Source organism: Strongylocentrotus purpuratus, unplaced genomic scaffold (genome assembly GCF_000002235.5).
Source record: "Strongylocentrotus purpuratus isolate Spur 01 unplaced genomic scaffold, Spur_5.0 spur5_scaffold_5, whole genome shotgun sequence".
NCBI lineage: Eukaryota > Metazoa > Echinodermata > Echinoidea > Camarodonta > Strongylocentrotidae > Strongylocentrotus > Strongylocentrotus purpuratus.
Window position 1 is genome coordinate 37,720,200 of NW_022145611.1, and position 59,682 is coordinate 37,779,881.

The 59,682-nt window shown below is 36.3% G+C and overlaps 2 protein-coding genes across 2 annotated transcripts; both read right to left on the reverse strand.

Moving 5' to 3' along the window:
• Positions 1 to 4,860: 4,860 nt before the first annotated feature.
• LOC115919082 (sodium/potassium/calcium exchanger 3-like) lies at positions 4,861 to 38,478 on the reverse strand. Its single transcript, XM_030999337.1, has 16 exons — positions 38,281 to 38,478; positions 25,101 to 25,177; positions 21,503 to 21,577; positions 19,260 to 19,344; positions 16,256 to 16,359; positions 14,322 to 14,422; positions 13,560 to 13,613; positions 12,896 to 12,999; positions 11,555 to 11,648; positions 10,843 to 10,939; positions 10,354 to 10,478; positions 9,529 to 9,617; positions 8,678 to 8,959; positions 7,757 to 7,869; positions 7,006 to 7,071; positions 4,861 to 5,832 (listed from the first exon to the last, which is right to left on the reverse strand). Exons 1-16 carry the CDS (start codon positions 38,342 to 38,344, stop codon positions 5,686 to 5,688), a joined length of 1,677 nt encoding a protein of 558 aa, XP_030855197.1. The 5' UTR covers positions 38,345 to 38,478; the 3' UTR covers positions 4,861 to 5,685.
• Positions 38,479 to 48,915: 10,437 nt separating this feature from the next.
• Positions 48,916 to 51,354, reverse strand: LOC105436924. Its single transcript, XM_011662982.2, has 3 exons — positions 50,977 to 51,354; positions 49,686 to 49,975; positions 48,916 to 49,435 (listed from the first exon to the last, which is right to left on the reverse strand). The coding sequence occupies exons 2-3, from the start codon at positions 49,920 to 49,922 to the stop codon at positions 49,244 to 49,246; spliced, it is 429 nt and encodes a 142-aa protein (XP_011661284.1). The 5' UTR covers positions 49,923 to 49,975; positions 50,977 to 51,354; the 3' UTR covers positions 48,916 to 49,243.
• Between the last annotated feature and the right edge of the window lie 8,328 nt (positions 51,355 to 59,682).

The following is a 59,682-nucleotide window of genomic DNA, read 5'->3' on the forward strand; positions in this document are numbered from 1 at the left end:
ATCATTTATTCAGGCTTCGTATGTCCATCATCTCCTCCGTCACTCTGCTACTTTTATGCCTAAAGGCATGAAAAGCACAAGAATGATAACAACACAATGCTATAATACACTTTATAATTCTCTATATCTTCCGGTACCTTTTATGAAGACTAAAATGAGCAGAAAACTAATTACTCTTTATCAAGAAATACATTTCAAAGTTATATTGGTTATGACTTTGTAATTAGAAGCTACTAAAGCTGGGTACGCTTTAAAAAAAATATATACGCACTGTATAATCAACTCACAACGCTAGATGGAATTCACAAGAGGCATGGGTTACTACTATTTTCACTCTGCATCTCGTTGGACATTGTTCCTCTAGCATTTTCATTATATATATATATATATATATATATGTATGTATCAAGAAATAAAGGTGGTACTTTTTTTAAAGAAAACAAAACAAGAGGCAAAGTAAATCTTGAGCAGGTTTTCCGGGTTAAAGATACATATTTAGCAAATATTCCTGTACCCTCGGCATTGTCTCTCCATCGAGTTCCGACTTAAAATGTATTCACTTAACCACCAGGATGGATGTGATTTTATTCTGTCTCTTTCGAAACACTCGTATACATTTTAAATTCGTAATTTCCCTATTTGCTGTTCTTGCACCTGCCATTTTCACATGATGAGTTCAAAATAAAAAAATAATACTACCGAATATGAATCGATTCTTTTTCAAAACGTATTTATGATAATTTTCAATATACCTGTTGTACAAAACGGTTCAATTGCAGACATCTATCGAACAATTTTTTTTTCATCACCATCTAAATGTGTAAATAAACAAACATAAATACATTGGTGGCTAGTTGATTTTAACAGTTTTCATTGTTACATGTTTGTAACACACAGTATAAATAAATACGGAAGATTATTTCACGAAATAACCGTAAGAGTTATTTATAGTCTCTGTAAGTGCCCTTAATCCTTTCATTACATAACCATGCTTTTAGTTGATTAAGAACAACATTATTCTAAACTTCAGCTAGCACGTGTATTATACTAAAACGATGCTTGATTGTGATATAGATAATTGTTAGTAATTTAACATTGGAATATATTTTCTCAAGGGCGTTAAAATAAGAAATATTTAATCTCCCACATTTATTCTATTCCAACCCACATTTCAGACGACTTGTATTATATTTCTGATTCTCGCATTATATATTATTTGCATGAAAACATAGCGTTTCTAGAGAGTTTTGGTATTTCTTAGATTTTAAAATATGATCCCCATTAATAAAATCGGTTAACAAGATCTAGGAAATGATATCACGAAACAAACTCATGATATAAAAAGAAAAAAAACATATAAATATCACTGCATCCCTAGATTTACATCGGAATCATACTGCATACTAGATGAAAAGTTTTCATACAAACATATTACTTTTCCAAGAGAATTGTCGGGGAGCGGGGGTATTCATACGTCAACACCTATAGCTTCATTACATAACGTGTAACATGGATCTTCAAAAACAAAGTCATCATCGAATACAAAAAAAATGCAGTGGCCTTAATGAATTTACAATGATTTGACAAACAAACACAATTACATATTTAAAAGCACGTACAATTTCTCTTCTCTAGTAGTTACACTTATTGCTTACAATAGATTGGACCGGATTCGAGATTAAACATTCTCCAACAAAATAGGATTGAATTGCAGTAATGTAATGAAAAACAGTATTTAAACTTCAATCCAACGCACAAGCCATATAAGATTCATCAAATTGTGTCCAGTTTTTTAATCATAGGGGACGACGTATACTTTTTTTTTTTTACACTAATGGATAAAACAAGGACGAATATCATTATCATCTCTAATGTATTACAATATTCTACACATTAAATGAACTTATCTGTATCTGAATGCAAATACATGTCGATAAAGAAACCGGAACATGCCTGCTTTATGTTTCTAGTTGCCTTTGTAAAGTTTTGAACAGCAGGTGGATTTAAACTGAAAATGACCGCTGAGCGATTATACCATTTAATAATAACTAATATGTCAGATTGCCGATGCAAGCGAGAACGTACTGTAATTTTTTTTCGAAGAGTTTTTTCTCGAAAGGTGTCGTGGTTTATTGGATACATCGCTTGACGGTGAATAATAGGGTTCGCGGTTCGAGTCCCGCTGCGGCACTAATGTTCTTTGGCAAGGTATTAATGTCCAATTGCCACTTTACACCTAGGAGTACCCGATAGGAAGAAATTCCTGGAATACTTGAGCGCATTCTCATGGTAACTTGGCTTAATTAAGTCGGTGTAATATATGATTGCAGGGCCCTCAGGGAGAACAGTATTAATACTGATGAGGATACCCTGGGTAAACAAGACACATTATTATTATAATTATTGTCATTATTATTATCATTATCATTATTTTTAATTAATATTATTTTCTATTTTATTTATAATAATTATTATTAATATCATTATTATTCTTATTACTATCAAATTGTTCTTTATATCATTATTTAGGGGGGGGGGGAGAGCAGAGAGAAATGATAAATTTTTGTTAGTTCATATTGTTTTGATATGGTCTAATGTAATGACAATAAATCGAACGTGATTCGTTGGATTAATCTTGAGCAGAAAACCTTGTTTTGAAAATGATCTTCTAAAGCCTGATTTATGGGATTCATTAAAGAAATCAAACATGTTTTTAATTTGCATTCAATACTTGAATTTGATTATTACCGTGATGCAAAAAGTAGGGTGGAACAAGATGTCTAAGACAAAATAATGCCCCAAACATTAAATGTATTGTCCAAGGAATTACATAATCTCATCCTTTAAGTCATAATATCGAAATCAATTCCGGGAAGTTTGCTATTTTTATCAATTTTACACATATCTAAACGTCGTTTTGTGGTGATCTGTTATCGCCAAAAATAAATAACTTTACCGTCTAATTATAATTATGTTCAAAATAGAACAGATGACAGATGTATGGGTGAGAGCAGGTCTGTCAACAAAAAAATTCTCTCCACACACTAAAAAGAAAAAAAATTGTCCAAGTCAGATAATATACAATATTTCACAGCCACAAATATTCAAATTTCTTGGTGTTATATTTTATATATATTACATTTCACTATCAATTCCCTGATCTATTATACGACATTCATTTTTTGCTTTGTACACATTTCAACTAATAATGTCCAGTCGGGAGAAAAAAACCCATTGCTTTAATCATAAGTTTGAGAAGACTACAAAGTACATTATGTGGTCACCTTTACGTGCAATTGCATCGTCCAATTAATATTCCTTGCATAATAATCGAGGCCTCAAATCGACTCAACTCCAGCTACAATATTTCAATAATGTTTTGAAACCATATTTCGTTTGAGACGTAAGCCAAAGATTTGTGGGTCTATAACATATACCAGGATAATTTATTAATCATAATTTCGCGTTACAGCAACCTCTCCGTGGAGGATACAAAGATGTCCAGTATAGCTAGTATAGTTATATTCTGCGATTACACTGGCATATGCTCTACGTGCATTTAGACTACTACGGTAATTAATATATCTGACCCCTTTAAACAGCCCTTTGATGTGATTTACAACTCTGTATGGTAAGATGTATTGTATTCTACACGAAGAAAGTTCTATGGTAACGTTTAACGATATAGCTCTATCAATTACCCTCAACATTTTTAAAAGATCATTTTAAATCGTATTGGCAAGATATAAAAGTGTATGCAAAAGGGAAAAGGGGGTATAATATACTTTTCCAAATATTAGTTGCGAGTTGCTTTGAAATTCTTAAACATTACAATTCACATTTTTCCGAGGCATAATCAATTAGAATGTATAAATCTTTGTGCCGTTACGAAGAGAGCGATCTCGAATAAATGTTATTATAAATATCAACTTCATCCTTTTATACAGCTATACTTCAATTATGTGCATATATACATAAAATACTACACAAAATATTAAATCTCTTGATAAATAGGTACACAACATTGCATCTCTCATAATCCTAATAAATTTAGTATCAAAGCGAGTATCTTTTTAACGAAGATGAACATTCTTATTCTATTAAATGCATAGATTTACATCGTAAGTGAATAAAATTATCACAACAAAATCATCTTGATATGGGAATCTTCAATCAAAAGAAAATACACCCAGTTGCTATATACCAAGAGTTTCCTAAACACTCACATTCTCTTTGACAATTAGACAATCTGTAAAACATCATGGGATGATAGCACATTTTTACTCACAAAATTGTCTTCGATGTCCTCTGATAACCAATATTTATAATGGGTCATTGCACAACGAGAGAAAATTTTCTTCTTTTAACTTCTTTTAAACCTACAATCATAATCGCTTGGCTATGAGAAATTAGGCAATATAAATTAACCGAGATCATAGTCCTTCAAAACCACGTGACCGATCATGTGATAGGCACATGAAATCACTGAGTCAAAATAACTTCTTACAAGTGCACTTTTCTTACTTTAAATTACTAGACGTGTATTGCCAGAAAACTCTTTAATCTAACATACTTCAAAATTTAGTAACTATACCAAGATTATATTATTGCAACAAAATGTTAGGGGAGAAACAATACTTTCAACTGTCCCTCGATCAAATAATCAATAAAACTCTATTTAGGACAATTATTATTCAGATAAATACATTTTTCAAACTTTCAAGATAATGCAAACAAAAAAAGAGTGCCACATCAGATATCTGAAAATTATTTTTAATCTTAACAGTACCTGTCTACCTAACGTGTCAAACATCACAAGGGAAATGATTATTCCTTTTATTCTTACTAATCACATATTTTAATCAAACAATCGTCATGAACCGCCAAACTATCAAATTCAATAATCATCACGGCAGGTTACGTTTTCGCCGTCATCTATATTTTTCCTTCAATAAAGCAAGTAATGACCACATTCCAACTGTTATTCTGATCCAACAACTTCAAATAAAATACAATGGGCTGCGTACTTCATTAATTCTCAAGCAAGCCAAACATTTTAAATCAGTATTCAACTTCAAAATAGTTTAAACCACTCCCTGGAGTTTCTGCCAACAGTTCTTTTTCACTTTCCCCTGGCGATAAACGGCATTCATGTTAATATTAAACACACTAGAAATGTACAACCTCACTTTTCAAAGTCCATAACAAGATAGTTTCGACTCTAAGACTGACATTTGACCTCTCTGGCGGATGTCATTTCGGTTCAAATTAGACGTAGCACACGATAGCATGGGATTTATAAGACGATGGTGGCGAATAATGCTGGTTGTGATACTGATCATCTTGATTTATCCCATCATTTTCTGAATTAGACGAGGCTACCCTGCTTAACTCCGCTCCTTACTTCGCGAGTAAAGGTCTAGGGATCATACAAACGCCATTCTTATTAGATTAAACCACTATTCTCGTACATGTGACCAGTACTTTCTGGTAGTTGTCTTCATTTGTCTCCTGTAATTCTCACAGAAACAAAGGGATCACCTTTGTTATCTTCTGACCGATAGCTTGGTCCCTGGTCAGACTTGAAATGTAGGTTATCAAATAGAGGGCTCCTTTCCAGAAGTTTCAATAGAGGGTTAACATATGTCTTCTGCATCGATAAACGGGAGCTGGTGTCAGATGTTCCTAAGTCTTGCACATTGGTGGGTTAACATAACCGAATACGTTCATTTCAACCATGATTGAGAAGGAGAGGAAGACAACATAAAAACAAGTCAGTAGCACTCCGAGCCGTTTGTCTAACCTCCACTTGTTGAAATGAATCGCCAGTATCTGCGTTAAAAAGTACAACGGGAATGAATTTTAGTTAGTTATTAGCCGAAGTACCCAACACTAAGAAAATAATCATAATACGAGATTGATTTCATGTTAAGATCTAGACGAAATCTGTAATTTATACAGTTAAATTTTCATTGGAATCTGCATCTGTTGCATGCATGACTTATATTGTAGCTATTCAACCTTATATCCACTTTTGCAGGAGACTGTCGCTTGACTTGATGCTGGCAATACAGGTCACTCTTATTTGCCGAGAAATTACTTGATTATCCCGAATTACTTCACATCATTAAACAGATTAATCTTTAAGCATGATCAATTAAAAATATGAAAGAAAAGCAACGATCTTTCCGATGATATATAACAAATGTGGGAATTATTTTGAATTTACCAATATACTTTGATAACCTGTACTTGTTCATGTGTTAAGAAGAGGATACGTAAATTGCCTCTTAAGGTCGCCATGGTTACATTCGCTCTTTTTTTCACTCATTCAAATGACACTTAAAAAGATTTTGAAGAACCATATAAGTGTTTGATCTTTTGTTCGTGACGATAAAGAGATTCGTGATTGTGAATTTTCAATCATTAGAGATTATGAAACTGAAGAATATGATAACAATAAGACTGATAACTGGAGTATGATAATCACACCATCAAGATTTTTTTTTTTTTTTTACCTTTTTGTATGATAAAATGGTAATTAAAAACTGTAATTCCATCAACACTATAGTCAAATGGTAGAATTTTCAACCTCTCGCAACTGATGCTGAAATGCGACGTACCTGCAATTATTACACCACTATGTGCCTAAAAGCCTAAATCTTTGCTGAGAGCCAGAAGGGCGTTAATTCATATTATTTCACATATCGTAGCTATCCATCTGGCTCTAAGAAGCTGCCAATGAGCATATGTGGATAATGTGACATATAAGTATGTCTTTGGGATGGTAATGGGGAAAATGCAGTGATTATTTTGACTTACACACAACTTTTCGAAATGGTCATAAAATTGTGATCATTTTTCAGTGTAAAGTTTGACAACATTTTAAACAAAGTGTTAACCTCCTTATAACTAAATTGTCTAATGCCCATATGTTAGATACAGGAAGCCCTATGTTCCGGTGGGAAATGGATTAAGAACAAAGAATCAGCAGTATTTTCTTACCGTTGCAGTTACGGAAGCAAATAAGAGAAGAACCGAATAAAGAAGACCCTTACTGTTGATCTTGATCTGTTCCATGTAAACAAATAAATAAAGAATTAGAATAGCATGAAATATGTCACGTTTCACGAGTATGTTAAGGGGTACATTTAATAGTACATGTAATGGTACATGTATATTTAGAGGTGTCAGATGAGACAGAATAGTTTACAGTTTAACAATGATAACTCATAAAATTAATACCTCCCTCCGATCTTCAGAACTATTCTGAAATTCATCATGTTTATAGCAATTCTCCAAGAAAAGTTAGAAAAGACAGGTAATACTATGAAGCTTAAAATAGTTATGCAACTTCTTTGTACATTTATAGCAACTTTCAGTAAATGTTCACAATGGGATAAATAGGATACTGCAGTATAATACTTTGGCCCATTGAACACAAGGCGTCATTGCCTACGCTAATCGAGCCTGTACAGAAATAATTTATGTGGGTCACGATGCCAGTAGGCTAATTCAAAGTAAAGCCCTCTATTCCCTCTTTGAAAGGTATCACCCTTCAAGGCATGCCAAAGGCTCTGCCAGTCACTGACGTAGCACTGCATCAATGATACCTGAATGCAACTGGCATTAAATGTATTAATGTTTTCTGTGTGCATGCGCGTTTGTGCGTGGGTGTGTTTGTGTGTGAGGGTGTGTTTGTGTGTGCGTGTGCGTGTATGTGTGTAGTAGAATGAGTAGTTGTAGTAATACTTACTCTGGTACCGTAACTGACGAATGCTGTCTTAATAAACCAGGGAAGTGCCAGTCCAATAAGAATGTCAAAGACGTTGCTGCCAATGCTGTTTGATACTGCCATGTCACCCAAACCTGAACATGAGAAATATAGAAGATGCTTTAAACTTTCTTTAGCCCCTGCTTGATATCATCACAATTTAGTGACAGCAGATTATAAAGATCAAAGTATAGCATGTTGAGGTTTTATGCGCAGTCATCCTGACTAAGAAACTGCTGGCTGGTAATATGAGTAAATTGTCCGTAGTCCAGTGGTTTGATCAATCTGGACTAGAGATATGGAGGCTAATAGTTCAAGACCTGGCTCATCATCCATTGCATGGGTAAGATAGGATTATTTATTTACATTTACCAATCCATACCAGGGAGTGAAACTGGTAAGATGCTACGACTGGGAGTGGAGATAATGAACATAATATTCTTGTCAGTAATGACTGTGACGACCTTGATGATTACGTAACGGGATTGAGAGTTGCAGGAGGTGCATGTAGACAAGTTATTCCATCTATACATTAATCTCTCTTGAACATAATATTGTTGTCTTAATGACTCCAAATGACCTTGATACTTACGTAACGGGAATGAGAGTTGCAGTAGGTGTATATTCTTAGACAAGGTATTCCTTTAATACATAATCTCTCTTGAACGAGGTGTAGTACAGAGGTATATATAGTTATACTTATCAATCGTAGTAGTAGTTTTATCATTACTTTACTGTTAATAACAAGTTGCATACAATTTCATTTTATAATAATTATTATCATTCTTACAATACTCTTTAATATCAAGATTTACATCATTGTTGCTATTGATGATGTTATTGCTGTTATTGCGGCTGTTGTTATTGTTATTGTTTTATCATCTACGATTTGATCATTATTACCTTCTCTCGCAACCAGTAAACTAGCGATAGCATCAGGAACACTGGTGCCAGCGGCCAGGAAAGTAATGCCCATGATGGTGTCGGGAATGTGAAGGGTGTGGCCGATATAAGCCACCATCCACACCATGACGTAAGAGAAGATAGCAATCCATGCTACTGATATAAAGAATGTAACCATGTACCACCGATCGAAACGTTTTCTTCTACAGTCCGGGATTGTGAAGAACAGTAGAATACAGATAGGTAGGGTGACGATCCATTTGAGTATGTTTATTATACCACCTGTAAAGGGAAATAATACAAGAAGGAATGAAGAAAGAGGTCTTCAGGGTCGATATATAGGGGGAATAGAATATAACTTCCCACTAATTTTCTGTCCGTAAATTTAATTGGTTTTCGGCCATGTTGGCCAATGGAAAGAATCGATGGCATTTCCCCCTCAATTCTTGTTGGAAAAGTTTGGTAACCCCTGACGGCATATTAGAAACTTATCAACATGTTCTACCTTGTTGGAGATAAACCTAGTCTTACATCCCCATTCCTCCTCTACGCAAAATGTTACTACTATACTCGTGGGAAGGCGAATTTTCCTTGGAGAGTGGTTTAGAACAAACAGTAAATCGTACCGCTTTTAAACTCTTCAAAAGATAAAACTGAGGGCTAATTTATTGGAACACTGCGTGCATTTCTCAAAAAATAACTCACCAAAACTAAACGTGTTGATTAACAGAACAGGCAAGTAATTATATTTTGTAATTCCAGTCGATATAAAAAAATTCTAGCGGCATCTAACAATGAATAAAAAGCTGTTATGGTTAGTCCTGCATGATCATAGAATGAATATGTCTTACTTGGTAAACTAAAAGGAGAATCTATTTCTGGGAAGCTTCGCTCACTGATTACATCCTCTGTCCCCTCTTTATCAATCGACAAATCAACACTGAAATATGAAAAGAAGGAAAAGAAAAGTGTGAAACTTTCAGTCTATCTGTCAGTACTAGACATTTCAGTTGTTTGGGTTCATATCCCACCGCTGCCACCATGCCAACTGAAACACATAAACAAACACACAAACACACTCAAACAAGAAATTCACAGCAGGGGTGTAACACTAATCAAAATGAGTCCTCGCCATTGAATGCATAGGAAAGAGTGACCGCGGCCAACGCAAGGTGGCTTAATATATGACAAACCATTATTTGAACTACAATGAAATTCCATAATTTACACTGAAAAGAGAAGATTTAATATTGACGATAGATAGCTATATTCAATAGAACAATGATTTAAAACTACGTGATACATATCAGTCGTTATAATCACGTTTGTGTTAAGGAAGAGACAATAATTTTGTCATCTTTTCAGTAGCAAATAAGATTTGTTTAAATCATTGAAGTTGAAACAAGTTAAGCACTGAGAGAAGACAAGTTATACGAGTCTCTCTACTATGACCCTAGAGATGGCATCTGGAATGTAACGGCCTAGAGTTACTGTTTTGGATAAACAAATATATTCGTCCAATGAATACGTAATTTATCTAACGGTCAAATGGCTATGTCTGTCTTTAAAATGATTTTTTTCTCTGGATTTCTATATCTTCTTGACTATGGTCTCTTGTGAGACAAATCCAGCCTGAATAAAGTTACATAATAACCGTTGAGTGTAGCATTCCTTACCTCTCATCTTTGCATATGGAGTCACTCCGAGGTACATTGCCGTTCTTCTCTGTCTCCGGTAGGCTTGGCCGGTGGGTGTATGTCGTTGGAAACTTCCCGCCGCTTTCAGCCTCCAATTGTTTTTGCTGTTATGGTAAGTAAAAAAATCCGTGTGTTTTTATAAATAACAAGTTATTTCTTTGAATTGGAAAAGATCATTACGTCCGGGCTTTCATAAATTTGAATTCTTATTTCACCGAAAATGTACATTTTTATGGCAGCATCGCGTATTCCTCTTTTTTTTTATTACCATCATTCTGTTTCTTTGGCGTATTCCTAAACGTCATAACAGATCCTGCAAACTTTCAAGCCGATGGGAACAAATACATGTGGAAGCAAATTTCCCATGATTATAGCAATAAAAGATAGCCTTCATAATTATTCTGATTAACTATTTTTCTGATTTATGAAGAAATTGGTTGATTTCACATGTTTCCAAATAATTGATACCTCAGTGATGATGAGCCAACATGCAGTCCTCAGTCGCGTGCGAGCAGGAAATTGCTTGGTTAACATCAACCTCAAACCAGCATCAGAAAATGTTAATCTGAAACAAAGACACAAACATATTTACTACATAGAAATACCTTGATACACATGTAGTGGAGATAAGATGATATGGACAGGGCGGTAATCAATATTGAATGAATACACTGCATACGATAAACAACTGCACCAATATCTATTTCCCTCCCAGGATGAAAACCCAGGATGAAAATCCCGGGTGAATAGATTACTTTCCTTTTATTTATTCTACCTTGTGTTTGGCTTCGTTTATCGTGGGATAGTGCAAAGAATTTCATCGAATTTGGAGGATCATTTTGTCTCAAGCTTTGAGTGTTCATAATACCATGCAAGTATACAAGTGGAATAAAGAAGACTACTGGTAAAAATACCCTTCATTGAAATGTAAAAAAAAAAAACATAAGTCCCAAAATAGTGAATTCAACTATTTGTTTTCCTTCAAAGTTCAGGACTACTACCAATAAAGCCAAAATAGAAAACGTAGAAAGGACCCTCAAAAACGTTTCCCCAACAAGAATACACGCATGTTGGGCACGTCATATACACCAACTCTCCATCGCATTTACCACTATCCAACTATTTTACTACAACACTAAGCATTCTATTTACACCTTTGTCAAGGAATAGTAAAGTTTACCTTTTAGGTGAATTGCTGAACTCTCCATCGACCTCTTCTACTTCTTTCTTTTCACCATTCGTTGTGATATCTTCTGTTGCATTGAGTGGTGTTACTATTTGATGTAAAACGGATACATTTATAATGAATAGAATATACCATCGAATATACCAAATGATCCAATATTTAGTCTCGTCTGCATGCAACATTCTATCCATTTTATGCTGGTCAAGGGATTTGTACTACTCTGACATCACTATCTAAATAAAAAATGGCAGATCCCATGGGAGAATGGTTACCAAAAGACTGTAAACTTTGAAGAGATTGCTTTTCCATGATATGCTTTCAAATAGGAGTAATTTTAAGACATGTTTAACTGACCGACAGTTTTGAATAAGATTATCAGCTAATGTTTGTTTGGTTTCATTCTCCGTTAATATCTATACAGTAAATAAATTGTCGAACGCCATCTGGTGACTGTTTGTAGCGAACCCGCTCGCTCAATTCCTTCGACAGTACGCGATAAGCAGGTTTATAAATATTTTTTTTTTATAGGAATTAAAGAGGTCACAGTACAACATGCTGCTTTCAGTGCACCTAGCTATCTAATTCTTTATGACATTATTGATAAGCTGTTTTTCCTTCTGTATTATGATGAATAAAACATTTGAATAGGAAGAGAAATAAAGTCAAAAGGAGAGAGGTAAGATAAGCAGGATGAAATTTGTTGACAACAAATAAGATAATAATGTTTACATATTACTTCATGACAATCTAATTACTACGTTGAAAAATAGATTTAACATGAACAGTCAATTTTGTAACGGTTTGAAATGCACGCAACGAGATTCGTCCGCAAATTTAATGATGCCCTATCTTCGGACGACCGCTTTCCCCCTACCCTATTCAAACGTCCCATCCCAATCCCACGGCAAACAATCTGCTTATGACGTCATCGTGATCAAATATCTCTCTAGATGAGGTCCATAGAGCTGCAAAAACAAATACAATTACTCCTGGGATATCCAAAGCGGGCATGGATAAACTGCCCTTTAATTCTCCTCTCATTTTTTCTTGTTCTTCTATGATGTTTGCCGTGAAAGATGTTAACTGTTGATGTAAGGGTCATGCCTAAATGTCCTTTTATTTGTGACTGATATTGCCATTACAATTTTACTGCTAGATTTTATCATGTTTTTTTAAAAAAGAAATTAATCTTCAGATGCATCAATGATCTGGCCTCATTGATTATCCAAAAGCTTGCTAATGTCAAAACTCACGTAGTTTATCAAGTTCCAAACCTGCATATTTTTTTTTCTCGAAAAGACTTAATAACTGACGATTGCTTCAATTTCGATCTACCTTGCTCGAGTTGGATTGCAGATTTGCCGTTATTGCACGTTTCCCTCTTCTTTCTTCTCCTCTCGTTTAACCTCTGTGCTTGTTTAAACAGGCGGGGATTGCACCTGAGAAGTAAACAACATAGAAAACATTATATATATATATATATATATATATATATATATAACGATTGATATTATGAGACTGGCAAGTAACTGTGATTTCTACAAAAAATGCCAACATTACAGTGATATGAATTTGTTTAGATTGTTTTAAAGCAAGCAAGAAGAATGGGAATTCGATTAGGTTATTGGAAAGTCATTAAAATCTGTGAGGTCACATTATTCTTCCTGCTTTTGCATCCCAAGGCATTTAGAAACTATCATGATATTTTGTGACGAAGCCAGAGATAAATATATATATATATATATATATATATATATCAGTATAAAACATAAATCAAACAGTATTTGATCTATAAAAAATGTAATGCATAAAACATTAAGTCAATATATCTTTTGGATAATTTCTTAACCGTATGAAAACGGAATAATTATTTCGACACATCATGTGTTTCGTTTTTTTTTCTTCATAGTTTCAGAAATTTCAAGCTAACAATTATTCTGAGTCTGATACATGGTACACTGCACCCTAATTCATAAAAGTAAAAAGCTGTCTTACTCACCACATAATGATCACGTAGCACAAATACATCAGTAGCATGACCAATGCTTCATACCTGAAAACAAACGAAAGAGAAAGATATAAGTTAAAATCCTGTAAAGTTCAACTCAGCTTCCTTATACTTCATTAAATCCCTACAGATATCTTATTAGAAATGCTTAGAAGTACAATGTTATCATAAATAATAATAAATAATAATATTCCACTTTCATATAGCGCTTAATACATCAACGATGTCTCTATAAGCGCTTTACAGATATGACACATACATATAAATAGAAATAGATAGAATCTTTATGCACAACATGTACGAACAAAGAACAGCAGAGAGTTGTCAGGTGGGAATTCGTATTTTAACAAGCAAGCCTTATAAATTACTTAGTTTAGAAAGGGATAACAAAGTCATGTTGAAAAAAGGTATAAATGTATATTACCAAAGTTTATGTGAATCATCATGTTACAACACTAAAATTGAATGATAGATATTATATTGGAAATAAACTCACGTGCAAACAATATGCTGCCTTTAAGTTTATTATAATGTTCTAACAAAGACAGAGAGAAGATGTGAGCGTTCGTGTGCGTGTGTGTGTGTGCTGTAAGGGAATGTGAAAAAAGAAGATAACAGAAAGAGAGGGAGAGAGAGAGAGAGGCAGAAATATGGATAGATGGAACAAGAGAAGGGGTAATTTCTTTATTAACCATGTATAGTAGAGTAAATAGGAACAAATGAATTTGCATAAAATAGGCTTGTAGATCTTACCAATTGATATATCCATCCCGAATGACCAAGACGAGAGTTACTACTGAAATTGCGTAGACCAATGTATCTCTGAATAGAGGCCACCATGACAAATGGACTACCTGTCAGAACAAAAACAAAATCACCATCATTTAAAGCAACAAAGCAAGAAAACTTATTCAGGGAGCGGAAGCATGGAAGCTAACAGCGACCAAATGACCCAAGGAATGGGATCCTATTTTACACCCGAGAACACGTTATTCTGGTATTGATCAAATTATATTTTGTTCATGAAATTTATTCCACAAAGTATCAAAAGAAGGGGTGCAAATGAATAGGAAAGTATGGAGCAAGGGCTCGCATAAACAGGAAGTGGTATTGATTTAGCGTTATACCACACATGAACGTAACCTGTCAGAGGGACATTAACGTCTTCTTAAGAAGTGGGAGGTTCAAGTCAGGAATAATCCATACGACGAATCGGTAACGGAAACAAATTAATCAAATCTAATTGGTTTTGAAATGGGCATTTATTTAGTGTAGGTGTCCGAACTGAAACCATTAAGAGACCCTTGAAAAATTACCCTCTTAAAGTTTACAACATTCACGAGGATTTAATTTCTTTCCAAGAGCAAGATATATGAATAAGTTATTTTTTCGACACCATTGCCACACATTTACTTTCCTCCATCCCTTCTCATTGCTCTTCTTTAGACATTAGACTTAGTTACAAAATACATCATTCCTAACTCCGTTATAGTAGCCGGAAAAATGCATTCCTCGTTTCGCATAATCTTTGTGATCTTACTGTTCTTACCGTCAAAAAAGTCTCTACATTCTATGACTTTAGTCTCATTCCCATTACAAGAAAAAAGCGACGCCATATTAAGTGGAAGCTTTGCTTGCCCGAGGCCATCCAGCTACTGGGGATTATAACTGGTAACCAAGACGCCATGCGCCTGGCTAGGACATCGTCACATTCAATTACTCAAAATAAACGTAGAAGGAACGCCGAAATAAACATCACGCAATGTATGGATTATTTTTGATTCTCCGACGAATAATCTTACAATTTTTTTTACAAATATTGACGAGTTTTATTTTGTTTAGGTAGTATAGAGTTTTGATCCAGTCTTTCAAACACGGGGCGTAAAACTGGCTTCATTATAGTTATGTTGGATTCACCACTAATGTTCTGTCCATTTCAGGAACTGGACGCGTTGAATTCTAATTTGATATGTTTTTGCTCTAAATCCACGTTTCTCATTCAAATCTTCCACATGACGTTTTCAACCTACTTCACTACGGATCCTTCGAACAAGGCGTCCATGATTAACAAATAAATAAATTGAGATCCTACTTCAAGATCAGAAGCCTTGGTTTATGAAAGGTTAGAAAATTTGAATGAAGAAATTTTATTTTTATTTATATTTTTTTAAACGTTTTATTAACGGGTTTATATCTATCGTCGTATTTTCTTCGTTACTTTGACAGAAATAGAAATAATCCTGTTATATGTGGTTCACTGCTGCCTACTGTCTACATGTCGATTAAGCTTTTATTCATGTGTATTTAGCGGCATATCCAGCAGAGGGAGGAACCCTCGGGCCCTCCTCGCCCATTTGAAGGCGAGAGGAAAAATCCAAAACAACGTACTGAGTAGGCAAAACGCGAAACTCAGTAATACATTACACCCTCCCCCCCCCCCCCAGTCTGGGAAGAATTCTGCCTCTTTAAAATTCTGCTGAGAGTCAGAAGGGCGTTATAAACTCCTATTTGCAAATTAAAAAAAAAAAAAAAAATCCGTTTCCTTGCCCAACTTCTTCAGCTCCTTGCATATCTGTGGGCGTATTTGATCAACTTTTAAGCGACCCATTGTAGATTATCCATTCTCATGTTGCATCACCTAAACTGAACTTTCTCTAGTTATTGTGTGTACAATATGCGTTAATTACCTGACCGGCAAACAGTCCGCATAATCCAATGATGACAAGAATGTTGAAAACAGCTGATCCCACGATCGTGCCCACTCCTACGTCTCCTTTGGCAATGAACACACCTACGAAGTAATGGAAAGCACAATTACATTACTTCAGGTACTGGGGCAATTTAAATGGTCGGAATTGTAAAGGTTTCGCAGTTTAAAATCATTGACATGAAGGCCCTATCTTCCATTTGGTGTATGTTATGGTAATTATAATGCAAGACCATTTGAGTTGAGCAGTGGATTTCAATATAACTGCTTCTAATGGAACATATTGATCAATAAATAAACGAATTTAGACATGGATTATGCACAGTGTTCCCTATATTATGTAACAAATATCTCTTCTTAAAATTCCTGTTATTTTTGCTTAAGTTTTGCTCGAATCTTTGGTTTATATCCTGTTTTAGCTGAGTTCAAACACCGATACGGGAAAGGAAAAACTGGAGAATTCATCAACGCCATCTTCTATGAAATATTGTTCTATGTTTCCAATTAATGCTCAAAGCCTCATCTTATACTCTCATTACTTCCTTCCTCGTAAAGATGACAAGGTAATGAGACAGTTCTTCAACCTTCTTCTCACCACGTGAGACATGACTGTCTTGATTTTCTTTGGGACTCCTCGTGAGAGAGATCACTGAAGCCATCAATCAAATATCATCTGCTTATCATAGTTACGATTGGTTTCCCTATCACAAACCCACATACACTGTCAAAGTTAACACATTAATCATTACAGTACTGTGGATCGATAAATTCATACTTGACGAAATGATGCACAATTGCACATACATGAGCTTGGGATTTATCGGAACAACGACAAAAGCAGCTTAAAATTATGTTTTTTGGGGGTAGTCAATATTTCCATTCATATCACAGTCGTCTGGGCGGGGGGCGTTTCACAAAGACTAAGATTGACTTAAGTTGGACTTGCCTTAGTTCAAGTCCAACTTAGGTAGATTTTGGTATTTGTGAAACACCTCCCAGCACTGTACAGTACCCATTATGAAATAATGTAGCTGGTGTGCTGTTGTCCAAGCTCTCTATTGGGTAAGTATTATGCTTTGCTTAAAGGCTGCAAATGATGCAAAGGATAACAGCACCATGGCGCATAGAAACTTAGGCGTGTAAAAAATATTTCTCCTTATTATTGTTATTATTCTCATTAAATCATGCCTTTTGTAGGTTAACCATGCACTGAACTCCGTTCAACAGCAACGAGATAGTTCTCAGACGAAGTTTACACGCGTAAGAAGAAAAATTATTACGCAAAACCCCTGAGAGCCCTTGATTAAATCATTTTAAGTGCAACTGTACGTATGCGAAATACTTTACGTCATTCTGATGATTATTGTCTCTAGACAAACTAAATCAAGCGTCTATTATTAGATAGTATGAGCTTGCTTTCTCAACGATACAGTACATACATGAAGCTAAACCATGGAAACAGAGGCCGAAATGACACTTGGCCATTTCCAGTTGGTAGTTACAGAATTTCTTTAGGATATGGTTACTTGTAACAGACGTTTTATTTTAAAACAGTATACTATGTATAAAACCCAATTTGATGTCATATCACTATTACAATGCGTATAGTGTTAATTTTGATGACATTTTCAGAGAATCTTCAGAAAACTGTAATGTGATGTAATCAACCCTTTAGTTCACAACCCTTTCTAGGAATTTTATTTGCCATATTTCATATATTTGAAAGATGTTGTAACAATTCAAGCTCTATTTGCTTATGTTTCATCACCTTTGTGTGTTCATTCTTTAAAACTGTATAATAGTTGCAACTTGCCTTTGATAAAACATAGTTATATTCTTTTTCATTTGAAGTCAATTCAAATGGATTGTAAAATTGAAAATGATTTTTTATATTATATTCTTTTTCATGTGATGTTAACTCCAATGAATTGTGAAATTGTGAACATGCATATAAAAAATAAATAGACAAATCAGCGGAGTAATCGAATACACTTTCATAGACTATCCCCTTTCTGTCAAAGTTTGAAGGTGTTTTTGACATCCACATCGTGACGTTACACCACATCAGCCAAAATAACATTCATATCACTGCCTGAAAACAGGAACCAATATACAGTGAGCGTGGCCACTAAAGGAGCAATCTGAGAGCGCGACTGAGAGCAATTTGGCCATGAGCATTATTATCTCATTCCCGTCCAAACAAGCTGGAATTTGCTCTCCCACGAGATGGGTTTGTAGAGTCCCATCTTTTTATGTCGTCTGCGCCACTTCACCATAATCCACTTAATGTTTTCATTGCTTCGCGCCTAACACCAATAAAATGCCAAATTGAACATTGGACATCACTGTGTAGGAATAATGTACTCCCGCGAAGGTAGATTATCGCAAACGCCTCTCGTTTCTTTCACGTGCCACTTTTTTCTCTCTCTGTTTTTGTTTTGCCTCCATTAGAGACTTCTGAAAACCTTTAAAACAGTCTTATAAGAGTTTCATGGGATTTATTGGTAGAAGATGCAAAGTGCAGTCAGCCTTCCTAGGTATCTATACTTCCTTTTGTTTGAAGAGGAAAATAAAACTTAAATTAAAAAAAAAAATCTTACTTTTCGGCAAAGGAGAAAATCATAGCAATAGGTAAAGTTCATTTCTATAAATCGAACAGAGAATTTGTTATTTATGACGAATTAAATATGGAAAAAGATACAGGGAACTTGGCAAGGGCAATTCTAAATTACTCATTAATATTTGTATTATACACCTCGTAATGAAACACAGGAGCTAACATTAACAAAGTAAGCAATAAACCCATAATTACGCCTGTACATGAATTAGTGCCAGCAGAGCAACTTGAAATAGCATCAGTGAAAATGATCTTGAGCTTTCTTCATAATCTATCATTTGCCACAACACATTCTCTGTTTAGCATTGTAACAAATTGAATCTGATCATGTGTATATGATAGGAGATAAGAAGCATTGAGCGGCTACCTATTACTGAAGTGAAGAGCTCTGGCGCAGAACTTCCGGCCGCCATGAAGGTTGCCCCGGCAACGTCCTCCGTTAAGCTGAGGTTCTGAATAAAGATGATGAGAAAAGGTGATGTGAGGAGGAAGATCGTGTGGGAGATGTTTCCAATGGAAAGATAAAGAAGAGATACAATGTTACTAGAATCGCCATAATGTCAATTCTTTCATTACAAAGTGCCTTTATTGAATATACCTTTGATAATACAATGGGTAGAGTCGTAGAGACGCTACATTTTACATTCATATTCGGCACTGTGTACATATTATACTCGTCATGTTTAACATGCGATTGTACAATGAGAAGTATTAACTCCCTTTAATAACAATGGTCGATTAAAATGTATGAAAATAATTTTAAAAATATCGCTTTATCAGTGAAAACCCTGGTAATTTTGTTAATTTCTCAATGAGAGGATCATTATGAAAAGTAGTTGATTATGTTAGAACAAATACTAATTATTCATTTAAAAATATTCTAGTCTTAAAAGGGTTTTAATTAGAAATACAACATTTTGAAATGAAATTGAAATATGCAAAATTTTCCATTAGTTATTTCTCGGACATGCATATTTTCTTCCATTGCTTCCCTACTGTTTGGATAATGATGGCCATGTTTCGATGCTAGCTAACTAATCAACCAAATGAAAAAACAAGATTGACTGTCGGATAAGCGAAATATTTTCCTCCCACGCTGATGTTGTCTTATACATCAATAAGATGATAAAGACAAGATCTTTCTCAGACGGGGATACGTTTGTAAATGCTAAATGAAATACGAAGATGGGGGTACGAATAAGAAGCATGATTTACAAAGTTATCATTTTATCAGAATATTCTGCTTGCGGAGTTGTCGATACATTTCTAATTCTTTCTCTAAAAGTCATCATCATTCCACTTTAAGGGTAATGGTTATAGGATTAAGGATTAAGACTAATGTATGTGATTATATCCTCTTCATTTTTTATTTCCCCTAATAGAATCATTATGACCAATGCTGCAAAGAGCACCATTTTATTACAAAATTGAATATGTCAACATAGCTGCCATCACAACTATGTATTCTATAATAACAATGAGAGAGACGTTTTACATTCGAAACTTAATTCAATAATATTAAATAAACAATCACTCGCGTCTAAAGTGGACTGCTATCTCAATTACTGTTAGCACACAGCAACTTACATTTGCATTTCGCTTATAAAAACGATTTTATAACAGTTGTTACCTATAAGGCACAATTACATCACGTGTATTCCCGAGACTCTACGTAATGGATATGTGAAGTATATTCACCTGTGTTCAATGTGGAATATAATAACTGTGGATGAAATGAGTGTTCAGGGGGATTAAACTTAATCATGTGTGCACATAAACGTCACGTATTCTCTTGAACGAGTAAATCATGAAAGAACATTAAATCGCATATTAAAATGTAGAGGGGGCTCAAGGGATATACTAAACAATTAGATGAAATATTTCGTATAGATATGACTATGTGTCAATAATGAAGTCTAAACGTAAGCTAATGGTTCGAATGGCATCATTATCAAAATTTTGAAGAGCCAAAAATCTACCAATCAGTTTATGATGCTGTGCATTTATCGCTTTATCCTCCTTTCCCATCAAATTTGCAAAGAAAACATTAAAGATAAACTTTAGTACTGGTAATGCGATTGCATTGTGAAAGAAAAGGTGTGGAAAGGATCAGAAACAGTTGATCATGTAGCATGTAAGTATTGGTGTGCACTGCAAGGTTCTGGAGTCATCAAAATCATAATAAATTTGACCGAGTCTTGGTAAAGTAACAAGCACATACACAGAAAGCTATGTATGGGACAACACGCATGGTGTCGGGGTTGGTACTACCTTGATTCCTTGTCTTTCTATGCTCATTACTCAGCCAGTATACATTTTCTTCCAAAATTGTTTGGCACATGTCATTTATTTGTAATCTTGAACATTCAGTGTAAGTTTCGTTTGATTCTGTGAGAAATAATTTTCTTTTTTTTACCAGTACTCAACCTTATCTTTAACATGATGAGAATGTACATGATCTCATCAAAATTAATAAAAATAACTTTAACAACATTTACCGACCACCCACAAACACATTCCTCATTAAATTCTTTTCTACGATAATTTTGTTTCTTCGAAATTGAAAGTCTAAGTTTAGCTTGCTGGCCAGGTGATCTGTTCGTTTCTTACCTCACATATTTTCTCCAGCGAAGACACAAAATAGTCATCACAGACAATGGCCAGGGCAATAAACATGTATACGGCCTGTAGGGAGAAAAACAAAATGTGTTTAAAAAGGATGATGTTTTAAAATTGACCCAGTCATCGAATTAATATGCTTGTTAATTGAAAAGCAAGTTGGACACTTCTTATGTAATAATATGCTCTCAACAAATCACCACTGCACCGGTTGGTCATTTTGTACATCAACAAAGGCAAAACGGTTTATAAAACTAGCGTATGAATTGATTAAACAAATAAAAGTGATTATATAACAACATGCATAATTAATACAACTATTATAGAATTAAAAAAGGTTGTATAAATAGCAATGCCCCCCTAATTTTTAAATTGCCTAACTCCACGTCGTCCTTGGGATTAGTATTCAAAATTGTTGACGCTGTTATGACTTTGTGTTAATAAATGGATTTCAATGTGGTACATGGGAATACGCAATCATGTTTTAGAATAGAACACCAATGGTATGATGTTCATAAAAGCCGTGACCTGAATTCTGCACAAGGACATAGGCAGGGAGTTAGCAAAGCTCTAGCCACAGTTCGGACTAGAATCCGATATTTTTACGTATTCGAGAATCTAATACCAGCAAAGGCATTGTCTCTTGTGACACCACAAAGTGCAGATGAACCTATTTGGTAATGCACGTCACACGAAACCCTGCGGCATGTCACATCAGAGAACATGGGCTAACACACTAAGGTCCACTTCATGAATGTTAACCATGCTCTTCTCGAGTAGAAGAAAGCATGTATTGGTACGTGTAAACACACAAAAATGTTCACTTAATGAGAGAAATGGTGCCAACGGATCAGGGATACCGATCATTAGTGGTTCATCATGTTTGCTGTGCCAATCTCAGAGTTTGCACAACCCGGAACGGCTCAGAGTGAAAATGACAGCTGTGAAACCGGGTTGAAGCTATTTTTGGAGCAGCTATCTGTCTTGCACATGATATGTAATGGGCTTCAACCACCATGCGGTACCCCGCTAATGAGCACCGACATCAAAGACTCCCTAAGTTAGAATCTCTGCCTGCCACTTCCTCGTATTCCATCTTCAGACAAACGAAAATAACCTACTCTTATGAAAACAAAAACGTCAGAATTTGATTTTTTTCTGTTCTAGTAATAGCTAGCATAACTGCGGCATGTTGGATATAGAATGCGTTTTGTAATTGAATCTTTATAAAGTAAGTCATTGTCCTTGCTCTGAAAACTGTACAGGTACTGTACAAATAGATAGGTTCAGACTTTTGATCAGACATAGCATTCGAGGTTTGTAATGTTCAAAATTAGAGTCGATGCAGACTTTACCCTGTTTATATTTGAAAAATTCACCAGGTCACGATCGCACATTGTGTTGAAGATCAGTGGTAGATATGAATCTCGTTTTCACACATCTGCTATTGACAGATGTTCTAAGACTCAGAATCGTGAACAAAAATAGGACAGGGCACGTATTTAGGTTTTTAGGTGAAAGCTTTTTGAAGTTGATAATGGCAATGTCATTCATTTCCGACCCGTCCAACTATCCATGCGTAATGGTGGTAAGTGATTTCCCTTTTACATTCTTCATTCAAAATGTAATCTCACGTTTTGTTCATTCAGTTTAGGACACAGGAAGAAATTTGCACTAGGGAAGTTGAGAGGGGACAGACTCAGAGGTCATTTCAAGAAAATCCCATTTCATTCCATGACATAGACGCATCCTAGATAATTGGCAAATAATTTGGTGATTTATGTAAGAAAAAACACACAATCTATATCATATACATTTTATTATATTATATTTCTTTTTTCAGTGACTAAACTAGTATTATGTAAAGTAATGAAAAATGTAGCGTAATATTCTGGGAATCTATTAATATTAAAATCATTCACGAACCCCTCCCGAAGACTAGGCCTTATTGCAGATTTATCTTAAACTGTTATATGTTGACGCCATTTGCTGGGTAATTCAATGCCCGCGGTCTTAATAATGCGAAATCGTTCACCAATCTTTTTCCCCCGTTGACCTGAAATATCAACATGGGATTTTATTCTTTAATTCATGTACCACCTCGAGGGTCTACGTTTTTCCGATAACATTTTAGAAGGTGTGATGGCTTAGGAGTTAGAGCAGTTAGCTTGGAAACGGAAGGTCCCGGATTCAACCAGGCATCAGTTCCCGATTTCCTAGTTCAGGCTCCGTGGACATCATGAGTCGATTTGCTCCATTGTCATTGATTTTAAAAGGCTTTAAGGGACATCAATAAGATTTAATTATTAATGTATGCGACCGAAAAAATCATAATATCTAAAAGATGCGACTCTGATTTGACTTAATTGTTTTCAAGATTTATTTAAAGTAGTAACACTACACCAACTCCCTCTCCCTATTAACGCGCCTTGCTGATATCGCGAAAGCTTACAAATGCATTTTCACCAGTGTGGTAACTTAACACCAATCATTCAACCTATCAATCAAGGTATTGGAATGCCAAATAAGCAATATGACATTTTCTGTGGATATCAGATAAACATTGTTTGTTCATTCACAGGTTCATTCGGTTCATAAAACGCATATAAACTCATGACGCTACGCAAACAAATTCATCATCCATTACTGTCAAAGTTGAAGAAGCGCACGATTACAATGATATACATGAAGTCGGTGCTAATCATATGAGACAATTTCGTGTGGAGTCGCACACGCAGCGGAATGACGAAGGTCACGTGATACACCCTGACCTAACATTAGGTTGGCTATGAAATGTCACACGTGTTTGCGTCGTTAGAATGTGACGCTACCAGTATGGCCTGCAGTCAATCAATTTCGATTTCTAGCGGGACAAGATTGGTACATCTAGTCATTTGGGTTCATTACGGTTTCTGGTGTCAATTGACTTTTGTCGTTTGATCCCTTACTTCATTAAACCTCCAATCTGGAAGATCACTTGAACATGTTGTCGATGTCTTCTTGACATTCGAATACGTCGGTAGATCTTAACAACCTAACCATGCTTCTACCAACGATTACATTGCAAACATACGATGATCGAATCTGGATAGGGAATCATCTCCGGTTCTAAGAATGTCAAACCGAAGATGTAACATCCAATGAATAGAAAAAAGTCTTGTAGATCAATAAAATACTAACCTATTCACTTTACTCTTGGGAATTACTAATCTACACTGAAGAATCTCATTTATTACAAAGGATTTATTTGTATATTGCTTTCTAGGCAATATCAGAAGAAATCAGTCTGAATTATGGATGGAGTAAGTAATATTTCAGTGAATTTTTTTCTCAGTTTACCAGTCTTTCAGCAACATCAATGCTCATAAGCTATCAATTGATTGATATGAGTTGACACTGACATGTTTTTCATAGTAGCTTTAAACATAAATACCACTCGAATTCTACATTCATCTAACGAGAAGGCATATAGACTGTTTGACAAATAACAAAATGTATGAATGGTAAATTAGAAATTAGGATTACGAATACTTTGTTCATGTAAGAAAATAAATCTAGTTAACAGACGGAGAAACAGATGCATACTTACACATATGGCATGTGTGATAAACGCTCCTTTTGCTCGTTGCTCTTCTGTGAACAGATCTCCAGGGAATTCCTCAATGGCTGAAAAAAGGAGAAAATTTACAAAATATTATGCAATCTGTGTCGATAAATTTATACGTGGAAACCTAATTTGAACCAAAAAATAGGTGAAACATGGAGAAAATTTAATTTCTTTTTTTCAAAATTTTCAAGATTAGTGAATATCATTTCATACAAATGATTTTGTAATGTAATTTCATTTTTATCTGTTGAACTAGATACGAAAAACAGCGTGTCAAGTTTTTTTCTCTTATCCTCAAGCGAGGTTTTTATTTCCATAATTTCAATACATATTTACATTAATAACTCAATGATTGAGTGAAACATAACATAGTCTAAAAATAAAGTATATTCAACGAATCTCCCAGCTCACTATTATTTCATTTACTAACACATTCATATCTTTAAAAAAATATTAGCAATGACTTGAATTAAAAAAACAAAGTAGGCCTATGTGGATAATAAACAGAACCATATTGCGCATAATTTATAATAATATTGAGGAGAGAACATTTCTTGTTTCCAATGTCCTTACCTACAACTAATATCTTTCATTGGTATATATATATATATATTTTTTTTGTAATAGGTTAAATATCAAATTACATATTATTTTCCAAAGTCACATGTAAAGTGCATTCCATAATGATTTGATAGCTTGTCGAATTTAAAGAATTTAATGGTTGGGAAGTCCCTCATCATGATTATACAAATAGAAGTTACTCATACATTACATTTAACCCTTTCTAAACAGTTATATCCAAAGGCTGATGAATATTAAAGTAAAACAGATTTGTAACTTCACTAGGCGTCAAAATGAACATATCTTGACGGTAGAAATTGCTTCAATGCAATATGCATCGTGCAGAGTATATATTTATTTTGATAAATCCTGAGCAATACTTATAGCCTTTGTTTGTCAATTCTTGAAACAAGAAAAGGCTATGACGCACCTTAGAGTAGCATGGGGTCAAACATGACAGACCTGCTTCTAGCTATCTCATCTCTAGTACGTTATAGCCTGGATCACATACAAGTGATCATGTATTATAACGGTCCCTCTATAATCAGTTTGGCCATAATATACGTTTTGGATGACGCACACGTCCCATTTATAGAACTACAGGGATGTATCAAACATAGAGTTCAGAAGATATTGAGCTGAGAAGTATTGCTATATCATGTACCGAAAAACCTTAAACCTTATTTAAAATAAAAACACACACACACACACAAAAAAAACGGATGCTAGCTCGAGACAAAATCTCCCCTTTGTTTTGTCAAAAAGAATCAAGATTTGCTTTCATCTTCCTTCCCAATTGCTCTCTTTTCTCAAGAATGAATGGTCTATTCAGAGCCATTCAAGGAGTTAATTCATGAACTATAAATAAGAATTAGCGCACTTGTGGCTCCAAATCGACGACAATAATTACTTCTGATACATGTTCGACTGTAAAAAGGTATTTTGTATACAGAAAATACACGTCCATGAGTTTATTATGAACAAAAGTCATACGTTATTTATATATGTTTAAGGCGATCTTAATCAGATGTAGAAGCACCATTTTCGATGGATCAAAGACTTTCTCAGTATACATTATTCTACCCCCCCCCCATTTCTGAAATCCTGCACCCACCATTGTACTCTATTTCGATGGTGTCAAATGAAAACAATACAAATGCCAGTACAGTGACATCATATAAAACAATTTCATTTTGCTACGTGCAACAACACATTAGTTAATAGACTTTCTATGTAAAAGCACAATGGCATGCTTAACTTGAGTCAACTGAGTACATGAACCGCAAGCCATTCAAATCTGCTCTGTCGAGAATGTTGACCCATTAGGAATTCCAATTAATCTAATTTTTCCTTCGATTACTTTAGACCCAGCTCATCAGAGGTGGCAAGTTCATGGTATGTAATAAGAGGATAATTGAACGTTTATATAATTTGTGGATGACTGGGGCGTAGCCTAATCCGACATTAAGAGGGGGCGGAGCATCTGAGATAATATAAACCATTGCCCCCCCCCGGTCGGGTTTATACACCATGCCAAGATAAGCACACTAAACTATGACCGAGAGTAGATGGGTGTCGTGGTGCTATAAAAGCCCATGGCTACGCCCTTTCGTATGACTGCCCTACCCCCTCCCCCACCATCCATGGCATACCATGGCGGTCACGATCGGAACTTGACACATAAGCCATGTCCCACAGCTGGGTTCCCTGACCCATGCCGAACGCTAACTTTCCTAGTATCAAAGGTTCAATTACTACTTCCAACAATGACACGATATACCCATGGACCTACTGTACCTCACAAGATTAGGAGGAGACTGGAGGGGAGTGGGGGGGGGGGGGGGGGGGGTGTAGGGTGTAGATATCGTTAGATGATATCCACCAACAGATTTGTTATAAAGCTCTAGTCTAAGACGCTGTCACTAAAACCATGTGTACTTGGAACATAAGAAACCCAAGGAAGTATCATTCATTGACGATATGGCATAGTCCTTACAGACACATCCCGTCCAAAGATCGACGTCAATTATCCCCATTTCATGAGGACTAGCTCCTATTGCTTCCGATTATACCAATCGAGAGGTTAGTAGTAAATTAGACAGAAAGTAGACTGCTTAGTCAAGCTAACATCAGGATACACCATTCCGAAGGATGTATTCTATTCAACAAAATCTGATTAAAAATGAAATGTTGAATGAATTTTTAAAAAGAAGTAGAAGATGGAATACATACGTTTAGCATATTTTGTAAATTTCATTTTTCGCTTTTGATGATGATTTTTCTCCACTTGAACATTCATAGAGGGATTTCAAAAGCAATTACGATTTTTAAGTGGTATTCACAAATCTTATCCGTGACTAGATACAGTTCTGCAAATTGTAAATTGTTTTTGGTTGTTCCAATTTGTATGCAGTTTTGATGATATCTAAGTATTACATGGGTATAGATGACATTCATGAGAAGTGCAGCCTCTCCCACTCGCTCCATCTTCCCCTATCTCTATGCATTTTCCCTTGTAATACTGTTGCCCTTGCCCTTTTCTATACATACATGTAAATGTAAATTTCTGCCCCCTGGAAAAGTTCCCAGTGTGCCCCAACGAGCTTCATGACATACCAACTACCCCCTCGGTATACCAACAGATGCTAGAGAGAATCCCGATATAAAAAAAAATCATCTAGGAGGGGGCGTTGCCCATTATATGGAAGTCGTTTTTCCAGTCGCCAAACGCCTACGTATTATAATCTAATTTACTAGATTGCACATCACCGGCTTCTTAGATCTGTTCAAAGTTAATGATAATGCTGCCCAGCATCAGAAGGGGAAATATTTAGGTCCGAATGTACATGACATTAGTCCCGCCAGGCCGGCCATAGTTGTAAGAAAACATGAGCTATAACTTTAGACAGTCGAAAAAGCAACGGTGTGCGAATTTACAGTAGCTGAAGAGGTTGAAAAGGCATCGAATAATACCTGAATATATAAAAGATTTCAGCATTTGAATATTAAAGTTTTGTTGTATTTTGCTTCTTAAAGGGATAAGTGAGTTCTATTGCAGAGGGCGCTACTCAAAATATTTGTTTGTGAGATAATGAAAAACTGAGTGTCAAATTTGAAAGAACATAATATTTAAATGACAAAATCATCTTTGTTTGATCAAAATTGGTTCAGAGACGGCTGAAATAGAACGATTTCTAATACTTGTGTACCACCACAAATATTAGATATTTTGAAAAAATTGAAAAAACCGTTGAAAAAACGAAATAACGCCTTTTACGTCGTATTTCAGCCAATGCGGATGTTGGTTTTGTTGTTGGCATTATCGTGTTGCTTATATTACGCACAACCAGCCGGCCCATGTATTATTATTTTTAATTAAACAATTAACGGTCACCGTGTTTTTTTTAAGTGGAGCTGAATTGGTATGCTCGTATTGGCTAAATTTCAAACATTTTGGGGTCTAAAATTACCTTCATAGCAATTGTAGGTTCTAAAAGGGCACTAGAATGTCATAGATAAGAATAAGAGCAATAACCATGCACTTTGAAGGCATTTGCGGTCTGAAAACAGAACTCAACTATCCCTTTAATGATGTAAATGATTACCTCAAAATATCTCCTAGATTATTTTCTTCTTTGAGAAAACAAGTATTGCAAGTTAACCATGTTCATCAAACTTGAAGTCCAATATCTTCATAACATTCTTGTCTGAGTGAGAAAAAGAAGACGTGAGATCTTGCTTTAAAAGCAGAAGAAGTGACAATCTTTTCATCCGCTATTAGAGTTTCATACTTCAAATGATGTTTGCTCATACCCTCGTTGTTGAAGCACTGAACAAAGATTTATGAGTGGACTCACTGTGCCTCTTTGTCGTCTGCTTCGCTTGGTCGATTGGCGGGAAAGGAGTGAGTTACTTAATTTTAATAAATCATTGACTCGGACGTCCGCTCTCTTGATAAAAAGAAAAAATGAAAATTGTTCCTTCACAAAACATAAATGGACATAGAGATGAAGAATTAAGGTTTAAGGTTAAATTATACTACATATTGAGGCAATGTATCCTATCCGACAAGGTAGTCTGTTCTCTTATTATAGATTTATCATTGTCAATAAATTCACAGGGATGTCCTTGAGCAGATCGAGTATGCTTCGCTTGATTGACTGGCTTTTGCGATCTTTGATGCGACCACTACAGCGTGACGAATGGCCGAGATGAACACAGTCTGATAGAATCTTGTTCATGCCAATTAAGCTTGGTTTAACCTGACGGCATCCTCTATCGCTTCTATACATAAGGGAATGTTCACACAGCCAGCAGAGATCATTCATGTTGTACACAACTCTTTTAAATGAAATGTTTTGCTACTGCTAAAAATGCTATTAGAATTAGAAGATACACGAACATTATGATCGACCACGTCAACCAAAGGAGATTATGATGGGTTTCTATCTTCTTCTATGGCCTTATGGGAGTGGGAAAGAATAGCCCGACCTACATTTGAATAGGTTCGACTGATTACCTAGAAATTTGTGATAACATTGGCATATTTATGATGTGATATGGTCACAGATGTGATGCTATATGTACGTTATCGTATCGCAAATAGTAGTATCATGGAAGAAAATTGTTTGATTGGTGAAGGTCGAGAAAATCATGCTCAATCAAACAGTAAATCCGGGTTATCAGCAAGGACTACTCGATAATTTATCTACTGCACGCGAGAATATTCCTAACTAGAGATTTGAGGTGTGAATCTCACAGTTGCATCAATTCTCCTTCTCATTTTATTACCTTGGTCTGGCATGGAAGCCACAAATAAATGTAAGTCTAATCAGCACCTCGAGCGACACTGTAAAATGTTTATGCTTCTCCTTTTAGCTGACAGCCGCTACTTTGCTGAGAGTAGAATGGTTTGAGTAATATCAAGATATAAAGAAAATAATAATGGCTCTTAATAAATCCAATCCAATCCAAAAAATATTTGATATAACGCCTTTTCTTGTTGTTACAAAGCGCTGTATACACACCGCTCCACAATGTAATAAAAAGACAGTTTTCCCATAATATATTGACATTTAAATCATAAACATGTTTAAGTGGTTTAAACAAACCTGAAACCACCTACAAATATCTGAACTGAGAAGATGTGTGCGTAGGAGAAGGAGCGTGCACATCAGATGTGCGTGAGCAAATGTACGTGAGAAAATATGCGTACCGATATGGACAGTAATTAGGAACTGTCATAGTACCTCTCTTTCAGTTTCACATTCTCCACTATTCTCCCCCCCCCTGGTGGGTTGTTATGTCAATTGTACTTAAAAATGAAAGAGAGTATACGGAGTTATTATAAAGACACAGTAAAATATATCCGTTTCTCGCCGGTTTATTATTTGTTTTACAGTGAGATACGGAAACAAATATATCCTGTTGATTTGCATTGAAAGTTTTATCGTTTTATAATTATGTAACATTGGTTGTGTAAGAGTCATGAGATCAATTTTCATTCCCTCTCGTGGCATATATTATTCCATGACCAGAATACCTTCCAAGTTCGCATGTCTTTTTTTAAAGAAAATCATTAGCATCAACTATGCAGTTACGAGACCAAGCACGGAGGCGGAATATGCATTGTTGCATACCGAATCAGTTTACAATTATCTCTTTCTCTTAAACCGCTCCGCGTGAGGTATAATGATCAGGAGAATAGACAAAAACAAACCATTTCTTTCTTCCCACGAACAAACTCGAAATGTCATCTCAAATGAGACGGCAAGCTCACTCCATTTTACCATCCTCAAGGCTTATGGAACTACGGGCAATAGTACAAATTCGATTTATTACAGCAATTTTGCGGCGCTATTTGCAGCTCCTCGTATAGCTACTGACAATGTAATCTTTCAACATTATTCTTAATTGCTATCCACAAAGGGGTGAAATCTCATTTTGCATGTTTTTATAACAAACGCAAGACACTTGGGCACCACTCTTCACAACTCAGTGGTATGTCCTTCAAATTATTTTAGTGGAAACTTGTAGGGTAGCTATAATTATATATAAAGTCAATTAAAACGAGTCTTGAATAAAATATACATGAATTTCATTCATGAAGGGCGTTTTTTTATACTCATTACACAACTAAGTTCTTAAGTCGAAATGGACTAAAATAGAATAATGCATTGAAATTCAAGAAGAACACAATTGCATGTTTTCTGATAGAAGTGCTCAAAGTGTTGAGAAGGAAATTCCTTTCATAAACACTAACTATACACCAAATAAGTATCTATTTGAATTAAATGGCTAAGCCGAAATGACAATAACAAATGAATTAAACACTATGCACTAACCACAACATTACAGTTTGATATGAAGCAAAATGAACTGCGCCACAAAAAAACTGATACGGAAGCTACCTACTCAAAATAGTCCCCAGGAAGATGACGGTCACGTGACTATTTGTACCGATTGTATGCAATGTCACGACCATACGCATCCAGGGCAGTGCTAGCCCCCCGCGATCATGCGCAGTGCATTTCTCACTTAGTACTCTTGGCGCTATAACCCTTAGAGAAGAAAGCGAATGATGGAATGAGTAATAATAGCTAGTTCACTGCCTGCAATCAGTAGGTCCATGCTATAATTTACTTACAATCCAAAGACCATCTATCGTACATTTTAGAGGATTCCTTCTTCATTGCAATTTAAATGCAGCAGACCCTTTTAATTCAATTTTATTGCTCGAACGCACCGCCTCTATTATTATGCTACGTTTAAAACATACGGAATCTCTTATCAGACAAAATATCAAAGATTCTAGAAAGAGCAAAATGGCGGAGTGTACCATTATTCAAAAAATGCCAAGGCCTATATGAAATATTCTCTAAAGAAATTTTCGATATTGTGTACCCACATTATATTTTAAAAACCTTACCGCGTCTTGTGTAGTTCTTACTAATAAATGAAATATCTCCTGAACTTTATTTTACTTCTGGACCAGTAGATATTCATCACGATGGAAACGTAGTATTAATCGAGGTGACTGTCCCGTGTGTGAGACCGGATGTATCTCATCCTAACATCAGACAGAAGAGGGATGGAGTGGCGTCAGTAGAAAGGGAGGTTGCTTAAATCTTCAGTCGAATTTCCTATCAGATAGTTTAGAATTGTAATTGGTAAATGTCTTTTCTTGTCCTTATCGGTAATCTGGATCACCGTTCATTTTTCTTTTACATTGTTTTGACAGGATTAATTGATAACTGAAGTTTGCATGGCATAGTTATCGGCAAATGTGTTCGGCACTTATCCCCGTACCCTTTCCCGTACCCATCCCCGCCCCTCTTTTCAAATTATTTTCTAACGGCACTCGTGCGTTAACCGTTAATTACAATATAACTCCTCAGACAATACTTATTTCCTCTGATCCACTGAAGACCTATTGCAGCTATAATTCTTAGAAAAGTCGGGGAACAAAAGCGATCACCATTTCCGCTCAGCCCATGCAGGAAGGCGTTGGTAGCTCGTAAACTTTGTCTCGCGAGTAATAAGTACATGGCGTGATGCCATCCCACTTTACACAACCTCAAAACGAGATGCCCATAGATATGTCAGAGCCCTAGGTATTGGTAAGAATATCTTTTAATTTGGGTCAATGTTTTGATAGCCAGATACGATTATATCTATTGGATAGCCTCAAAGGGAAAAGTGCTCAGAAAGAAAGAGGAAGCTAATGTAAGAATGTTACCAAGTGAGAGAAGCACGAAGAAAATACATAGGACAAAGAGAAAGAGAGAGAGAGAGAGAGAGAGAGAGAGAGAGAGAGAGAGAGAGAAAGGAAAAGCTTGTTGAGTTAATATTATTATCGATATCAAATTTAGCATGTTTAGACTATGCCCTTCAATGAACTAAACGGGATTATTCTCATCACACAGATTAACAAATTATGAGCCATTGTATAGACTTTTGATCAATTATTGAGGAAAACATTTAAATACAATTTCACACATTATAACCGTGAATACATTGTGCATGCTTGGTTTTATTTTTATTTCGGGATTAATATTCCACGAATGAAACGGCTACTTAAATATAGCTGTGCAGAGAATTGTTATTATTAATGTGTACATGTACGTAAGCAGTGAGGGTTTATTCTGGGTACGACAAGATAACATCCATTTGATTTGGAGTCCTGTCTAGACATGAATACGTGAATAGTTTTCAATATCTTGATTATATATGAAGCGAATGATGTTTGAGTTTTCAAAACTATAAATTCCTTAAGCCCAACTCCTCATTTACGGTAACAACAAGTGCATATTATCATCTTAACACTGGCAACAATATTGAAGCATATGCATCGAACGGCAAAATAGGAATATAATGGTGATAAATAACACTACATTAGGAATACTAAAAATCTTGTTCAGTAGCAGGATATCAAATAGGTCTATACAAAATATGAAAAGCAAAAATAAACAGGTTTATGGAGAATTAGAAATGTATGAAAATAAAATAAGTAAATAAATACAAAATTGCATCAAAAGACGGGTAAGGATTACAAAAAACTAAACAAAGGACTTACATCCGAAGAAGGATATTTTCAAATGATTAGATTAATGCTTTGCAAGTGATTTTTTTTTAGAGCATTACTATTGGATTCTTTGAGACAAATGCAGCAGAATCATTTCTTTCTGTTCGTAAACAAGTACCCAATGGTAGTGTGTGGTTAATAATTCAATCTCTTGGCAACATCCCATTCTATCTTTAGCTTTTGACAGAAATTTCAAAACAAACGCTTGTTATAGAATCAGGACCTACGGCTTTAAATACAGTGTTTTCTTTTAAATATAAATATAGGATCCACGTTTAACTGTTTAGAAAGAGTTCTAGCAATCAGTTTACACGCCGCAAGCCTAGACGAATATTCCCTTACCCTCGTTCTCGACTGCATTAAATTTAGCCGACATTCATGACAATTTGAATCGTCCTTGCTCAGCCGAAAAATCACAACCGTAGGCGGTCGTATTAAGTGAATTTTAAAAGTCCTCTTCTTTTTTTCCAAGAATTGGTTTGCTCTTGGGTGAATATGCAACAGTTGATTACGATTCCAGCAAATATCTTGACTCTACATGCCCCACGAGCACATGGAAGCAAGCAGGCAACGATCATTTGGCTTACTGTCAGCCACTTTTTAGACAGGTACATTATGAATCAGATGACCAAACGATAAAGAACGGGAAAAAGTTAAAGTAAAGAGGGACATTAACTTGGAACTCTTTTCTGAAACGTCCGTCACACCGATGAGACTGAAATTAGAAGTTACATACCTCAAATGGTTAAAGATTGATCGATTTGGAGTCGGTTTGGTGGTGTGACGGAGGTATCACCTATACTTCATTGACTAGCAATAGCATCCCAAAAAGCCTCCGCATAATTCATGCTCAGTTCTAATATTGGAGGGCTTTAAACTGTTACGATGTAGCAGAGTAACTTTCTTTTAAAAAACCCACACAAATAGGTATGGGACAGGCACAACTGTCAGAGGACACACATTATTCAAGATATTCATGTTGCCGTTTACTCTTGAGCATTATTCTTTGATAATACACAATTATTGGTCCTGTTCATTCAAAACAATATCATGACGACTCTTTATCCTCTCGATTTTGCTGCTTTGTTTGTGATAATTTTTTGTTTGTTAATGATCGTTGATGAAAGTAAATATGAGTGGCATGCTGGATGACAGGTAAATAAAGGGAAGGGTGAAATGACTATTAACATGCTGACCAATGAAAACTAACCTACTTGTGAAGACAGAGAGGAGAAGAGAAATAGAGAGATGACAGGAAGACCGACGTATAAACAAAGAAAGAAATGTGAGAATGTTTGAAAGAAACGAACGTGCAATACATGGTGGTACATGTAGTAGTAGTAGTAGAAGAGAAGGAACATAATTATCATCCATTGATGAAAAACGGGGGGGGGGGGGGGGGGGGGGGGAGGGGGTGAGTAGGGGAGGAGGGAGGAAAATAGAATGACAACAATGACGTCGTCTTAACTGTCTTATCCATCAAAACTTGCTTGTCTGCTAAAACATTTCATGGACTCTACTTTGCTCTTGTCAACTTCACGGAGAGAAGTAGGAAAAAAGCAATATTACTAATCTTTCAATCCAATTCTATTCTTCTACATTTACCATTATGTATTACTACCCTCGTATTTCGTTGCATACTTCATGAGCTGTATCCCTAGGACTCTCTTCTTTGTTCAGCTCACATCACGTGACCTTGCTGGTAGCGTTGCGTTCACGTGCAAATGATTGATGCTCGAGTTTATCCAGGGATGATGCCTTAAAGATTCATTTCAAGGGATTGCTTTTCTTTGAAGAAGCAATACACACACGGAGCTTCGAATAATAAACGATACTGCAATTAATAAAGGCTTAGTTCGGAGATACACCGCCAAGATGGAACATACATGTTCGTACTGTAACCAAGTAAGATACATCAAAAGGCAGTGTGGTACACTGACGACGGATTATAAATTCTTTTAGAATGTAGCGAAATTTACAGCGAGCTTTAAATGATACATAAATGTTAATGGAATCGGTAAACAACAATCTGACAAAAGCTGCATTTACACTGCCAGCAAAATTTGTCGATTTTCTCATATCCCGGTGTTTCGTTGGTAGCTGCATAGCATTGTTGGCTTTAATCAATTCCCCACCAATCTTTCCCTTTAAAGTCATTCTTCGTCATTTTTCCAATGATTACTAGCATATTCAAAAGTATACACTCATACATATCAATAATACCGCCTTCATCTCAACTACATTAGTCTGAATTGCTGTATCTCCCAGCTTCATCATTAACTTCTGGCATACAACACGCAAAAATGCATTTCAGTATCCCTGGATATGTACATTAGAGAAAGATAATATCATTTTCCTTTCTGCTTAAATGAATTTTGTGTAATACCTAATCGCAACTACCACTTTTTCTCCCTTCACATCCCTTGACAATTAACTCGCCCATGTTCTTTACTCATCATCTAATAACTCTCCCTTCTTGTACCATCTTTGGTATACCTAAATTTCCTACTCAAAATCTATCTCTTATCTCTCTGTACCGCCTTCTTCATATCTATCCTTCTCTTTCATCGATCCCCAGAGACATTCATCTCTTAGGAAACGCGACTCAGAGAAAACACAGTTTTGTGTGGCATTGTTTGCAATGGCTTGCCCCCTATGGTCTTGCACCTTCTTTTATTCTGTTTGCGCAGGGTAATGGCGGCCATATCAGATTACAGGTGAACGGTGGCCTGAACTTTTCTTTGCTCGTCTCTCGAAGATATGAACATACCGGATCTACATCTAACAATTTTAAGTGTTGTGTCATACCGAGCTACGCCGGTGTACTATTGTCACAAAATATGTTATGCAGCTAAATCCGACAATATTGGCTTGTGGAGGAGGCCTACATGGAATAAATGGAGCTTATGATCCCGCGTAAGGTGGAAAGGACATATATCGACTGAGAGTAAAGAAAGGAAGAATAATCCCCACAAATGGTCATTGACAAGAGATATCATGAATGGCATGAAAACATGCATAGTTTCAAGAACGACAGTTGAAATAAAAGGAGCCTTAGGATAGAGTGTGCGAATGAGTTAATGTGTCAGAGAGAGACATTTAGATAAGGATCTACACTGGGTGGGTAGACAAAGAGTTTGGGTGACAGAGAGAGAGAGATATAGAGATTGAGATGCGAAAGTGAGAGAGACCAAAAAACAAAAACAAGAGGAAGATAACAGGGAGAGAGAGAGAGAGAGAGAGAGGGAGGGGAGGGAGTTATGTACATTAAATAAAATATATATTTGCCAACATTTACACACTTCTACTCCTTCCATTACTCCTAGCAAACCATCATTAATTTTGAAATGTGATAACGAGTGCGCAATCATGTGACATTGAAGCTTTACGGTTCCGGAGGGAGAGAAAATAAAGATGACCCGATAATAATACACCATCCTCGGGCATCCGGCTAGGGAGATGCCATGAAATGTTAAAGGTTCACCCTAACAACTCGCTAAAACCCTGGCATCTGTATCAATATCGCTAACCCTTGTCTTCTTCACCCGCGTTTCGAGAAGGGCTCGTAATCAACGAGATTTTACTCCGCCAATATTTCAGTTTCCTGCTTCGGCTGTATGCACCTGCTTTGGCACGAACGTGTGAGTTATGTATTTATGAAGCTATACCTTCCTCGTCTGTATCCCATGGCTCGGTATTGTTTAACTTGGTTTAACAAACCGTGTATAATGAAAAGTAATAAACCATCTACGCCACCACTACCATGATTACACATGAATACGTTGTGCCAAATATCTTATTTTTCTTCTTTAACGATATACATGACGCCCTCCATTTTCGTCTGCTTTCGTCGACCTCCCTCTCCCTCTCTTACTCTTTCTTCAACTCCCCCTCTCTCTTTACATATTCGATTGAATCCTAATTGTATTAACGGAATCCGCAACCGCCACATTTGACGACATCGAAGCCTTCTTCTATACTATAGATTTAAAGCAAAATAAATAAATGAGGGCTTACTTGAAGGGGTACAATTCATCTCCACTTCGTGTACGCCGCTGGTAAAATCCGTAAAATAGTCCATGCCTGGACTTGATGTCTCAGCAAGCAAACGTCGTCGTAACTGACCGAGTTCTCCACCACCGGCTCCGACATCGTCGTAGATCTTGTGCTCATTGTTGGCTGCGAAGTCCGCTCCAGCATGATGCCTCTGACCACCAACTGTAATGAAGAATAAGGTAGGAATCATGGGTGAGTTTTACAAATATTTTGTTAATAAGTGTCATCTCTGGTTAACTTCTTAAGCAATTGACCAATCATAGTTATGGCTGACAATATGCTTGTGTACAACGTACAAGACCAAGAGTGCCGAATTTCTAATCTCCAACATTAAAGGCTCCAACTTTGAAAAAACACTCATCGCTTTTATACACATATCCTCTTTATGAATACTTAAGGTTTCTGATAAAGGACCCAATCTTTTCTGAAATTTAGCCTTATTTTTATATTTAGTCTTATTGCAGTTCCTACTACATTCATATTATCAGAAAATCCATTCAAATCCCATCAATAATTTATGATTATGGAAATATATCTAATAGTATCCATTATGATAGCGATTTTGTTCTTTCCCTATGTCTTATAAAGAAAGACGAATCAAGTCTCCTAAACAAGAATTAGAATTCCCAAAAATTAAAATATACATGTACATATAAGAATATAGTCCTGCGGCGGTTGTCAAAAATAGACAAGTTAGTGAAGAAGAAATGGTAAAACAACCGTAGGAGATACAAAAATCATTAGCATCTACTAGAATCACATATAGAACAGAGTTAAGTTAAAAATAGATAGACATAGAGGAAATAAACACTTGAGACGAAAAAATAAAACTCTAAAAATATCTTAGGAATGTTTTTCCCGACATATCACTTCTATCTATCTTTTTCTGGACAAACTGGTAGGTTATGAATGTTACGTCAATGCCCATGGCTACAAGTAACGGACACCTAAAATGAGACTGCTTTTACATAAATTACCAGCTAATTTTTGGGACTGGATTGTCAAATGCAAATGAAATTGTTGTCTCCTCAGATTCAAGGGCAAAACAAAAAATGCTTTCTGTTGTCCGTTGGCTACTTCTCCGATAAAAGAGAGCAACATTTCTGAAAAATTGCGCGATGCAGGTGCACAAACGCGCTACATGAGCAAAGCATTAGTTATTCCCCTGTTTTCAGCAACTCAAGGCAGGGAAAATCGAAGTAGTCAATCGATATCAGGCCAATCTCCTTCCATTAAATGTTTTCCACTGTGTCGCGTTCTCGAGGCTGAACGGACGGCAGTGCAGTCATGCTGAAAACATGAGCTCAGGAAAAGGAAAGGTCCAACCAAGGGTATTTACACGTGATTTGCGGGTAGCTTGGTCCTTCAAACGGGGGCAAGTTCGGTGAAAAGGAAAGGTAGCTTATCCATTTGACATTGACGGAACTTGTCTGTCATAGCATGACATGTCAGAATCCTCAGTTTGTAATTGAATATATTTTCACCATGAGTCGACAATATTTAATTTACCTGGTTAAAAGAGGATATTAACCTAAAAGTTATGTCTAATCAGTGGAACAAATATAATGGTAAAAGCTGCAATGTCCCTACGCGAATAGAGTAAGAAGTACACGATACCACATTGGAAAGCTAATTTCATGTCCTAGATCTGGGAATTATCTAGGTCGATCTCCCACCTGATGAATTATTGATTGAAGGAAATATAGATTAGTATTCACATTGGGACCTTCAACTCAAATATCTTTACGGTGTTTCCTGCCCATGCGAATAACCTGAACGCGTCGAGGACACACCTCTTCCCTGGGACGCTACATGGTATTGCAGAGGTGACAATAAAACAGTGCGCTAGGTATTTAAATTTTCATCCATTTCTCTCACTTCAGTTGAAATACGACCTTCTCACTTGTAAAGTTGTCGGCCCTAATATACGGCAAGAACATACCTGTAGACTATGCTTTATCCCTTTAAAAAGTTACCGAGTTTTTGACTGATGAGTAGGAGTGCCTTGGAATGTATTCTCTCCGATTACGGGTTTGAGTAAGGGTAGAGAGGGGGGGGGGAGAGAGAGAGAAGGAGAAAGAGTTTGAGATGGTAGGAAAAGAAGAAGAAGAAGAAGAGCGAGAGAGAGAGAAAGAGAACACTTCAAACTATTCAATTCCAACTTAGTAGTATCCTGAGAATCACTGCAGAGACATGGTCAGGGTGTGTTTCCAGGAACACTGCATTAAGCGCGCCAAAACCCCTCATATTCCATGGCGTGAAGCATAAATTATACACACAAGACATTTAGTTAAGTGAAATACTAAGAAACTAAGATTGATCGGCGTTTAACACAGTAACTGTATAGGTGATAACAATGTGATGTACTTCTGTGATTCGAATTACGCGTTTTCATTGATCACTACTCAAAATCAGAATTAAGGGAGTGGGAGTCTAGGGAACACATTCAGCCTCTGCCCCCTTTTAACCAATGAAGCAAACTTAAATACACAAAAGTAATATGTGTCCCTTCTCAAAATTCCCCCCAAAAGGCACATAATAATTGAAATAGCCTTTTTCTTCCTGTAAAGTTTCTTCTTCAAAATATTATTGTACCCTTCTCTTCTTACAAAACCCGGACCCGCCCCTCCGTTAATGAGGACAGATGCATTGTGGTAGAGCCTGGCTAAAGAAATAAAATCATGCATGTATTATGAGTATTTCGTAGAATGTAACACTATATTTCCGCCGGCAATCCGTGATATTAATCAAACGACCATAAAAACCCACCGCAGGAGGCCTCTTCATAACCTTCTGCCTACTGGTTCATGCAGCGTGTCATATTGTCTTTGTTTTCCTTGATCATTTTTTTTGTGTTCGACGGGAGAGGCCACATGGTCATACAACAATCACTTTAGTAAATTATATGCATCACAGTCACAGTAGGGGGTAACGACCTATGACTTGAAGCATATCATGCATGAAATGTAGTGTGACATCATACCACAGGAGCAAAGGGAAGGGAAAACGAGGGTTTCCCCCTTATTTTCACTTTTTGTTTTGTATTCTTATATAAAATCTAAAATCACAGGGGATTAGAAAGACAAGAAGTTATTTAGTTTTAAGCACTAGATATAATATTTCGCCTTAAGACGAAACCCGTCCTTAAGGCGTATTGAGTTGGCTTTCTGAATAGCTTCTTCAAAGGACTGTCTACCCAAGATGTGAAACTAGTCAAATCTGCATTTAAAAAACAAAACAAACTTCTTATTCATTGCGAGATCTTGTTCCTCCGGCTTAATTTAGTGCACAGGAAATAGTGCCACCTAATTGTGGCTAACATGTTAGACCCACAAAAGGATCTGAAAAAAATGTGATAACATTTCTCATTTGAGATTTCGAAGAGCATGTAGAGAACGTGAGAACCTTTTATTTATTTTTCATTTGCCTGCAAGTTTGTCCAAATTTATCATACTTATTTAGGCGTACCTACAACAGGGTTTTGAGGAGCGACTGGTCGTTTCTTGAGCTAAATCTGATAAATAGAAAGGACTACTTATGCACTCAGGAGAGACATATTCTCGATTATTCATACTTCTAAGAAGATGACACGAACAAAATTACATCCTTTCAAAATGTAGGATAGGAACGTCTAAAATCATCAAGCACGCTGTTTCACTAAAAAACATGTTACGGCACCATTGCTATTCATCAATCTTTACACCACAAAAAAAAAAAAACACGAAACAAGCATCCAATGAAGTTTTTTATGGAACCTTACTAACGTTGATATAATCGTTTGAAACTCGAAGGTCTTTGAATGCAGTATCATTATCTAGACCTATAGGTATACACAATTGAAGTGGAAGGCCCCATCCTATCTCTTAACCCCCTTCCATTACCTCCCTATCGACTAGGACACCCTTCATGATTGATGTGTATGTCAGACCTTGTCAGGAAGTGAAATGCCGAGAGTATAGGAGCGAGTTTAGAGTCACCGATCTGCTCAGCAAGATATCAATTTATTCAGAGTTAAATGGGCCAGCATTCTACAACAACACACAAGACGAGAAACATACAGAATGGATCTTATACTAATACTCTTGATACATACAGCTTCTTCACCATAATTCGGCCGACAATTCCGTCCTACTCTATCAACTAAAATGATTAAACTAGATCTGGTAAACATTTACCATCTTATTTTATCTATTCTTATACTCCATGTTATGTATTCTTACTACTCATCTTTTATGTCGTCTTTATGGTCAATAGACTTCAAGTTGGCACATTTATTGAAAACAAACTTTACAACATGACTTACTTTCAGTATGACTTACATCACAAGATTATTTAAATAGACTTTTAAAACACCTTTCGTAAACTGGCGCTGATACTTAAATCTTCGTCACACTTTGCCACAGCATATTTCAATTATTCGAATAATCTACACAAAATAGCGTAAATCACTCTCGACCTCCAATTACCACGCGACATCCGATTCCGTGTCGTTCGATCGGACATGTCAGCGAGCTCGGTAGTATGCCATCGGCTCTAACTGACTTCCCCATTGATCGCAAGGTTTCCGCCATTTTGGGTCTTAAAGATGCCTTCAGACACCAATCAACATGTCGAACCCTACACGGGACAAAAACTGTCGGAGACGGGTCAGTCGGAATGCCTTCCAAGAACAGTGAACTTATGTCAGAGTATAAGACATTGAAATGAACAAACAGCGATCAATCGCGCCGCCATTTTGTTTTTTTTTATATGTCAACGGACACTAATCAACCATTTGCTTGTTTCCGCTCCTAGGACTATAGGTCAGTTAGACCTGCGGTGAAATGTATATTCATGATTTCACGCTGCACTCACAGGGGTATTTTCCAAGGATGAAAACAAGAACCTTTTAATTGCAGATGACTGATCCAAACAGTTCATTGCAAGAGGGCATCTAACAAAGACTATACAGTCAGAAGCCATGTATTCATGGTTGCAAGACAAAGTTTGACATTTAAAAGTTATCAAGCATTTCTTCATTCACTTTCTTTGATGAATGAATAATATGCACGAATACTTTAATTGTGGAAAGTCCATTATGTATCGGCGGGTACAATTATGTATTAATTTATTTCAAACAAATTTTTGTTGGATCGACTGCTGACTTTATGATCCACCAGAGAGATGGAGTTTACAGTCTAATGAAAAGGTGATTTCAATTTTCGTGACCATCAAACTTAGCCTACGTTTATATCTTATGAAGACGAGAGCATATTTCTACAGAAAAAATACACAATAAAGAAAGTCAGGCACGTGATTATTTTGTCTTGTAGTACCTTAACTTTGTAAGGGGCTCCCCGTAGATTGAAGCAGAAGAGTTAAGTAATGGATTTTCGCGCCTTTTTCATGCGAATCGCTAATGGGTAGGTAGCGATGAAATCGTAGATTGTTGTTTTAACCTGAATTACACAAATCCACTCTGGGAATCTGTATAAACATAGGAAGCGCACGCAGTTCCCCGATGGATTTGTTCACCTCGATGTAGAGTAAATGCCATAAGGTAGCTCAAATCTGGTGAATGCTCTTTTCGTTATCACCCCCTTTATCACTTCTTCAAGAACTACGTTAAACCTATTTTCTGGATTATCTCGAATTACGGCGCTTGTTTGGATTTACGAATTTACTTTTTCCACGAAAGTACGAACATGATTATGTCAAATAATCAAATAGCTATTCTGTTTATTACAAATATAACATAGATCTACCATTGTATTGGATGGATAAACAAGAAGTTAACAATTATCTGCATTTTACACAGATTATCGAGAGATGTCCTAAAGGAAAATAGACTTTCTACTTTCAATTAGGGCTAGTCTAACATAATTTTTTTCTAAATGTACAATGGCGATATTTTACAAGCTTATCTTATCCGTAATGTAGAGATTTAAAATCCTCATACTATTTTTAAAAATAAGTTGTATGTCGTTAAATTGGATGAATTCGTATTTTTTTTAGAAACTAAGCATAATAACACTAGTAAAAGTTCCTTTTTTCCAAGTAGAGTAAATAGTTTGCGATCTTTATAGCGTGTGTAAATAATATGACCCAGTAGATGTACTTGGTGTCTAATATGACTACACAAAAAGCAGGTTGATATAGGAGCTTGAAAAAAAAGAAAAGAAAAATAAAACCAAGCGTATAGCGGAGGAGGAAGATGAAGAGGTATAGACAAACACAAATATAGCTCTTGATCTTTAAATAGTATTCTGTCCTTTACAAAGTGATCTCATCCACATAGTGAACTCATCACATATATATCATGCATGTTATTGTAAGCATCATGTTACTGAGACGTTGTTTAAAGAGCAGGTTGAGTTCTGGGGAGAGGTGAAAAATAATTTGTGAGCATTATTATGCGAGTGTGGAAGACGATTAGAAGAAAACAAAAGTTCCCTGAAAAGCATGGCTCTTCAAATGCCTTTATATTCTAAAAATGACAAGTAACAGCTTAAAAAGGAGGCTCTATTTTTATGCCACATGTTTGTGTAGTCCCATATACATCTGTCTGTATACAGTGCCTGTTACTTAACCAATACTGGGCCAAATTTCTTATCATTTTGATGACAGAAGAACCTTGCAGTACACACCCATACTTTTTCTGATCGATTCCACACCGTTTCTTTCACAATGCAATCGCATGACCCAAACTCAACTGTATCTTTAACTTTACATGCTTGTTTACGAAATTCGAATTTATGCTAACTTGAGCCATGTGTGTTCGACAGTATGTTTGAAAATGTGTCAATTCTTATTCATGATTCATTTACGTTAACTCTATAGTTTCATCATTTTACTTTGGTAGTGTATTAATCCTATCATTATGTTGCATTTAGTCTGTAAAGTAAATTTTGAAAAAAAAATATAAATCAAATATTAAAATATCGAAATAAGAAAAATAAAAAATAAAAGAAATCCATTAATCATTTTCATCGCCCTCATCTCTTTTAGTATTTACAATAACATAATTCTATTCGAAATTAATCCAGCCTCTTAAATCAGTTTCAAGCCATTTGATAATTCTTGTCTAGAAAACAAAACAAACATAACGCAAATAAAACTATAGCGCCCACATATTACAGAGAAATTATGTTGAAGAAATGATGGACGCGGCAATGATGTTCATCTTATTGATCTGTTGTTTAGACAGGCCCCTTTAAATCTGTAGCGTTCAAGCTTGATCAGAAAAAGAGAAAGAGGGAGAGGGAGAGAGAGGGAGAGAGAGAGAGAGAGAGAGAGATATCGATATCAAGAATGGAAGAACCTACAAGAGAAAGGGAGATACAAGGACTCAATAGGACATTCCGATATTGCAAACTCCATTTTGTATTTCCGACACCAGTCCTTTCAGCGTGTTTAAATAAAATAAATTATTCCAATTTCACGATTAAATCTTTGTTCTCAGTACTTATTTGACGATTTTCATACAATGTATGTTCTGTGGAAATAATGGACATATTAGGCAATAACATTCTCGTTAATATAAATATAATATGAATCTATATTAAATGTTAGCCTGTAAAGTCTAATTAAGAAAAAGGTGAATGTCCCGAACGAAACAAAATAATTGCTAACATTATTAAAGTAATAGATAACATAAGTATTGTTAACTTCTACATACAGTAAACGTCTATTCAAAGTTATTCGCCTACCACGATAAAGTAATATCAATTCACCATCCCTGACATCTATCATATCACCTAACCTCTAACTGTTAAAATGAAGTCGATGTCATTTCTTCACGTCAACCAAGTCCCAATCCACAAGAATCCCATGACGAATAGGCTTACCACTCTCTTTTTAAAATGAAACATGCATAATTTGTGTTTGGGTAGGGATGAAGTCCCCAGACCTGATTTCCAATTTGTTGGCAGCGGGCGCGTCCATGTGATGCGGGAGTATGATACGACAAGCGACGCTAATCGCCTCAATATTTCATCATTCCCGACCTTTTGGGATCCCCTGCTGGTATGTGGTGAGCATGACCAAGATGGCGTGGCCGTCACACTCTGGTTTGGCTTTTACGCGCCATTCTCTCGACGATATCGAGCAGTGAGAAGTGAAATGTAAAGGTAAACAAGATAAACTGTACAACGGTAGGTTCTACCAGTGCAGAAAGCGGGTATTTGTATCTTATGGTTATGGTTGGTATTGTGAGCAAACAAGGAAATCAAAATGTATATACACATGTATTAGCTGTATGGTTAAGCTGTTTTGTGTCTTCATTGTGGCATAATTTAGTTTTTTAAATACTTAAGATGCACATTATTTCTTTAGGTAAGTATTACCCGATATCATTAACGTTTCACCAACTGGGAAACTGCACTCCCTTATCTAATATCAACCAATCCTTTTTGGTTTAATGGCAGAATTTAATAAAGTTGACATGTCAACATCTCACTGCAATCTGCAGTTGAGCTTTTGCTGCGCCAACTTGCTCACAATCATATGCATCTCTCATAGAGTCCGATTTACATCTCAACGATTGCTTCCTACATTATTGGAAAGGAATTGCCCCCTTGGTTCAGGATAAATTACATCTTGGATAGCACAGCTCGCCATGCCAGCGTAGGCCTATAATCCCACAGTGATTGCAATCCAATTACGTTTCTTGTAAAGGTAACGAATGAAAATAATGTTTGTTGACAGGCCAGAGGTAGACCAATGATTTATATCGTAGAGTGACCGGTATGATTTTTTGATTGTTCCTTTTGTGACGTCACCCCTAGCGGGTGAATCCCCAAAGTCATATCTTGCAGATACAACCCATTTCATTTGACCTCTGCTTTTCTAGATATCGCAGTATATTATGATCCCCATCTTCATTACATAATTATATTAGCTTTGGAACGGAGAAGACAATCTAGGGGAACAGAATTTGTCTTTACCCTTACAAAAAAAATCTCTATGGTACACCATACAAACACCATAGCAAATCTACCATAGATTACCATACAAACACCATAGCAAATCTACCATAGATCTACCATTCATTTACCATAGAACTAATTAAAATAATTGGGACAAATTTATTCATTTATTCAAATTAGGCCACACCTACATATTCTACCATAGAGCCACCATTCATATACCATAGAGCCACCATAGAGTCATCATTCATCTACCATAGAGCCATCATTCATCTACCATAGAGCCACCATTCATCTACCACAGAACCACCATTCATCTACCACAGAGCCACCATTCATCTACCATAAAGCCACCATTCATCTACCATAGAGCCATCATTCATCTACCATAGAGCCACCATTCATCTACCATAAAGCCACCATTCATCTACCATAGAGCCACCATTCATCTACCATAGAGCCACCATTCATCTACCATAGAGCCACCATTCATCTACCATAGAGCCACCATTCATCTACCATAGAGCCACCACTCATCTACCACAGAGCCACCATTCATCTACCATAGAGCCACCATTCATCTACCATAGAGCCACCATTCATCTACCATAGAGCCACCATTCATCTACCATAAAGCCACCATTTATCTACCATAGAGCCACCATTCATCTACCATAGAGCCACCATTCATCTACCATAGAGCCACCATTCATCTACCATAGAGCCACCATTCATCTACCATAGAGCCACCATTCATCTACCATAGAGTCACCACTCATCTACCATAGAGCCACCATTCATCTACCATAGAGTCACCACTCATCTACCATAGAGCCACCATTCATCTACCATAGAGCCACCATTCATCTACCATAGAGTCACCATTCATCTACCATAGAGCCACCATTTATCTACCATAGAGCCACCATTCATCTACCATAGAGCCACCATTCATCTACCATAGAGCCACCATTCATCTACCATTCACTACCATTCAAAATATGCAACAAAATGTTACGCTTAATTGTAGCATTTTGAAATGGTATATTCAGAATGGTAGTTTGGATCTTGATCTATGGTTAGCACAATGGTGGCTGTAGTGCGATCTATAGTACACAGAATGGTGACTATAATATATTGAATTTTTGAGAAATCTAAACTTAAATGTTAACTTACAATACACACATGATGCTTATTAAAAAAGTGAATTGAATGAAAGTGGCAGGATGTATTTGGTTTATATCAAAAGTTGTATGCATGTACATATGCTAAAAACTAAAATAAAAGGCAAGTAAAAAAATATATCACATAAACATGTACACTACAAACTAAAATGAAAGGCAAGTTCGTAATTGCAACACATATTACTTGGACTTATTCTACTAAGATGTAATAAATACCCACATATATATCACCCTAGTTCCTCTAAATAATCGGCAAATTAAAAAGAAACAACTAAAATGTCATATACAGTGTGTACGTAAACATGACTAAAATGAAAGGCAAGTTAAAAATATATAAACATGTACAATAAAAACTAAGGCACTGAGTTGCAGCACAGGATTGTTCTAAAACATTGTATAAACATGTACAATAAAAACTCAAATGAAAGGCAAGTTCATAATTGCAACACATATTACTTGGACTTATTCTACTAAGGTGTAATAAATACCCACATATATATCACCCTAGTTCCTCTAAATAACTAAAATGTCATATATAGTGTGTATGTAAACATGACTAAAATGAAAGGCAAGTTAAAAATATATAAACATGTACAATAAAAACTAAGGCACTGAGTTGCAGCACAGAAATGTTCTAAAACATTGTATAAACATGTACAATGAAGTTCAAGTCAAAGAGGTTGTATGTGAGTTCGAAGAGGAGCAGAAAATACAAGCCTTGCTGCTCATTTTTGGAGTCTCTGAAGGCGATCAAGGTCCCTCTGGCTGAGAACACTGAAGACCCAACCCTTTCTATACTCAAACTGTTTACATGATTTTGATAGACACTCTGTGTCAAACAATCTCCCCTGTATCGATCGGTATCACTACCCCCACCCCATGATTCGATGTGTAACCTCGTCTATGCCATGTTCCATCGTAGGGCACTGCCACGTCCACATGATCATTTTCCCTGATGGTCAGATCCTTGTCCATGGCCCTTTGACGTAGGCATGCTGCCACCTTCTTCTTCTGATCCTTACTGGTCTGTAAAAAAAAAAGAGTTTGTAATAAATAACAAGTAAATTTCAAGTTCCCTCAGGCCCCTTACTTATTAGACCCTATTACAAATATTTAGATTTGATTAATTTTCATCCCTTGATTTGACAAGAAGGGATATTGATGTACATGTATTATACTGTCTATCGACCATAACTAAGAAATAAAAATATGTTTGGATTAAATGTACGTACAGCTAAGATAATGTAATGAAGAAAACACAAGGCTGGTGACTAACCTCTTGGGATAAGGAAGATAAAGTGGCTATGTGCCTGTTGTAGCTAGGGGCTTCGACTAGTGGGGCTGTTCCGAGGATGGTCAGCAAGTCGCACAAGCTATCCTGTGCCAAACCAACCTCCGTTGCTGCCAGAGTAGCTCTGCGGTTTATTTCTGCAGACTTTCCACGTCCTTCGCATTCATTTTCTGATGAAGAGAATGTCCTCTCCTTCTTGCAAATGAAGCAACCAAGGACCATGGCGCAGTTCAACCCATTCCTCTTTGACAAATTCTCCAGAGGAATGAGATGCCCTGTAAAAGATATCCAAAACACTTTATGGAACAGGGAAAATATTTTGAAAAGCACAATCCCCAAATAATAACAAAGTGCTAGTTATGACATACATGTAGTATATTACACAAATACACATTTTCACAGATTTCACGACAATTCCGATGCCCCCACTTCAATTCACCATAGAGTAAAGGAGGGGTTTTTCGGCCACTTAAGACAAAATCCTATTTTTTGGACTCTTTACTTCCTATTTATTATCATTTCTTGTTCAAATCATGAAGCAAATACTATTATTATTTAAACAAAGAAAGAATCCCAGAAAAAAATCATGAATTGCCATGACAACATTCATTTCAATTTTCACTGTTTCGGAGGAAGTTTTCGGCCTAGCGAGGCAGTTTTCGGCCGCATGTACAAAGTCAATAGGAAGCAAGCAAGCGCGCCATGCACTAGCGGCTGGAGCAGGTATCCCAAGCCGGAGCTTCCCGTGCCGAAAACTACCTCTGCAGTGATCAGAAATTGGAATCTGAATTAGACAGAGATATCGTGTGTGTGCTGCGGTATCCGGCTGCATTGATTAAATACATGCGATGAGATACTTTTGAGCTTGCGACTCACACAAAATCGGACTCTAAATCTGAAAAATACTTGAAATAAAGCTCATTTTATGGTACCCATATTCCTTACACGCGTATTCGGGGAGCGGGACCGCCGATTACATCGCTAAAATGTGATATTTTAGGATATATTTTCCATTGCAAATGTGGTTCTTCAGTGACTCTGGCATGGTATGGTATGTGTGGGATATATGATATGCTGTTATGCGATGGATTTTAAAGGGATTTTACCATGCATCCAACGGATTGGCCGAAAACTGGTGATGGTCGATTACCCCCTCCTTTACTCTATTCTTAATCATTTGATTTGGCTTTTTGAGCCATTCACCCCTTGAGCATGCAATACAATCTCAAAGTAACAGTTTGCAAACTAAAAATATTGTTTGATAGTAAGTACATACCTCCCAGACACACGTGAGCCTTTTGCAAAGCAGCTGCAAGTTGTGGGCCACTAATGACGCGGATCTTTACATGTGGGACCAGGGCCAAAAATAGGGCTGTCCAAACACTTATTCAGGGAAAGCTTCCTCGATCTCTGAATTAGCTGTTAGTTCTTCTGGCACCTCTCCAGCATTCATGTTACTCTTCTGTAATATCTGGTATTGATCTCCTTCGAACACCTTCCTCTTCCTCACATATTTTGGAATTTTACGAAGCATTTTCAGTGAGTAGAAATTGGAGACCAACGGCTAGAAGAGTTATTCAAATCTTGGGCACAAGGTGGCAGCAAACAGCCCTTGTTATCTACTTTCTGCTGATATACATTACTTGTTACAATTTGGTTTAGAATTTTTTACTTAATGATTTCTTTAATTGATTGAGACTAATTGAGTGCAGAGGCAGTGGAGCGACTTCCAAAGTGGGGGGGGGGGGGGATCAACAAAAAGGGCACTTTCTGGAGAAAATAAATAGGGCACCTACAATTAAAGGGAAATCTCAAAGTGAAAATATATATTTAAAAAAAACACATTTGTATATACCCCCTATATTGTGATTAGATTATCAGGGATGATTTCAATATTTTTTTTATCTTTATAAATAAGATTTGTGAGGTCGCAGTGCGAAAAATTACATCAATTATAAAGAAGAAAAACCCAATCCTGATAGGTTTATTACATTATCATAACAGAAGACTGAAAAGACCTTTGATAAGTACCATAATTATAACATCTAGAAATGCGGGTGTGCTTTGGGTGATATTGCTCTTAGTAGCTGGAAATTAGGGGCACGTGATGAGAGGAAAAGGGGACACTTATCGAAAAGGGTGACACTTATTGGAAAAAAAAAGGAGCACATGTCAAATTACAACGGGTAATTATCAGAAGGTGAAAATGGGGCACGTACGTAGAAGGGGGAAGTGCAGGCTATTATTAAAAAGAAAAGAGGCACATGTCAAGATAAACGGGGCACTTATGAGAGATGAAAAGGGGGTAATTATGGGAAGGGGATGGGGCACTTAAAAGAAGGAGAAAGAGCATTTATTAGGAAGGGAAGGGGGCATTTATGATAAAGGGAAGGGGCTCTCTTTTAAATGGGGCAAAATAAAAGGGGCAGTTATTGAAGATGAAAAGAGCACTTATCAGGAGGAAAAGGGACACTTGTCAAAATAAAACGAGTACCTCTCAGAATTTAATAGGTTATTTACTAGAGATGGAACGGGACTATGAGAATGAAGAGGGACTTAAGAATGAAAAGTAACTGTTTTCATAGATGAAAAGGGGGCATTTATGTTAAAGGGAAGGGGCTCTCTTTTAAATGGGGGCACTTGTTAGAAAGGAAAGGGGGCACATGTGAAAATATAAGGTGCGCTTATCCGAGTTAAACAAGGGGTAGTTATTAAAAGGGGAAAGGCCCCTCTCAGATTTGAATAAGGAAATTATCAGAGGTGAATGGGGCACTTATCAGAAGTGAAAAGGGGCACTTCTCGTATCTGAAAAGGGGCACTTACTAGAGATGGAAAAAGGGCACTTATGAGAATGGAAAATGGACACTTATTGCAAAGGAAAACCGGAACTTATCGAAGGAAAAGGGGCACTTAAAAAAAATAATAGGGGCACTTTTTAAAGTAAAGGGGCCCTTTTTATGTAAAAAGTGCCACGTTAGAGCCACCATGGAGTCACTAAACACTAGAAATATATCATAAAGTCATCATCCACCATAGAGCTACTGCTAAAATATCTTACACCACAGGGATATACCATTCAACGGAAATACCATATAATATACTCTACCATATATCATACCATAGAAATACCATACACCATACCCCGGCCCCCCCCCCCCACTCAGTGTTATTTAGGGTACGCATATATGCTCGTTCCCTCTTTTTGAAAGCACCCCCTATCTGAGGACTGCCAACATTTTCGAACCCCCCTTTCGCGGGCTTTTCGCGGGCTTTTCCTGCCTTGGAGACCCCCCTAAATCAGGAAAAATGCTCAATGTACCCCCCTAAATTCGGAATAATTTCTCAGGAGTCCAAAGAGATGAGAGAAAAAAAGAAAAAACACCCCCTTTTTAAAGAAATCTCCGGGTGAAAAGTCAAATACACCCCTTTTTCATTCCGACCCCTGAGTGGGGGGGGGGGGGGGGGGGGGGGGGCTGGGCACCATACAGCCACCATAGAGCTACCATAGATCTACCATTCACTTTAGAGCCACCATAGAGTCACTAACCACCATTAATATACCATAAAGTCATCATCCACCATAGAGCTACCACTGAAATATCCTCCACCATAGGGATACCATTCAACAGAAATTCCATAGAAATATATTCTACCATATAACATACCGTAGAAATACCATACACCGTACAGCCACCATAGAGCTACCATAGATCTACCATTCACTTTAGAGCCACCATAGAGTCACATAACCACCATAGATATACCATAAAGTCATCATCCACCATAGAGCTACCACTGAAATATCCTCCACCATAGGGATACCATTCAAAAGAAATACCATAGAAATATATTCTACCATATAACATACCGTAGAAATACCATACACCATACAGGCACCATAGAGCTACCATAGATCTACCATTCACTTTAGAGCCACCATAGAGTCACATAACCACCATAGATATACCATAAAGTCATCATCCACCATAGAGCTACCACTGAAATATCCTCCACCATAGGGATACCATTCAACAGAAATACCATAGAAATATATTCTACCATATAACATACCGTAGAAATACCATACACCATACAGCCACCATAGAGCTACCATAGATCTACCATTCACTTTAGAGCTACCATAGAGTCACATAACCACCATAGATATACCATAAAGTCATCATCCACCATAGAGCTACCACTGAAATATCCTCCACCATAGGGATACCATTCAACAGAAATACCATAGAAATATATTCTACCATATAACATACCGTAGAAATACCATACACCATACAGCCACCATAGAGCTACCATAGATCTACCATTCACTTTAGAGCCACCATAGAGTCACATAACCACCATAGATATACCATAAAGTCATCATCCACCATAGAGCTACCACTGAAATATCCTCCACCATAGGGATACCATTCAACAGAAATACCATAGAAATATAGTCTACCATATAATATATCATAGAAATACCATACACCATAGGACGGCATCAATGATATACCATTGACCATAGAACTCCACCATTCAGCAATTGTGTGGTATACCATAGAAATATATTCTACCATATAATATATCATAGAAATACCATTCACCATAGAGCCGTACCATAGGAATATCATAGATTTTTTTTGTAAGGGTAAATCTCCCATAAAATGAGAGTCCATCAAAAAGGTTTGTTCTTCAATACGAGAATTGTGACAAACATAAGACAGAAATAACCCGTTTCCACTCGCAGTCACCTAAGATAATAGCATATGATTTTGAATGTCATGCAAGCATCCTTTTCATGCCCTTTCAAGCTTTCTTTCCAAGATCATTTCTTAACCTCTGCATATAAAGTGTATTAGAGACACGTTTTTAAAGACTGTTTCCTGGGGAGGCTTATTTCCACGACGACATGTCTTCTCGTTAGCCATTTTGCAGAGAGCGTCCCCGTACGTAACAAGCCCTTGTCTTGCAGAGTCAGTGCTGGTCTGTCTGCTAGCCATCAAACAGATAATGGAATTTCAATGATGAATTAAGCCATCTATCTAGCGTGTTTAGGTTTGAATGATGGGCCAGAGTTCCTTCATGACATTTTCCTGCTGTGCCCCTTACACATGACGCCGGGACGGCCACATTTCCTAAAATACCCGGTCGTAAAATGTTCATCCTTCTTGTGTTATATTCCAAATAGGTCGTGGTAATTCCCAGACTTCCCAAGCACAGTCATTTGGCAACGCTTAGCACGATTCCAATTTAAACTTAATATTGGATACTGGTAGTATGGTGTTTAAGTTTGAAAGTAATTCTAAATTTTTAATCATGAGTTGTTTGGATCACCAACACATAAACAAAATGAGAATGTATACTAGCAACTAAATATACTGAAAACTCACTTTTTTGGTAAATACGTCGGTGGTCGGACCTTAGTTTCCATATTTATTTTCCTCGTTAGCCAGCGCTTTTTTCAAAAAGCTCCTTTCATAATCGTTAAGGAAACATGACTTTTTTTTAACGTGTAGTGTATTTTTCATGATAGGGTGTATTTCTCGTCATTACGAGAACTCAATATTCCTTACATTTTCAACATTAGTACGTACAAATGAAAGAGTCTCAATATCACCGCTACCGTAAAATAATTTGCGAAATGTCTGTAAGTGAATCTAAAGCAACATTTTAATAGGTAGGTTGCTTCAAAAAGAAAAATGTAAACAAAAACGAAAATTCGTCAGAAATCACATTTACTGAAACGACATGAATGTTCTACTGCACACAATGCGGTCGGGACGACAAGCTCATTCTCGCCACTATTACTCAGTTATTACACATTTAAACAAAAATCTTTTGGCAGGGATCATCTATTTGTAGTCCTGAGCAGTAAGTAAAATATGCTTAAATCTGTGTGTGTGTTCTTCCATAAATTTCCAGAACTTTTGATTGCCTATAGCCTGTAATTGTATTGTGATATATGAGCGTAGAATTAAACGACCAGTGCGGCCAATGTGCGGCTCACAGCTTTACAAGAAAACCGACGCTTTCCGGATACGGGCACTTTAGTAATCACCCATCCTCATATTCCCTGCTCCAACATCCAGGGTTTAACTTAACACTTTACATGCTACACAAATATTCTCCCTGTACTACATTGTATTTATCAAGGGTTATATTTATATAAAATCCTTCGAGAATATTTAACTGTTTCTAGCGCAAAGTTAATGTTAAAAGGGTTGTCATGGGCCTAATCGAGACCGGATATTTGATAATTTTGCAAAGCCATTGTGTTTAACAAACCAATACTTCTGTCAAGAGGTGTCTTTTCTCTTGTGCCAAACTACACGTGTGGCAAACTAGTGACCTTGCAGAGAGGCGAAGAAAGCACCATTAGTCTTAATCTTATGAACAGTTCTTCCCACAAGGCACAACAGAGGAGATCTGGCAATGACGACGAAAGTCTCTCTCATGCTTTCAGAACGATGAGCAAGAGTCAATATTGGACAATGATCGATGGTCACCATTTGTACCATAGTGCATTGGAGAGATCCTAGTTCTTGCTCGTCCGTTTCAAAGACATAAGATTAATCACAGAGTATCCATAGTCTCAAGGATAACAACATTCCCTAGATGTACATATACTTGTGGTGATCCAGTCATTTACATTCATTCTTAGTGATTATTCTGCGGGGAAGCCCTGAATATTAATTTAAGGTTCTGTTTTAAAGAGTGAGCAGATTTTGAAGAATTTAAAAGTTGCCCAATTTGTGTAAAAGAAGGACTCAATTATGTAAAAACAGCTTTATCCCTATTTTCAATTAATCAAGATATCATTATGGCTGTTTCATAACCTGGTGATCAAAATGCGTGTATACATGCTGTACAGATTGTATAAAAGCTCATATGGCTATCGTAACCATAATGTGATTGTACGAATCAATATTCCATTGACAATAATGGTTGCATGGTCAATTACTTCAAAACAACCGCTTCCCCCAAAAAATACAACAACAACAACACGAATTCCTATATCTAACCACTGACCCAACTCTTTACGTACACAGAACTTAAACTAAACAAAATATCAACCCCATTGCAACCCAAGCAATAATCATAAACCAATTCATGAAAATGGTAAGGAAATAATCCTAGAACCAAATTTTGAAAGACCAAAACATCGGATCATCTTTTCTATATGATTGTGTATCATCCAATTTTATGTCTACTGATATGTTTCTAAATCTATGTTTCCCATTCTGTGGTTTTAATTTTGAAAAATATAACATATTTTTCTACACATGTAAATTGATGGGCCTAGACCCAGATAGTACTTATATTGAAAAAAAAACAAAAAACAAACAAACAAACAAACACACAAACTCATACACAAAGATCATTTGAACACTTTTTCATTTTAAGGTTTACCTTAAGATTTTTTTTTTTGTTTTGTTTGTTTGTTTTGTTTTGTTTTTTTTTTTTAGGCCGCCATCCTTGTCAAGCTTTGCTTATGATTGCGGTCTCCTGCACTTTTCCAATAGAAAAGTTCGGATAATACTTTAAATTTATGATTATATGTTATGGAAATATTAAGTTTTGTTATTATGTAAAAAAAAAATTTGACATGAAGAAATTATTCTTTGTTTATGTTGTATTATACATTACATTTATATGTTCTTTGTTATTCAGTTATATTTTATATGGAAAAAATGCAGAAATAAAATCAAATCAAAATGAGAAAGAAGGATTAGCGTCGATTATGCCCTTACAGGAGGCTATTGCCCCACCCTCACGAAATTAATTATGTAAAATGCATCCTATGCACCTTATGATTTTGATTAATCAAAACACAGGCCTAGGACGGATCGACGCCATATATAGACTTAATGAATCACATCAAGTTTTATTCATCACGGAAAATTGACCAGTGATTGATAACAACATATCCATCGAAAATGAAGGCAGAATTTATGGTGTAAAGAAATAAAAATGCCATCTGTCGAATTCGTAGTATTCATATATCATATAATCTGATACGGGTTTCCTGTTCTACTTTTCAGGTAAACCTATAGTTAATGTCAATCACTGCTTCATGATACAAGGTGCTTAACACAATTGGAGCGTGCACCCATTTTCATTAAAAATCACTGAGCCAAAAAGGCAAATAAACCCCTGCATACTGACGCAGTGGAAATGGAAAAACACCTCCCACAAAAACCGTGAATATGTCAGTATAGGCCAAAAGCTGGCATTTTCTTTTCTTCGACTACTGAGCAAAACGTTCGATGGTTGCGAGAAATTCGACGATTCAATAGCCCAGGGTAACCGGAAATGTTTTTCTGCAACTGTTACAGGGCATGTAATTGTAGATGAAGGGATAAAAAAAAATTAAAAAAACAGCCTGTCGTGTGTAAATGATATTAGTGAGCGAAACTAGCAGAAAGCGGGCTTGTTTAATGCACTTTGACGTTATCAATCAAGATCTGTAAAACCCGTTTTAAGCCATGATGTGAACGCCAAAATGTTAATATAAGGCGCCATACAAATTGCGAACCATAAAAATGTATCTCGCTTTGGTACATGGCTATCCAAAAGAATGATGAAGACTTGTTTAAGTTTAGGTACCAAAATCGTTTATGCATTTGAGTTTTCTGGTCATAAAAGAAAATATTTAGGAATGCTCCGAATCATTCTTAATTACAATTCTAAGTTTTTATAAAAAGTCTGGAATTGGAGAATTCATTTCTATTCGTTCCTTCATTATCATTATTGCAGAATCGGGTCTCAACATTTCGGCTTTCCAATTGTACATGCAACAAATTTATTAGCAATTTGTAAAAATAGAAGCCTTTTCCTCATTTTTATTAGAATTTTTCAAGCCTTTTAGAAAGGAACCAGCTTTCTCAAATAGGTAGATCTAGAAGTTAATGTCAGATATCGAACTAGCATTTAAAAGAACGGTCAACTATTATTAAAGAAGCTGATAATTCCTTAAATCGCTTCCTTCAATGATAATCTCACCTGAGAAATTATATTCACTGTAGAGTATATACCCTATGTGAGTATAGATTGCAGTATATGACATCTTGTGAAGTGAGAGAAAATCGTTTTCCAATCATTCACTAGATTGCAACATTCCAGAAACCAATACAACCAGGCATCTCCATTCTAAAATCTTCACAGTGATTTAATCTGCTTGATTGCCCATTGCCAATCAATAACGCCTCTCAGAACATCATCAGGTCACTTCATCGATCTCGAACTACCTAGAAATTGTATTCTTAAAAATTCTCAATAATACCATACACCGGAAACAAATGTAATCGAATCACGAAGTAGAGTTGTGATTAAACACAGTGCTATTCTCGCCCTCTCCCTCCCCCCTCCCTCTCCTTTCCTGTATATCTCTCTGCCTGACTCTTTCTTTTCTTTCTCTCTCTACTCTTAAGATAGGTTTTTATATGCTCTTCATTTTTCCTTGTCTTTTTTTTTTTACCTCCCTACTCTCGTCTCTCTCGCTGTTCCTTCCCTCTCCCTGCCTGTCAACATCTTTTCAGTTTGACCTTTTACCCTTATCTAATTACTATTATATCATCCTCTCTTCCGCACGCCTTCTCTCAATCTCCATGGATTACTAAGTAAATACATATCATATAATTGAATATATAATTGCCCAATGCTGCATCGATCTGCAATACAAACACATTACTGGTATTAACATTAATCAACAAGATTAACGAAGGTCTCTTCACAAAATTACTCCCTCATTCATTCCTCTTTTCACTTGAAAGGTAGGTGTACCATATATTTTTTGAAACATAAAACACTCTAAGATAAGAACCATATTTCTTTTTGGTCATAAATCAATGTATGAAAGGATAAAAGTATAAAAATCAATATTTTAAAAAATATATTTCTTTCATGAACAATGAGACAGTATCTGCATCTTGAATCCTATCCATTTATTCAAATTGTCTAAATCGTTCAGAACATA

Coding starts and splice junctions, on each gene's coding strand:
- LOC115919082 (XM_030999337.1), bottom strand. CDS start 38,344: ATGGACTATTTTACGGATTTTACCAGCGGCGTACACGAAGTGGAGATG. Junction 19,345..21,502: donor CGCTGGAGAAAATATGTGAG/GTAAGAAACGAA, acceptor ATCTTTATTCAG/AACCTCAGCTTAACGGAGGA. Junction 5,833..7,005: donor TTGCTTCCGTAACTGCAACG/GTAAGAAAATAC, acceptor TTTTTAACGCAG/ATACTGGCGATTCATTTCAA.
- LOC105436924 (XM_011662982.2), bottom strand. CDS start 49,922: ATGGTCCTTGGTTGCTTCATTTGCAAGAAGGAGAGGACATTCTCTTCA. Junction 49,436..49,685: donor TATCTTCCTTATCCCAAGAG/GTTAGTCACCAG, acceptor TTTTTTTTACAG/ACCAGTAAGGATCAGAAGAA.